General features: G+C 38.4%; 3 protein-coding genes across 8 annotated transcripts; 1 reads left to right on the top strand and 2 right to left on the bottom strand.

The window, feature by feature from the left end:
* Positions 1–14,859: 14,859 nt before the first annotated feature.
* Positions 14,860–47,011, bottom strand: WBP11 (WW domain binding protein 11). Of its 6 annotated transcripts, XM_036760862.1 has the most exons (14): positions 46,826–47,009; positions 40,095–40,248; positions 38,559–38,644; positions 35,477–35,581; positions 34,522–34,553; positions 33,453–33,546; positions 32,706–32,902; positions 31,487–31,620; positions 30,447–30,646; positions 25,279–25,470; positions 22,592–22,693; positions 21,851–22,150; positions 20,854–21,036; positions 14,860–15,923 (listed from the first exon to the last, which is right to left on the bottom strand). In XM_036760862.1, exons 4-14 carry the CDS (start codon positions 35,538–35,540, stop codon positions 15,490–15,492), a joined length of 1,932 nt encoding a protein of 643 aa, XP_036616757.1. In that variant the 5' UTR covers positions 35,541–35,581; positions 38,559–38,644; positions 40,095–40,248; positions 46,826–47,009; the 3' UTR covers positions 14,860–15,489. The 6 variants fall into 6 exon arrangements, with proteins under 6 accessions (XP_036616757.1, XP_036616759.1, XP_036616756.1 ...); XM_036760864.1 differs by lacking the exons at positions 38,559–38,644; positions 40,095–40,248 and adding an exon at positions 45,933–46,150 and having other exon boundaries at positions 46,826–47,011; XM_036760861.1 differs by lacking the exon at positions 40,095–40,248 and having other exon boundaries at positions 46,826–47,011.
* A 4,453-nt stretch (positions 47,012–51,464) lies between these two features.
* C5H12orf60 (chromosome 5 C12orf60 homolog) lies at positions 51,465–65,112 on the top strand. The gene is made up of 2 exons (XM_036762077.1): positions 51,465–51,519; positions 63,776–65,112. Exon 2 carries the CDS (start codon positions 63,800–63,802, stop codon positions 64,844–64,846), a length of 1,047 nt encoding a protein of 348 aa, XP_036617972.1. The 5' UTR covers positions 51,465–51,519; positions 63,776–63,799; the 3' UTR covers positions 64,847–65,112.
* SMCO3 (single-pass membrane protein with coiled-coil domains 3) lies at positions 52,442–53,119 on the bottom strand. The gene has a single exon (XM_036762078.1). The coding sequence runs from the start codon at positions 53,117–53,119 to the stop codon at positions 52,442–52,444; it is 678 nt and encodes a 225-aa protein (XP_036617973.1).
* Positions 65,113–72,089: the final 6,977 nt, after the last annotated feature.

Here is a 72,089-nt window from a genome sequence, read left to right as displayed (position 1 = left end):
AGAGGCATGATTTACAGTTTTATACTCTGTCCTGTTTAACATTTTTTTAATCAATGGTTTAGATAAAGACAAAAATAGAATGCGTTAGAAATTTGTGCGATACAAAGCTGTTAGGAATGTTTAATGCATTATTAAAATGGAGACCCCAAAAGATTTCGAAAGGCCAAAATAAGGGACAGAACTCAACAAGATGAAGTTTAGTAGAAACAAATTTAAGTTCTTGCACTTAGGTTAAAAAAAATCAAATGACAAGTGCGATCTTGGGGAGGCATTACATATGAATAATAATTAGAGGGTTTAGCTGAATTCAAGTTTAATATGAGTCAACAATGTGATATAGGTGCCTAATATGAACTTAAACATCATTTATAAATGTATGGTGTTCAGAACAGGTAGGTGCCATTGTACTCTGTATTGCTCATTCCATATTTGGAATTGTAAGTTTAATTCTAGAAATTACTTAAGACGGTCATTGACAAGGTAAAGTATATCCAAAGAAGGGCAACCACATTTAGCACCTCCCACCATAAGTGTCTTAATATACTCCAGCCCTTTGGGAGCCTGTTGATATGCCAGGGCTGATCTTTGATGTCCAAGGTTAATGACTGGAACAAGTCCTATTACCTACTGTCTTTGTAGTGGGCCTTCAGCTGTTCACAGTGTCCCAGAACAAAGAATACAGTGTAATCAGTGTTAAACTGACCTAGATCATGTGGAACTAATTACTTTTTTATATACAAAATGAAAGGGACAGGTTTGCCAGGGAGTCATACAACCAAAGGAGATAGGCATAGGACCCTGGGAAAATCGAAACCTATCTTTATTATAATGGTTAAAAAAAAAAAACACCGAAAGAGATGTAAGAAAACTTTTTTATTCATCTTCCTACTTATAATTAGCATTAGAATACAACCAAGATGAGTCACTTTTATCATACACTTATGAAAGAGGAAATGGTTACTTTAATATTTCAATTGGCAAGGCATTTGCTCTGCATCCAGTAGAAGGTTTTTCCCTCCTTCAAGGTTGTCACTGTCACAAGCCACCATTTCCATCTTCTCACAATAGTTAAAGACATGCAACTCGTGGTGATCTCTGGAGAGGAATGTAGGACACCCGGAGAAATTGCAAAAAAATCACAAGAACATGGATTGCGTTGGGAGAGATTAATTGCTTTTCATTTATTCTGCTCTGTCAGTAAAGCAGCAAAGAATGATGAATGGGATAAAGGTATGTGAATGACAGTGTCCCTGCCCCCATACCCCAACAATAACAACAACAACAAAAAACCCAACACATACCTGCCTTACCAGCATGGAAATCATGGGATCACAAACTTTGGAGTTGAAAAGCCCTCAGAGATCACCTGGTGATATAACACCCTCCTCAATATCAATTCACCAATTAACACAAATTAGCTTTTACAAAGGGATATTTACAAAGAAAACTCCTGAAACCAGGATCCTACTCTCATATACTACCTCAGTCTTCAGGGAGATTGGACTCGGACTTAAAGAGGTTGCTATAAAGACTCCTCCCATCAAGTTCTCTTTTAGATGTGAGATAGTTAATAGGTGAGTTATTCCCTTGCTTGTAGGACATAGCTTCTCAGGAGTGGGGTAGATTCATTACTGGGATCTGTTCCTTAGGTTACTCCTCAAGGCTGGCTCATCTGCCTTTAGAAGAAGAAACAAGAAGTGTCATACATTCATGGCCACGTGGTTACCCAGAGAAAGTGCTCCCTTATCCAGGGTCTTACAGCATTTTTTGAAAATTTCTTGAAAGTCACCAAGGATACCAAACTTTCATCTGTTGGCATCTTTTATATGCACATTTACTTTCAGCTTACCAAACAATTAAAGTGTCATCATTACAGTAAGTTGACAAGAAATAGAGGATATCTTCATCTGCTCTGAGAGCATGGGTAAAGGGCTGCCCTTCTATGATGCACCTTCAGAAGCAGGCTCTCCATGCCTCCCCATGGGTTGATACCAGGAAGATACCAGTTGGTGAGTCAACAAGTATTTATTAAGCTCTTACTGTATGCCAGGCATATAAGCACCGGTGATACAAAACAGGCAAAAAACACATTTCCTGCTCCCAAGCAGTTTACACTGCAATGGGAGAGATAACATATGTGTGTGTGTGTGTATACATACATATATTTATATATATATATGTGTATATATATACATATACACACACACACATACAAGCAATATATACAATGTAAATGGGAAGTAGTCTCAGAGGGAAGGCACTAGCAGCTGGGGCATGTTTCAAGGACTGGGAATCTTTTGCAAAGTCCCTTCCTCCATTACATTAGTTTCCCTCTCCTCATACTCCTTAGGATTTAATTACCAGGGAAATAAGAGGGAAATATCCCTCTTGCATGGGAGTATTTGAAAGGAGAGACCATGAGAAAGGTAGTTTAGACCAAAGGAATGAATCATTAACTACATATTTTCAAAATATCCCCTCACCTACTTTATTTAAAAAATTAATTTAAAAACCAAATTCTCACTTAAGTGTACACACAAATAAAGGGAATTAAAAATTAAAAAATATTTTGAATGGATATAGAAAGTCTATGTCAATAGTAACTGATGACCTCATTAAAAACATGGAGTTTTGGGATACAGGTTAGCAGAGTGGGATGAGCACTGGCTTTTCAGTAGGAGGACCTGGGTTTAAATCCCATCTCTAATAGTTAATGCCCATGTGATCTTGGGTAAGTTGCTTAACCTCCCTTGGCTTCAATCCTTCATCTGTATGTCATGACCTCTAAAATCTGACTACGATCCTTTACACCTTTAAAAGGTGTAAAGTACTCTGGAAACAATGAAATATACCGGAAAGAACACTAGATCTGGAGTTTGGAAACCAAGCATCTAATCCAACTGATATTGCTAACTAGCTGCACAATACTGAGTAAGCCATATAATTTCTCTGAACCTCAGTTTCCTCATCTGTAAACCGAGCAGCTTAGAAGAGCTGATTCCCAGGGGCTCTTTCAATGCTAAAATAGTTTGCTTATAAAGCTCCAGGATTGGCAGACTGATATTTTCAGACAATCATAGGATTTGGGATCAAATTATTGCTCTACCATTTACGAGCTGGGTGATCCTAAGCTACATACTTCATTTCCTTGAGTCTCCTTTTCCAAAGCTATAAAATGGAAGTGATAATATTTTCATTACCTAATAGGGTTGCTGTGAGGAAATTGGCGGATAGCATGCAGGATTTGTAGTCAAAACCAACCTCAGTTTAAACCCTACATCAGACACTAGCTGTGTGACTTTTCCAGGGTTAACTTCTCTGTGCCTCAATTTCCTCTTCTATAAAATGGGGATAATGATAGCATCTCTCTCTCTCACAGGATTGTTGTGAGGGTTAAGTGAGTTAACATATGTAAAGCAAACCTTAAAGCATGATTAAATGCTCGTGCTATTACTAATATCACATTCAGTACAGTTTTTTAATCTTATCTAAAAATTCGATTAAAAATACCTGAGCTTACTAAAAAAAATTATTTTTCCCCCCAAGCTATCTCAAAAAAAAAAATCTCTGATTCGATATCTTTTGGAACTAAAAACTAATTCAATCACCCTCTGAGCCGTACTTGCGTGCCTGTGGGGACCCTCCCCATATTGCAAAGATAAAGGACAAAAAAGGTTATTTTTTCCATAACAAACTTGACTGCTAGAAATTCAATAGATTCATCAGTTTCTGAAAATCAGTGAAAAGACTGCATTTAAATGTTTTGTTTTGTTTTGTTTTGTTTAACACTGAAATGGTCAAGTTTTGAAGAGGTCTCACCAATACTATTCCCGAAGCAGTGTCTTCTAGAGGACAGTTTCTGACCATTTGTTCTTATCTGTCCAAGCATGGGTAGAGTAATGCGACATGTGGGTCATATAACGTTCTCTGTAAGCCAGTGAGAACATTAGTTAGAAAGAAACCAAGTTGCTTCTCGGTGGCATAATATTTATAAGCATTACCACCTTGGTCATCTCTAATTCATACCATGGTAAAACAAAAGGGGAAATGCAAAATTTTAAGCCTGTATTTAAATAGGACAGGGGGTCCTCGTTTCAAAAAGCAGCATTCCATCTCTTACCCCCTGCTTCTTTCTTCCATCTCAGAAAATCCCTAGCTTCAGTCACAGAATCAGAATCACTGAATCTGAGTCCTGGAAGAGCCATCAGAAGCCATAGAGTCAAACTCATACCTGAAGGAATCCCCACCATGGCATGTGTGATAATGGGCCGGCTCGAAGATTTTCAAGAAGGGGAAATCCCCCATTTCTTAGGGAGAGTCATTTCACTGTTGGACAGCTTTAATAGTGAAGAAGTTTGTCCACTCATTGCTCCTGGTTCTGCCCTCTGGGGCTAAAACGAACAGCACCTCTCCTGTGGTATGTTTGTGGAGTTGACGTTTTTGTACTCAAATTCAGAGCTTTGTGCTTATCTCCACTGAATTCAGCCCAGTGCTCCAGAATGTCAAGGTCCTTTTGGATCTAGTGTTTCAGCTATCCCTTCCACTTTGTGTCACCTGTGGATTGGTTAAGTGTGATAGGCATAGCTACAACACCAGTACGTCTTAAGTTCAGGTTCAGTTTGAATGAGGCACTTGTGAGTGATTGAACATTTAAGAGAGGAGGAGGTTTACTTTGCCCAAACACAACAAGGATATGCAACAAGGATATAGTGGCACTGAGTTCCAGCTTTAGTAGATGTGGCCTTCCTCTGCTTCTCTCCAGATATCTTATCAACCCACCTGCAGGATACTATGACCGATGTGGTCTTATGCAACTATTAAGTCCAAGAGGCCCAGAACCCACATGGCTGGGGCTTTGTATTGGCTCTATGCAAGGAAATTATGTTAGGGAAACTGAGGCTTATCGGGTTGCGTGATGGGGAAGTGGGAGTGGTGAGGAGAGGAAGGGGCACCAGGGAAGTTGCTAGGGAAGCTGGGGCTGAAGAAAGTTGCTTGGAGGTGTCGACCTGAAAGTTTGGTTAAAGGAGGCAAACAGGTTAGGTGATATATAATTTATATTGTTTACTCCCTTAAAGCTAGCAGCATGTATGAAGCCAGATGAAATCTGACTGTCTGAACAAATGAATAAGAAGGCTTAAATACATTTTTAGAACAGTGCCAACTCAGCAGGTCTGTGTTACTCAATTTTATGATCTCCATGTATGTTTAACCATGATACAAGAAAAGGACTTTTCTTATTAAATAGGTCGTAAATGCAGTAAGATAAGAGAGTCGACAAAGTGTCAATCGAAAATACAACCCAGGATCTCTGTATTTAATTTATCATTAACATGCCATAGCATAGTGTATGTCCATAAAATATTAAGATAAGAAAAAGTCACATTATTTAAGGTAGTGTCTCGGGTTAAGGGTCTCATCCTTAATGGCCATGGACAGGGAAAAGAATGCTCTTAAGCCAGCCCTGTCTGGGCTTGTTGACATAGGAAGAGGTATTCTCTGAGTTCACTCAGAGAACAAAGAAGCTGTTAGGACCAGGCTCTTCTGGTTGATTAGTTCAGGCTCTGGTCCTTATTGAAGTTATTAAATTGATATTAAATGATTATCAGAGGTTTTGTGTGCGTGTGCGCATGCGTGTGTATATGCATGTATATGTGTGTGTGTGTGTGTGTGTGTGTATGTGTATGTGTGTGTGTAGGAAGCGGTGGTCAAGAAAGCCAGGGCTATAAAAAGGAGGAAAATTCTTTATCAAAAGCTTTGCTATAGTGACAGCATTTAATGTGCCTCCTCTCATAGGCAGAAATAAAAAGTTTGAGTTCCAAGGAAATGTAGTCATGATCATTTAAGTCCAAGTAGTTACCAAAATTAAGGGAAGGGAGATAATGAAATATGATATTCAAAAAGGCAAATTATAAAGGTTTTCAACCAAGAAAAACTGCAAATCTGAATATAATCTTATACAGATTTGGACTTTCAAGCATTTCTGATAAGCTGACCAAATACATCAAAATGCAATCACTGGAATCAAGTGAAACATAGAAAAGCAAACATATTTGGACTAATAAAAGGAAATACATGATGATGAAGTCTTTATATTCTAATAAAGTGAAGGTTCTTTCTACCTCTATTGCGATGACAATGTTTTAAATGCTTTGGTTTTTAATATGTTTATGTTGTTTTCCTAATGTTGAACCATTCTTACATTGCTAGTATATATCCCATTTTGTCATAATGAATGATCTCTTAGATAAATAGCTGTAGTCTGACAAGATTTTGTTTAAATTTTTTGTTGGTATTCATTAATGTTATTGACCTATAGTTTTCCTTCTGTGTTTTATCTCTCCCTGGGTTAGGTATTTAAACAAGATTCATGTAGAGTGCTTTCTTTCTCAGTTTTTGAGAATAATTTGTCAAATATGGGCACTAATTTTGTTTTTTTACAAATTTGATAAGATTGTCTTGTAAATCCATCATAACCAGAAGTTTTTTCCTATGGTAGTTCCTTTTCAGCTAGATCTATTTTCTTTTCTGAGATAAGGTTAATACCACCATCTAGTCTTCTGATAGTTTGGGTATTTTATAATTTTGAAGATGTTCCTTTCTTTTGTGTTTTGTTTTGTTAGTCTATAACTGTGCATAATATTTTCTGATCATACCTTTTATTTCTTCTGGTTTTGCTGTGATTTCACCTTGCTCATTTGCTATTTTATTGATTTGATTTTTTTTGCCCTCTTTTTAATCAAATTAGTTGAAGGCTTATCAATTTTATTAGTCTCAAAGAAATAGCTTCCAGTTTTATTTGTCATTTCTATGGGTTTTTTCAATTTATCTATTTTCCCTCTAATTTTTAATATGCCCTCTTTTGTGCTAATTTTGTTTTTTTTGTTGTTGTCTTTCTAATTTTTTAATGGACAGCCATGTGGCACAGTGGATAAAGCATCAGGCCTAGAGTCAGGAAGACTCATCTTCATGAGTTCAAATTTGACCTCAGATGGTTACTTTGTGACCCTGGGCAAGTTACTTAACCCTATTTGCCTCAGTTTCCTCATCTGTAAAATGAACTAAAGAAGGAAATGAAAACCCTAAATAAGATCATGAAGAGTCAGACACAACTGAACAACAACAAAAATTTTAAATGCATGTTCAGTCCGTTAACTTTTTTTTTTAATTTGTTAATGTATGTCTGTAGGGTTATGTTTTTTCCCTACTGGGAAAAGGAGGACTGCTTTAGCTGTATCACAGTTACAGTTTTATTTCATCATAATCATTTTCTTTTACATATTTGCTAATTATTTCCGTGATCTTTTCTTTGACCCATTTAGAATTTTATTAAGTGTTCATTTGAGTCTGTATCTTTTGTTTATGGACCCTGAAACAACTACTATTTTTACTGTGTTATTGTTTGTAAAGACTGTAGAGGGGAGAAGAAACCCAGGGATGCAGGGATCCCAAACCAAAGTTCCCAGGGAGAGGCCGCTTGGAATGAATTCACGGATACAAGCATTCTTTGTCAAGGAGGCAAAGATTTATTACGCTTTTTCAGTGGGCAAGAGTTCTTAGGGAACCTGCAACCACAAAGAAGTACAGGGGAAATCTTTGTAGAGGGTTAAAAGGCAAAATATGTCAGTTTGGTGTTTGGGGGTGGGATTAGGGAGTGGTTTAGGGAGTGTTCAAGGAGTGGTTAGTTCTTAAAGGAACATGCACATTTAGTATCTACTGTGCAGGCATGTTACTCAGAATTTTCTAGGAAACAGCCCACAGTGGGGTTACTGGGGGTATGGTTTCTACTGTGAAACGTCACTAAGTTCACTGTCGGTGGGAGCTAAAGGGAATAGTTTCTCATCTAGTGTCTTGTTAGACAAAATACTATCTCTAAGAAACGTTAGAAAGGTCAGGGTATAGTAAATATGGTTATGACTCAGTGTACAGTCAGTTATCAGCATCCGGAAATCAATCTATAGTTGCACATAGCTGCTTATGAAGGAAGAAGCAGAGATAAGTTGGGGCAGGCTGTCCCTTAGCTAGAGAGAGACAGCCTGAGAGAGAATATGTTTTGAGAACTAGATGTGTTTATGAGAACTGGATGTGTTTTGGAATTGGGGTTCAGGCACAGGCATCCAAGTAGAGGCTGTTAGAATTTAGGGTCCAATCACAAGCACCTCATCAAAGACTATAGTAATTATTTTTGCCTTTTTTTTTTACATTTGTTGGCAATATCTGTGTCCTAATACATGGTCATTTTTTGTAAAAGTTCCATATGTACATATACACACATATTCTTTTGCAGTCCCACTTGGAAGACGCCATAAGCATTTTGTGCATAATACAATTTGTACAGCTCTGTATTTTCCCTTTTGTTTATCTTTTTGTTACCTAAAACTAAGAGAGCTATTGAGGTCTCCCATCACGATTGTATCACTATGTCTTCCTGTAGCTCAGTTAATGTTTCCTTTATGAATCTGAATGCGATAGTATTTTGAGCATATAAGTTTAATACTGACATTAGTTTGTTGTTTATGGTTTCAGCATAACGTAGTTTCCTTGTTTATTCCTTTTAGGTTTTTGAATGTTTGTTTTTGCTTTGTTAAATAACATGACTGCAACATCCGCATTTAAAAATTCAATTACGGCTTCCGGGCCTCCGTTTCGGGGGTTCCGAAGCCACCCCTCGGGGGCGCGGGAAGCGGACAGCACACTTATTGTGGCTTAATTAATAGTCATTTAGTTGATGACATTATCATGAAACTGGAAAAATTAAAACTTTACATTATGTAGGGACACCTATTTAATTGAACAGTGCTTTGAGAGGAAATTCAAAGTATCCTGGGAGTATTTGATCCACCAGATTAAAGTCTCTTTTGCTCCTGCTTGAATCTCCGTATGCCCTGCTCTGAGGACCCGACCCAGCTCCGCGCCTGGGGCGAGGTGGGGGGGGAGGGCACCTCTAGACATCGTCCGTGCCCTTCCTGTCCCTCTGGACGGAGCTATGGCCCATCCATCAGGCAGATGTTCCCTAAAACTCACCTGTGTGTCCCTCGGCTCACCTGTAAATGGCTCTGGAGCAGTAGCTCCAGGTTCCTGCGATTCTGCGACCTCCAGGGCGAGCCTCCGAGTACTAGGGGTGGGTGGGGGCACCTGACACGTCCTGGGGGTGGGCAGCGACTGGAGCATTAGACTGGAGCCATGGGAAAAAGACGCAAAGGACAAGGCCCATGATTATCCCATGGTGGATGTGTTCAAGACTGACAGTCGTCTTGTAGGTTCTGAAATTTCTGACAGTCTTGGGAAGCCTTCAGCTGCTGCTGCTACCAGTGGTTGATGACTAGAGACTCATGTATCAGAGAGTCAAGAAAGATCAAGCTTTGTTATTTGATGGAGCTCAGCACAGGGTGAAGGACATTGGAGCCTTTGACCTTGTGAGTTCAAGAGGCCGCTCCAGCATCTCCACCTTTCACAGTCTGCATTCCAGAGCTAATGTAGCATCAATGCCCTAAGGATCCCGGAGGGACATGCTGGACCAGGTCCAATGGAAACTGAGAGAAGGACTTATTCTACAGTCATGCTGCATCTGGTGGGACCAGTACTCTTTCAACTGAGATAAACTGAATCTCCCTCACCAGAGTCTGACGTGATAAAAGGGATAGTATGCCCCTAAGGTGATGGGTAAATGTTTATTTGTTCTTGCTATGGATTTGAAATGTATCTCCCTTTGTAAGAGTTAATTAATTTTGTGGTTAAATGGAATTGGAATGCTAGTTGCTGGCACATAACAATATGGAAGTCACATAGTAGGTGGGAACTCGAACTAAAGAAGAAGCTATGCTCCAACCCCTCAGTGTTCCTCTGCAACTGTGAGGCACAGATGGAGCAGTGTGGCTCTAGGAGAGCCAGAGCATCCTTCCTCTACATATAGCACTTTGTTTTGAATTCTTCTAGTGTTCTTACTATATAATATCGAATGGTATGCCTACCTTTGCATTTTACTCTCTACTAGACCGTAAGCTCCATGAGGGTAGGGGCTTAGGACTTCCCTAAACTTTTAATTTCTATTGTTGCTTAGCACATTGGCTCATACACAGATGCTTAATAAATGTTTATTGAAATTCAAAAAAATTTCAATTATGCATAGTAAATTTTTTTCATCCTGTTTTCTGTTGTAAGCAAGATTGTAGAGTTTTGTTTTCTCATCTAATGTCACTCTTTTTCGTTATTGTTTAACTTCTTCACATGTAAAGTTATGAGTTGGATTTCTATTGTGCTCTATATGTTTGTAATATTGTTTCCCCCCTCAACTTAATTTTTCCTCCTCACTACCGAAGCAAAGTCTTCCCCCTCCCCTCTCCCCTTTTCAATTTTTTCCTCCTGCACATCCACTCTCCTGCAGATTATCCTCTGAGACCCTTTACTGCTGACCTTTAATTTGACCCAGGCACATCACAAATTCCCTTCTGCCCCTCTCCTATCTTCATGTACCCTCCCACATTGTAATGTAGCACTAAAAAAAGTATTAATTCTCTTGTAGGCAGAGTGTCACAAGGTTCTGTCTATAATGTCCCAGGTCCACTTTTTCACTTATCTCTAACTGACTTTTACTTGTACCCCTATTTTCTGGTGTATATTTATTTTCTTATTTATTTAATATTTTTAGTTTTCAGCACTGATTTCCAAAGATTTTGAATTACACATTTTCTCCCCATTTCTACCCTCCCCCCACTCCAAGATGGCATATATTCTGATTGCCCCATTCCCCAGTCAGCCCTCCCTTCTGTCACGCCACTCCTACCCATCCCCTTTTCCCTTACTTTCTTGTAGGGCAAGATAGATTTCTATGCCCCATTGCCTGTATATCTTATTTCCCAGTTGCATGCAAAAACAAATTTTTTTTTGAACATCTGCTTTTAAAACTTTGAGTTCCAAATTCTCTCCCCTCTTCCCTCCCCACCCACCCTCCCTAAGAAGTCAAGCAATTCAACATAGGCTACACCTGTATCATTATGTAAAACTCTTCCACAATACTCATGTTGTGAAAGACTAAATTTTGCTCTTTCCCAACCCATCCCCCTTTATTGAATTTTCTCCCTTGATCCTGTCCCTTTTCAAGTGTTTGCTCTTAATTACCTCCTCCCCCTATCTGCCCTCCCTTCTATTGTCTCCCCTTTTTTATCCCCTTCCTCCTTCTTTCCTGTGGGGTAAGATACCCGGTTGAGTATGTATGTTATTCCCTCCTCAAGTCAAATCCGATGAGAGCAAGATTCACTCATTCCCCCTCACCTGACTTCTCTTCCCTTCCAATGAACTGCTTTTTCTTGCCACTTTTATGTGAGATAATTTACCCCATTCTATCTTTCTCTTTCTCCCTCCCTCAATATATTCCTCTCTCATCCCTTAATTGGATTTTATTTTTTTAGATATCATCCCTTCATATTCAACTCACCCTGTGCCCTCTGTCTATATATATATATATATATATGTATATATATATACATACATATGTATATGTATATATATACATATATATGTGTATATATATATATATATATATATATATATATATATATATATATATATATATAATCTTTCCATGTAGGAATGTAAGCAAAACATTTCAACTTTAGTAAGTCTCTTATGATTTCTCTTTCTTGTTTACCTTTTCATGCTTCTCTTGATTCTTGTGTTTGAAAGTCAAATTTTCTATTCAGCTCTGGTCTTTTCAATGAGAAAGCTTGAAAGTCCTCTATTTCATTGAAAGTCTATATTTTGCCTTGAAGCATGATACTCAGTTTTGCTGGGTAGGTGATTCTTGGTTTTAATCCTAGCTCCATTGACCTCCAGAATATCATATTCCAAGCCCTTTGATCCCTTAATGTAGAAGCTGCTAGATCTTGTGTTATCCTGATTGTGTTTCCACAATCCTCAAATTGTTTCTTTCTGGCTCCTTGCAGGCTTTGCACTCCAGCTCTAATCCACCACTTAATTCCTCCCACCAGGTGGGCCTAGGGCCAGAAGCAACTGTAGCTGCAGTTCTGTCCTCAGAGCTGCACCACCTCAGCTGTCCCTGGGGTGGTAGCCAACTGCGAACTCCTTTCACTCTGTCCCAGCAGCTTTTCCCACTAACCTTCTCTGTTGTCTTTGGTGTTTGTGGGTGGAGAAGTCTGGCAACTGCCACAGCTCACTGATTCAGGGCACCATGCCTGTTCCGCCTGGCTCCCAGTGTAGTTGGTCCTGGCACTGCCCATGTTGGGCTCTGCTCCGCTCCACTCCCAGCTCCAGGTGATAGACCCTTCCCAGTGACCATCCAGGCTGTCCTGGGCTGGAGCCCTGCTTTCCTTTGCTATTTCGTGGGTTCTGCCGATCTAGAATTTGTTCAGAGTCGTTTTTTATAGGTGTTTGGAGGGACCTGGTGGGGGGGCGGGGCTTAAGCAAGTCCCTGCTTTGCAGCCGCCATCTTGGCTCCTCTGGTATACATTTAGAAAGAAATTTCTTACTGGTCTCTCTGATGTCACTGTTGCTGCTGCTGTCCTTGGCTGTTGCTCTTTCACTCCTCTGCACTTCTGTTGTCTGAAGTGTTCAGGAAGCAAATAATTTTTTTATGTCTGTTTTTCTTGTCAGGAATGTTTCAAATACCTATTATTGAATGTCTATCTTTTTTCATTTATGGTTAAGCTCAGATTCACAGAGAAGGTCATCCTGGGCTGCATCCTGGGCTCCATTGCTCTTTAGAACACACCATTCCATTCCCTCCTGTGTTTTCTGGTGAGTGTAGAATAGTTTTGTGTTATTCAAATTTCCTTTCCCTTGTATTTGAAGGTCTTTCTCCTGATTACTTAGAGAACTTGTTTCTGAATTGAATTGTTATATTTAACCATTATGTAACTTGGATTTTGTTTTTTCCTAGAAGCAATCTATGAATTCTTTCAGTTGGTATTTCATTTTATGTTCAGAAGTTCTGGGAGGTTCTCTTAGATTATTTCCTGCATTATGACTTTAAGATTTCTCCTGCGAGACTCATGATCTTTAGGGTGTTTCTGTGCATCCTGTTTTTGAGATAAGTATATTTTGTTTGAGTAGCGAGTATATTTTCTTCTAAAGTTATCAGGATTTTGGTTTTCACCTTTTGTCTTCTGGATTATCCTTTAATTCCGTGTGTTGACATTCCCAATCTATTGTTCCATCTTTTCTTTGGTAACATTCACCACCACAGAGTCCAGCTTTTCCATTCTATTTGTGCTGTGCAGTACAAATTTGGAATTCTCATGTCTCTTTTAAACTGCTCAGGAATAGTGTACAGTGGTTTCATATTTTTCTCAAACTTCACAGGATCCTCTTGTCTCATCAAGTGTTTCTTTTGTTTTGCAGTATTTAGTCAGAGGTTCCTGAACTAATTTATTTGATCTGGAGACCTTATTTCCTTCAGCTGCATTTTCCCTGTTGATTCATTTGCTTATGACCAAGGTCTTTGTTCTCTTCTTCCTAAGACCTTAGATCCCCTACCCCTTATTTTTCCTTATTCAATTTCTGACTCACTCCCCTCTGATGTTAGCTCCCTGGGAGCTGGATCTCAAAAGCATCTCAGCTTCCTTCTAAGCTGGGCAATTTATGGTTCATCAGCCCAGGTCTCTGACCCCAAGTGACTTTTTGGGGACACAAGTGTCCCCAGCTGAATGCTGCATTCTTTCCCTCAGCCTTAGTGGAGTGCCCCACAAACCACTACACATGCTGGGCTATCCTGTTACCTGTTCCTCACTGGCCTAGCAGTTCTCAGCACTGCTGCACTGCAACCAGTCAGGGGTGACTTGTCATTTGGGTCTGGGTCTCTGAGGCTCTGGGAGTGGGCTTGGGGGATGGAGTTGAGCTCTATTTAAACCCAGACATGTTTCCCAACCGTTTTCCTCAGTTTCTCTGCTCTCCTACAGAGATTTTTTTGTAGTACAGATGGCAGTGATACTGATGGAGGCCCCAGCAAGCTTTTGCGGCTTGGAGAGCTGCCACAGCACTTGGCTGATTGTGACAACTAGAGCAAACTTCCACAGCTTGGAGACAGGATCTTCATGACATCGAAAGAGGGAGGATCAGGGTGTGGGCTTGGGTTTGGTTCCAGGCCCACGTGTCGGGGATTTAGGTGGGCTCGTGCATGTTGTGCGGTGGGGCAGAGGGTACTGAGGGAGCTGAATAGGTTCAGTTCATGATTTTTGGATTCCAGGTGTCCATGGAGACAGCTTATGTTGCTTTGTCTTTAGTATATCATTTCTGTTTTGGAGATGTTTGAGAGGCCATGGGGATCAGAGAAAATGTCTAGGCCTCATCATCTTATTTGTTACATGGGCCAGAGGTTCAGAGCTAAGGATTTAATTTCTTTAACTTCCTAGTAAGGATGTTTCACATATATTGTATAGTGAATATAATAATCATTACTGGTATAACTGCAAGGTATATGAATTCAGAATATAAAATGGAAACCACAATAATCTACATAGACAATCTATATAGTATGTACTATAAAGACAAAAAAAGACTCCCTTTTTATACTATCAGAAGTGGTTATATACCAGGCTAGAAGGCTACTATCTACAGAAAATAAACATTAAGTCACACTGAGCTATTATAAAATTTCAGAATTGTTCTAAGACCAGTGTGAAATTCCTGAAATATAAAACTTTTTCATTTTCTTACATTTTCATTTTTTCCCTAATAACGTGTAATAATTCTTCTTAAAATACTCACCCACATTTCCCATTTCCCCCAATCTTAACCAGAATTGGCACCCACAACCTAAGTTCTAAATTGTTTGCTCTTTTCTCTGCTTACATTAACTAGTTAACTGTATTTATACATTAACTGAATAATAAAGACAAGGTTTATTTTCATAGAACATTTATTTCTTTCATAAGACAAATTTTTTTTTTGTCATTGAGAAGTCATCTCAATTAATACATATGTATAGTCCTCCCCAGACATCCTGCTTCATAGTAGGGAAATGAAGCTGTGATCCATTTTACTACAAGTAAAATGTTACAAATTATTTACAAGGAAAGTTAAAAAACAAACAAAACCAGAAGTAAAAACACAAAAAACACTGCATGAAATGCATTGGTTTCTGACAAATATCTATTCCGGTGGCTCACCAAACCCACTTAAGAAAAAGATTTCAAAAATGAAAGTATAGACACTAAAATCCTGTCTATCTCATGCCTCCAAAGAAAAAAGGAAACAGTGGTGGTGATAGATATAGTAGAGATGTGAAGGGACACTGCTACAGAAGCTTACCAGTCTACTCTGAATGAAACATCTTTTTCTTCTGTGCAGCGAATTCTGACCAAAGCTAAATAACATTAAGACAATCCAAGGATTGTCTTAGCACTGAAGTCAGGAAATGCTCTGACAGAGTAAAACTCTGCACTCAGGTCCAATGTATAAGAACTTGGAATTCCTCTATGAACCATGTTTTCTAATATGAATTTGTGAGATTAAAACCTCCCCTGGCATCAAAATCTGTCACAGTAGCCCCTCCATCTCTTTCATGAAGGCTTCATACACATCATCCTTGGTTTGTACTGAAACAGGAGCAGAAGGGCCAGATTTAGGGACTGCTTTGGCAAGGGGTAAAGAAGAATCTTCTTCTGACTTTCTTTGGGGAGCCGCAGCAGCTCCTTTGTTTTCTCGTCGAACCCTCAGTGCAGTGGGCACAAATCTGGTAATTTCTGCCTTGGGATTGGTGATTTGTGGCTTGGCACTGATGGTTGCTGTGGCTTTCTTCTCGATAGTGGCTGCACTGGTGTCATCCACTTTGGGTCTCTGGATCAAATTAGGTGGGGCACTTAAAACCCCTGGATTCGGCAAAGGAGCTGGTGGAAAAAGCCCAGGTGGAGCAGGTCCAAGTGGAGGCACCAAAGGCGGGCGCATCATACCAGGACGAGGTGGAGGGATGCCTATTATGAAGAAAACATGCAAAATGAGAACACCACGAATTACCTAAATAAGCTTTTTGCAAAAAAGTGACAGAACTTATAGGGCAGATATCATGGAAAGAAAGTCTGTTTTTACCTCCCCACTTAGCCTTCCACTGTTTGACAACTGGGTGATTACAAACTTGTTACCTCATCTGAATTTGGCCTTCATGATACTGCAGGGGCAGCTAGGTGGCACAGCGGAGAGTGTGCTGGCCCTGGAGCCAGGAAGACTCATCTTCCTGAGTTCAAATCTAGCCTCAGACACTTACTAGCTGTGTGACCCTGGGCAAGTCACTTAATCCTGTTTGCCTCAGTTTTCTCATCTGTAAAATGAGACGGAGAATGAAATGGCAAACCACTCCGGTATCTGTGCCAAGAAAATCTCAAATGGGGTCTCAAAGAGCTGGGCATGACTGAAATGACTGAACAACAACGACAAATACTATTCAGAAATCTTTCTATCATTCTGTTACTGGCTATCACATAGTCCCCACAAAGACCATTCCAAACCTTTTATACTTTCTCAAGCCCAAAACACTAGCTCCATGCTCAGTCAACTTTCAGTACTGTCCTCTATTCCTCACGCTGGAAAAAAAAAATCAAAGCCTCTCCTAAACAATACCTCAAAATGCTTTTTATGTCATCCTCTTTCTCTCATTTGATTTAGTCTGAGGAAAAGATAATCCTGCTTTGTGCAGAGGAACTAACACTAAATTAGGAGTCCAAAGACTTGGTTTGAATTAGGGATTTGCCACTTAACTAGCGGTGTGACTTAGGGTTAAATCATTTAAGCTGTCTGGACTCATTTTCCTCATTTGAAAAATAGAGATAATCCTTCTAGTGTTTCAGTAACAGGAGCTGTGAAGATCAAATGAGATAATTTATGCAAAAAGACTTGGCAAACCTTAAACTACAACATGATTTATTAAACTACAACATAATTATCAATTATAATTTTTAAAATAAGGCACTGGATTAGAGGTCCCATTCTAAATCTATGATGTTTGCAAAGATTAACCCTTCTGTTTGAGTCTTTAATCCTATCCCCTTCCATTACCTTGGGAAGCTTGCCCTTTCAAACATGCCCTCTCATCTCCAATCCTTCCTTATTTATTGTTCTACTGCTTACAACATGACCAGGCCTCCCAGATCTTAACTACAAAAACGTCATTTGACCTGCCTTTAATATGTTTATTGATGATCTCAGGCTGTCTTTTATCTCTCCTCTTTTTTCACTGATAAACCCCCCCGTAAAAGGAGCTTTGACACTATCCATACTTCCTTTTCTCTTAGACACTCTCTTCCCTGGCTTCCCGATACAATAGTCTCCTAGTCTTCTTCCTATCCCACCACTCCAGTCACCTTAACATCACCTATTTCATGCCCCTTAAGCATGATTGTTCTCCAAAAGATCTCTATTCTCTTCTCTTCTCCCCCTTCTCTGACTTCTCTCCGTTGGTGATTTCATCTGCTCTCACAGGTTCAATTATTACTTCTTTGCAACTGACTTCCCAAATCTATATATTAAAACTTAATCTCCCTCTTAGACTCTAGCTCTCCACTATTAACTACCTATTCAATATCTCTATATGATATAAACATTTTTTTGGCATCACAAACTCATCAAGTCCAAAATGGAACTAATTAGCTTTTCCTCTAAATCTCTTTCCCAAACTTCTTTTTTAAATTTTTTTCTCAATTACATGTAAATGTTTAACATGCAGTTAAATTTTTTTTTGAGTTTCAAATTTTCTTCCTCCCTCCTTGAAAAGGCAAACAATTTGATATAGATAATACATGTGCAGTTATGCAAAACATTTCCATACTAGTCATATTGCAAAAGAAAACACAGACCAAAAAACCAATAATAAAGTAAAAAATATATGCTTCAATCGAAGCATTTAGACTCCATCAGTTCTTTCTTAGGAGGTGGATAGCATTTTTCATCCTTAGTCTTCAAGAATAGTTTTGGATCACTGTACTGTTAAAAATAAGTCATTCACAGTTGATCATTGTACAATATTGCTGCTATTATGTACAATGTTGTCCTGGTTCTGCTCATTTCACTCTGTATTAGTTCATGTGAGTCTTTCCAGGTTTTTCTGAAAGTATCTTGCTCATCATTTCTTTTTTTGGAGGGAGGAGGTGAGGTAATCAGAGTTAAGTGACTTGCTCAAGGTCACACAACTAGTAAGTGTCAAGTGTCTGAGGTTGCTCATCATTTCTTACAGCACAATAGTATTCCATCACAATCATATACCACAACTTGTTTAGTCATTCCTCAACTGATGGGCATCCGCTCAATTTCTGATTCTTGGCCACCACAAAAAGAGCTGCTATAAATATTGTTGTACATATATATCTCCTTTTCCTTTTATCACTTTGGGGTATAGACCTCATAGTGATATTACTGGGTCAAAGGGTGTGCACAGTTTTAAAGTCCTTATGAAGGAGTTCCATATTGCTCTCCAGAAGGGTTGGATCAGTTCACAACTCCACCAACAGTGCATTACAGTCCCTATTTTTCCACATCCCCTCCAGCATTTGTAATTTTCCTTTTCTGTCATATTAGCCAATCTGATAGCTGTGAGTTGGTACCTCAGAATTTTAATCTGCATTTCTCTAATCAACAGTGATTTAGAGCATTTTTTCATGTGACTATAGATAGCTTTGCTCTCTTCTGAAAACTGCCTGTTCATATCCTTCGACCATTTACTAATTGAGGAATGACTGATATTCTTATAAATTTAACTCAGCTCTTTATATACATGAAAAATATGACCTTTATTAGAGAACTTTAAAAAATATTTACCCCCAGTTTCCTGCTTCCCTTCTAATCTTGGTTTTGTTTGTGCAAAACCTTTTTAATTTGATATAATCAAAGCTATCTGTTTTACATCCTGTAATGTGCTCCCGCTCTTGTTTGGTCATAAATTCTTCCCACATCCATAAATCTGACAGGAAAAATATTTCACGCTTCCCTAATTTGCTTACCTTTCACACGTAAATCATACACCCATTTTGACCTTATCTTTGTATACGTGGTGTAAGCCCCCAATTTCTTTTGAGGGAACCCCTACTTAGTCATCCTGCTGCTTCCATCTCCTTCACTTCTATAATTCTATATTCAACAATACCTTTTGCAACTGCCCCCTTTCCACCTGTGACCACTGCCTCAGTTCAAGCCCTCAATACACCACTTAGATTATTGCAGTGCTACTTAATTGGTCTCCCTGTTTCCTCCTCTCCAACCCATTCTCCACACAGCTGCCAAAATAACCTTCCTCAGGCACGAGTCTGATATTGACATTTCTCTGTTCTATGTACAACACTCAGTGTTTTCCCACTGTCTTTCTTTATAAGATACAATCTTCTTACCTTGGGATTTAGAATTCCCCACAATCTGGCTCTAATCTATATTGTCCTAGACTTATCTCCTATTACTCTCCATCATGGACTGTTTCTAACCAAACTGGCTTAATAGCTTTTGTCCAAATCAGATGAGCCATATCATTTCCCTCTGTGTAGTTTCAGAGACCATCTCTTCTGTCCTGAATGTACTTTTCTTTCCTCTACTTCTCAAGTTCCAGTTAGATGTCAATTCCTAGATGTCCAATTGCTTTTCTGAATCTTCCCCTTACCCTGGCAAATCTCTTTCTCAAATTAACACAAATTCACTGATTTCTGTTATTCTATATCTATTCTCGTAATTTAAACTCCTAGGTGGCTGGGTTTTTTGTTTTTGGTGTATGTCTAGTACATGCTAGGAGCTTGTGCTTTATTGGCGTGGCCTTTTTAAAATAGCTCAGGGGTATCTCTATTATTTTATAATATATATTTATTTTAATAGAAATGAAGTGGAAGCCCAAATAATGGACGAATTTTAACTATAAGGTGAAACTGGCAATTACTCTCTTTTTCAAGTAAAAACTGATAGTCATAGATTCTCGTTTGCTTAAATGTATCAGTTCCATTGTTTAGACTAGATACTGTTGAGGCCAAGTTTAAAAGCTTCATTCCCATATCCAAAGGACACAATCTCATTCAAAGGGCTTAGTTTACCTCCCTAACCTTGGCTAGGATGCATGCAGCAAAAGGACAAAGAGTATAATTTAACAGAATCTGACATCATTATTAGAGAAATAGCATATGCTCTATTAACAGTTCACCAGTATGTTTTCCCATATACTAAGGACAAGCAGAATTATATCTGAATACGAAGTAGTCATATTTACAAAATTTTCTGAATACTTCATTAAAAAGGCTCTCGGTTTCTTAATTTAGATTATATCTGATGGCTTGTGTAGTATACAAGGAATCTGGTATTCTTAAAAATAAAAATATCATTAGAAAGTCTATTTTATGATTAGCAAGCACTTGGAATCAGAGCACAGAAGAGTTTTGAGAAAGGAAAGGAAAAACAGAGGTAGCAAGAGTGGTAGTCAAAACCTGTAACTCTAGCAAATTCTAAATAGCTAGCTGGTTGAGCTACCTTAAATCTTTTTTTTTGAAGGGGGAAGGCAGGGCAATTGGGGTTAAGTGACTTGCCCAAGGTCACACAGCTAGTAAGTGTGTCAAGTGTCTGAGGCTGGATTTGAACTCAGGTCCTCCTGACTCCAGGGCCGGTGCTCTACTCACTGCACCACCTAGCCCCGAGCTACCTTCAATCTTGAAACATTCCAATGTGGTACTTTAATTTGACAAATGACTTAGATACATTGAGGAGCTGCGGAAAAGGCACCATGCAAATTGAGGCAGAATTTTTCTTAGATCCAAATTCTATAAAACTTTTACCCTCTGTCTAACACAAAATGTATATACCCTATAACGTCCTTCTTTACCCATGTAACATTGAGGAAAAATGATTAAATGGCCCCCTAACTTGTTATACTCCAACGTAATCCTTTACCTGGAGGTGCTGGGGGAGGTAGCCTCGGTGGTGGTCCTCGTGGAGGAGGACCAGGAGGAAGACCAGGAGGTGGGCCTGGTGGTGGACCAGGAGGCCTGCCTGGTGGAGGACCAGGAGGTAAAAGCCGGGGTAAAGGCCCCCGAAGCCCTGGCATTCCAGGTGGTCTTAAGAATGGAGGAGCTCCTGTAAAAGGAAAAATTAATGAAATAAACGTAAATTTGCTTACAAATGAAATGTCAGCACAAAGATAAACTATAACTTTAACTTAAGAGTTCTCTTGGAAAATTAACTGAAATTTGCACATGAATAGTTATCTGACAAACTTGTCATTCTTAATTCTATAATTTTAAGATTTAGCATTGAAATAATGCTTGCTGGTTGTGGGTAATAACTCAGATAAAGTAGATAATTACAGTGCAAAGAGAACAGTGAAGCACATGAAACAATGAGGCACAGCTACGGACCCCTGGGAACCAGAACATCAAATAAACTTTTCTGCCAATCACAGATGGTTTGGGTTAATAATTTAAGAAGCAGAATCAGAAATAACAGGTTCTATAAATTATTAGCTGGAGCTGTAAATAACTTTATATATTTGTTCATAAGACATTGTTCATTATCTGTTTTTAGAACAGAATGGACTACACTAAGATTGAATTTCACCACAAATCCACTAAATGTATGAAAACCAGAATTTTCCATAATCAAGGGTTTAAATGCCCTCAAATGCCTCCTACAAGAGCAATACCTAGAGCCCTTGAGGCACCTGTGAGTTGGGCATAAAACTGATTCTGACAAATACTTGAAGCTCTCACTGATATGATTAGAGGAAATGAAGCAACTAAAGACGAAAGTTTTAAAGAAAAATGGGCAACTGTGAAAGTATATAATGTTAGAAATGAACACTTCAAGTCTGGACTCCATGATGCACAGACAGCTCTTGTTTACCCTGTAACTGATTCCATGGGTAAAAGACCTGGATATCAAATATGTTTACCTGGAGGTGGACCAGGAGGAAGGCCAGTGGGTGGCCCAGGTGGTCGTAATGGTGGAGCAGGCGGTGGTCCAAGAGGGGGTGGTCCTGGCATGGGAGGTGCCTGTATTTGAGCAGGAGGAACAGACTGTGGAGGTGGTTGCTGTTGTTGGGAAGCAGGAGATGATGATGCCCCATCCGGAAGAGACTCTTCTTTGTGCTGCTGCTGTGTTGTATCCTCTGACTCAGAGTCATCAGAATCCTCCTCATCATCATCCTCTGAAAATTCCTCCACCTCTCGCCCCTCTTCAGGAATTTCCTGACCTGAGAAAAATATACAAATAGAAAGATAGTGGTGGTGGTGGATAGTTGGGAGAACAGTTAACTTACTTTGTATATGCAGCACCACAGAAAATAGTGCAATAAATATCAGAAACAATGAGGGAAAGTTGAAAAAATATGGGGGTCTTGGAGTCAGGGAGAGACCAGGGTTCATATTTAACAAGCTGGGTGACTATGGGCAACTAAATTAACACCTCAGAACCTTGGGTTCTTCAACTATAAATAGGGCTAATACTATGGTTCTGACTTTACAGGGTTTTTACGAGGATCAAATGAAATATGTAGTTTGTAACCATGTTATATAAATGTCAATTGTTATTATTATGTGTTTTCTGAAAACCGATGATGATAAAAACAGGAAACATGATCAAATAATCATCATTAATGAAAGGTTTAGAAAAAAATGGGTCTACTGGTCTTTACCTGCCATTCTAAGCATCATAGCTTGAAGAGGTGTTAATTCCTTCATGTTTTTCTTTTTCTTCCGTGCTTTTCCAGGAACATCAGCAAATCGTACACTGAGACCTAAAAAAAGAGGAGAAAAACTAAAGTTTAAGCTGTATATCATGTTTCATGATTGCTATGTCTTCATTTTTTACTTCAGCTGAAGCACAGGTTTTGCTTTAATGCCACCCCCCTTCTCCCTTTAAAGTCTGAGTGGATCTTTCTGTTTTAAGTATGTTTCTTTAAGTGTGGTTCTGCTATCCTCTTCTGCTTTTTTGAGGGTAGGTACATCCCACTCACAGTTAGATGATGATTAATTGTGTGTTTCCTTCCATCCTGTCTCTTATACCTTTCCTCCTCCTGTTTTCTAAAATTTAAAGAATATTTTGCTTAGGACTAATCCCTCCCTTTGCCTACCCTCTTTCTTTTCCTCTTCCCTACCATTGTTTCCTTACTGAATCAAACGCATTTCTATGTCCAACAGTGTACACGTGTGTATATTCACTCCTTTAACCAGTTCAGATGAATGAGATTCAAAGGCTGCTTATTCCCCTTCTCTTGTCTGTATAGATTTCTACTTGTGCACCCAACTATGGGAGATAATTTTACTAATTCTTCCTCTACTTTTCCTTCTCCCACCCAAGTATATTCCTCTACCTTTCCTTTCCATTCTTCTTTTAAGGTCATCAAAAACCTAATAGATCTACTCCAAGGCCCTCTGTATAATTTAACCCCCCCTCTATGACCCCTGATGATGATAGAGTTCTCGGAGGCTATTTGTATCACCTCTCTATACTAAAAATAAAGCTTATCTTTAAGGATAAGTGCTTAAGCTTGTCTACTTTTTAATGCTTCTTTTATCTTCTGTGTTTGCATTTCAAATTTTCTACTCAGCTGTGATCTTTTTATCAGTAATCCTTGGCAAGCCTTTATTTCACCAAAGAGTCATTTTTTCCCCCTGTAGTTTCACTAGGTAAAATTAATTCTTATATGTAAGTCTTGATCTTTTGTGTCTTCTGGAATAGTGCTCTGCTTAGCTTAGTGGTGGCTGTTAAATCTTGTGTGAGTCTGACTGTGCTTCCCTGGTATTTGAATTATTTCTCTTTGGTTGTTTTTGGTATCTATTTTTCGACCTGGAAGCTCTAAGATTTTGACTATCTTCCTGGAAGTTTTCTTTTGGGGGTTTCTTTCAGGGGGATATTGGTAGATTCTTTCTATTTCTACATTAAACTTTCTACACTGCATATGGACAGTTTTCTTTCTTAATTTCTTGGAGCATAATGTTTAGGCTTTTTTCTCATTCGTGGCTTTCAAGTAGTCTATTCTTAAATTATCTCTCCTCGATCTGTTTTCCAGTATTGTTTTTGTTACGAGGTACCTTAATTTTTTTTCTATTTTTTCAGTCTTTTGATTTTGTTTTTATACTCTAGCTTCTATTTGATCCATTCTAATTTTCAGGGAATTTGTTGCTTAGGTAAAGATTTACACCTTGCTATCAATTGTGTTTTCAAATCTTTCTTCTATAGCTCTTATTTCTTTTCTTAATTTTTCATCTAGCATTCTCATTTAGTTTTAAAAATCACTTTTTGGCTTTTTGTTAACTCTTCTACATCTCTTCTAGGAATTCTGGTTGGACTTTTACTTAAGCTGAGGTCTTGCCTATAGATGTTTTGGAGTTATTTTCTTTTTCTGGGTTTGTGTTTTGGGTATTCTGGTCAACATACCTGATTCTCTATTGTGCCATTCTTTTTTTTGCTCACTTATTATTACAATCTACTTCTTGCCTTTGGACTTTACATTAGGGCTGTACTTTCTTTTGGGTGGGGAGGTTTTGCCTTCTTGGGTCTTTCTGCTGCTTCTTTAGGGTACAATATGCGGTGTTATTCCAGGATCTCAGGAACAGTTCAGGCTCGAGAACTGCAAGCTTTCACTGTTCTCAAAGTGGTGAAGTAAGATCTTATCACTGCCCTCTTGGTCTGAACTCAGCAAGTTCCTGACTCAGTTTTGGATGTGAGCAAAAATACTGAAGGCCTGTAACTAGTTGGATGTTTCAGCAGACTGCTGATGGACTCAAATATTGTAAGCCAGCTGGGAAGCTCTGAAGGCTCTGAACAACAGAACTGTAGGCTCTCATCTGACAGGGGACTGCTACCCTAGTTAATTCCACTGCAGGCTTCAGACTAGGAGATGCTGGAGTTGATATCCTGCTTTGCTCACAGGGTCAGAGATACTTAGCTGCTATTTGCTTCTAAACTTTTCCCTTGATACAAAACTAAGGGCCAATAACTGCTCTTTACCCTAGAATGCCACTTCTAGGCATAAGAGAGAACTAGCTGCACACCCATGTATGCACATACATGTTTAACACACCACGCCCTCCCCCATGTTTCTTTGCTCTTTGAAGTCACCATAAATCTTGTCAGGATACAAAAGCCCATGGATCTTCAAATCTGGAAATGTAACTGAATTTTTTCATCAATGCAAAGCTTGGAGTGCTAAAATTCACGCAGTTATTCTTCTTTTGTACCTAATTTTAACTAGGGTACTACATTACCCTATGCTATTCAATTTCCCCAAATATAGATATTATTTCATTATAAAGCAAACTATATGCAGACTTTCTTAACTTAGAGATTTTTCCAAAGCACCTTTAGTTTTGCACACACCTGACTTTTTGTCCTCATTGTTCTCTCTCTCTTCATCATCACGATGCATGAACTCCTCTCCTTCACTGTCAGCATCTGACCTGTCTGTATCACTGTCATCACTGCTGTCATCATGTTTATCTTGATCCATGTCTTCAGGATAACCTTCATCTTCACTGGTGCTGGAAGCATCATCATCATGACCTCGATGAGCTGAAAAAGAAGGGAAGGATAGAACAAGTAAGTTTTCTTCAATTTACTAAATAAGAATATAGAGAAATATACCATTATTTAGGATACAATACAACCTATGTAATTAGTTTGTTAAAATACTTCTATCAAGTGGTCTGCTCCTCATTCACATAGACATCATGATAATCTCATTCCCAATTAGTTTTAAATAAAATCTTGGAAGATTTTTAGGATTTAAATAGCAGCAATTCACAAGACACTAAAGTCTATTGAAAATATGGCACTAGATGGAATCCAGAACAATAATTAGTAATAAATCAATGAAAGTATGTCTTTTCCAACGAAGGAGGGCAGCTTATGGGACCTCTCTCCACATCTTGTCCCCCACTTTCCATTCCTGCACCCCCATCACATTCAACGCATCACTAACCCTCTTCTCACACGTCCTGTGCTCTGCCTGCCCCTTCTACTGTGCTCTCCATCATTAACAAAGTGCTTTTCATTTTAAACTATTTCTTCTCTTGCTCCTTCCATCTTCTGGTATTCATGGAAACCTGGCTCCTCCCAGAAAGTGCTGCATCTCTGGTCCTCTTTTTCTAGTATTTGCTGCACGTTTTTCCCAACCCTGATCCACTGTTTCTAGGAGTTGGTCCTTGCTCCTCATTTCCACTTACAAACTCTCTGCTGCCCTCACTCAGCAATCTCATTCTTTGAGGTTCACTCTATCTAAATATATCACCAAACCTGATAAGGGTGGCAGGTTATCTACTGGCCTTCAGGTCATTCTCTCTCATTTATCAAGGAATTCTGCACCTAGATTATATTCTCTTTTGTCCTACTTCTTGCTTTTATTCCAGGAAACTTCAACATGTGTTGAAACACTCTGGCCTCTCTAATCCTCAATCTAAACTCCCATGACCTATTTCTTTCCTGCATCACAGTCACAGAGATGGTCCCATCCTTTATCTTTCTGTCATCCACAAGTATTCCACATCTGTGATTAAGAATGCTGAAATTCCTTAATATAACTATGACCTCCTAGCTATCATTCCATGTCTTCTTATATTCTCATTCCTCAAAAACCTGTTCGCCTGCACATCCAGTACATTCATCCCTCAGTACTCTTCCAGGTCATTAGCCCTGATCTGGATTCCTCCCTTCCCAATCTTCTCTATTCTCAACTTCCTTCTCCTCATTCTATTGCTACTAATGCCTCGCCAAAACAGAAACACAAATTACTCCCATCATCTACCTTATTGACTCCTACTCACCCGCTAGAGGAAGTCATGAAATCATGCTGAAGAGATGCACTAGAAATTTAGGTTATCTAGCCTCAATTGTACTCTCACTACAGCAAGACAATAATTTATTTTTTCTTAACTGATTCCCTACCACACCACCCAAAGGTGCTATTTTAAATCTTCTCAAAATTTGAACCCAATTATCTTCCCTATCTTCTTAGGAGATCTCATTTTGGGGAAAAAATAAGAGGTCATTCACTTTTAGTTTCCTCTTTTCCCTTTTGCTATATCTTGAAACCCCTTGCTACTATCCCCCCAATCAAGTGCTTCAAAACAACTGAATTAATTCTCAGGAACAAGCAAAAACCTTCAGAGACTTAGCAAGTGGAAGAGTATCGTTTCTAAGTCCTCTACAGTGTGGTGTAGACTTCTTAAAATTGGGGGGAAAAGACTAGTTCTTTGAAAGCTACTAATTGTTGCTATGACAAAGCACCTGTCATGAATGAGCAAGACACTACGAAGACTGGAGTACTGACAACTGGTAAAGCATCACTTTTACTGAAATTCACTCTTTCATTCAATGTTATATCAAAACCATTGTCAGAAGTTCCAGTGAGCCTGTAAGATCTCTGTATCTTCACCAGAGAGTAGGCACTGTGGACAGAATGCTGGGTTCACAGTCAGAAAGATCTGAGTTCAAATTCTAACTTATGACACTTATAAGCACAGTGACCCTGGACAAGTCAGGGTCTTGAGACCTTCTCAGTGACTCTTTAGTCTGAATTTCTTCATTTGTAAAATTAATGTTGGACTAAAAGTCATCTAAGATTCCTTCGAGCTCTATATCTATGATTCCACAATCAGACTGTAAAATATCCAAGAAACAAAAAGTTTGAGACTCTTTTTTTTACTTCTGGTAGGCCTGAAAGTCTTTCCCCCATTGAGGCAATGATGAACTCTGATAAATATACTACAAAGCAGAATTGTTATGGAATTAAAGAAATCTCCAAATTTAGAAATCATGAAAGATTAAGAAATTTGTCCAAGAGAAGGAGATAAACAATGCTTCAATGGCCTGGGAAATCCCCTGATTTAACCCCGAGAGAAAACCTATCAACTATAATCAAGTCTAAACTTTAAAAACTGGATTGTTCATCAAAGGTAAACTTAATATCCAATGTGATGTGTGGTTTCATAATAAAAAATTAAAGAATGTGTTGAAATCTACTGACCTCAAGGCCAAATCATGTAAAACAAACTGACTGTAGCAAAAGGAGGACAGGCTGCATATTTTTTACAGATGTAAAATGTTGTAAAGATTATTATCAGTAAGTTTTTTTACTTTACTTTTTCCCAAGTAATGGTCTTTTCTCAGTCCTCATCCTTCCTAAAGTCTAAAGCATGACACTGTTGAACAACCTCTCCTCCTGAACACTCTCTTCTCATGAGTTTTTATGTTCCTTCTTGGTTTCTCTTCTTATGTGATCATTTTCAAGTTTTTTCAGGCTACTTTGCTACATCACCCTCCATGGCAGAGCCCCCAGTTACTGGTGTGCCTAGATTTAATCATGGGCTCTCTTCTGACTTTATAGGTTCAAGTATCATCTCTTTGCAGATGACTCCTGAGCTTTAGTCCTGCCACCACGCAGCAACAAGTGTATATCAGTCAAGGCATTTAAAATGAATGTAACATAAACATCTCACACTAACGTATCAAAAGCAGAACTCATTACTTTTTCTCCCCAAACCTATCCCTCTTTCAAACTTTCTATTTCTGTCATTGGCACCAACATTCCTTGTTCACAATCTTGGGGTCATCCTTAACTCTTCACACTCTTTTAATCCACAAATTCAGTCAATTGTTAAAGCTTAATTTTATCATTATAAGAGCTTCCATATCTATCCCCTTTCCCCCCACTTTCAGTCACCACCCTAGTTCAGGCCCTCTAACCTACATTGCTGTCATAGCCTTCCTAATTGATCTTTCTGCCTCAAAGCTCTCCCCACTCCAATACATCTTCCACACAGCTGCGAAAGGATTTTCCCAAAGCACAAGTCCAACCAAGTTACTTCCCTGCTTAATAAACTCCAGTAGTATTACCTTCAGGATCAATCAAAAACTACTGTTTGACATTTAAAGCTCCTCTTCACAAGTTGGCTCCAGTCTTCCATTTTAGGATTACACATTATTCCCTTTCATCCACTCTATGATCTAGTCAAAATGACTTCCTTGCTATGCCTTATGCATGACACTCCATCTCCTGTCTTTGCAAAGGCTGTTTCTTATGCTTCAAATACACTCCCTTCTTGCTTCTGCCACTTAGAATCTCCACCTTCCGTAAAAACTCAGTTCCAAGTGCCACTTCTACATGCAGCTGTTCTTCCTTTCCCCCAGCTACTTGCACCTGGCCCCTCACTCCTCTCCCCAACTCCCTTGTATTTGCATGTGTTTTCCTGGATAAAATGTAAGCTCCTTGAGGAAAGGAACCATTTTGTATAGTACAGATGCTTAATAAATTATTGCTCATTGATTGCCTACAATGACCCTATGATCCCTATGATGCAGTGAATGTTAATGGAAATGATAAATTTCAACACATAAGAGTATTCAAGAAGTGCTATGAAATCATTTGGGAACTCTACCAAGGGATTTGTTTCTTATTATCACCATAATGGCACTTACATATGTAACACTAGCTATGATAAAATAGTAAGACAATATGGTCTCTAAGGTAGAAAAATGCATATATTTGATGATGGGTATATTCTTGTATGTATATAAGCATATGTGTATACACATAGTCCCCCTAACTTGGCCAAGGGCCAATTATGGGCCCAATACCACTACTGATTACCATGGAGGCTTTAACCTGCTCATTTTTCTGACATGGGACAGTTCACCCTTCTGTAGGTAGCCTGATGGCTTTCTACTTCTGGCATTATAATGGCACCAGACTTAGAGCAGATACCTAATCAGCTTTAGTCCTACTGTAGCTCAGAACTCACAAACTCAAGCAATCCCCCAGCCTCAGTCTCCCCAGTGGCAGCCTATAAGTGTGTGCTATCATGACCAGCTGGTATTTATTGAAAGGCAGAGTGGGGTGCTGGATAGAGAGCAGAACACCTGGGTTTATGTTCTACTGCTGACACTTTCAGGGTATGTATGTGTGACCTTGAGCAAATCATTTAACCTCTAAGTTTTCCAGGCAACTCTCTAAAACTAGAATTCCTGAGTAGGTGCCAATCAGATTTTTGAGTTTCCCCTGCTGGGGAGTTCCCTCTATGCTAATAAAACCACAGGTTTGGCCTTTCTCTACAAACAGATAGAGATATTTTAAAGATATATTTAAGTGGCATTCGATTTTAAACTTTAAGGACAGGGCCTATTTACTTTTTGTCTTTATATCTCCAGTGCCTACCAGTGCTTTACTTGTAAATGGGCACCTAACAAATACATGGTTCAGCAGGGTGATTGTGGCAGAGGATGTGGGTCAATTCCAGCCTGCTACTTCGTAGCTGTATGTCATTGGGAAAGTCACTTAAGCTATCCAGCCTTACTAATCTATAAAATCAAACAGGTAGATTAGCTGCATCTAAGTTCTCTTTTAGCTCTAAATCTATTAAACTATGATTCTGTAACTTTTTTCATTGAAATGAACCAAAATGAATATTCAACAAGGCATATTTTAAGAACTATTCAACAAATGCTATCTGATGACAATGAAAAACAAGATGCAAAAGTGGCTGACATCTTACCAAGTTCTGGACTATATAAAATATCCTCCTCTCGCCGACGAGGGGCAAGTTCTAGTGCAAAGCCCACTTTACGGCCGTACATCTGCAGAACTTGGGGAGGAGGTGGCCCCGGGGGTGGGCCAGGAGGCTTTCTTCCAGGAGGCAAACGAGGAACACCGTGTCCAAGAAGAGGAAGTATAGAAATTGCTCTAGTGGGAGGTCTGGGAAGAAAACATTTTTACTGATTTTTATCTATGTTCTATTCAAATACCAAGGGATTCCATATTTCACATGTAATCAAGGGATTCCTTCCTGAGAACCAGTGTGCTGTAGTAGAAGGGGCAATGCACCCAGGAGGCCAGTGTTTATTCCAAGTCTGTCACTAACTAGTTTGGTGATCATGACAATTAAATATCTCTTCTGGGCTCTAGTTTCCTCATTTGTAAAAATCACAGGGTGGGATTCTGCAATTTTTTAGCTCCCTTTTAGTTCTAGAACTTTGGGGAACTTCAGGCTCAAGTCTACACATACTTTAGGAATATTTCAATGGATCTATGAACTTACTGATACGGGTAATAATAACAGCAATATTTATGTGGCTTTGCAAACCAATTTACATCTATTTATCTCATTTGAGCCTCACAAACACCTATTATCTCTATTTTATAGATAAGGAAACTGAGGTGCAGAGAGATGAAGTGACTTGCCATGGTCATGGGACCGTTATCAGAGACAGGGTGAGGTTCCAGGTAGAGAGCTTTTTTCACTTTGCAGCACGGCTTCTCTACCCCACTCTTTCTTTATTGCAGAGTGGAACTCATTCATGCCTTTTTACCATGTAGGATTCTTGTCCATTGTTCCACCATAAATTCTCCAGAGGAAGGTAGCCCACATGCCATAGGTCTTCCTCTAGGTCTTACTATTTTATGTATACCAGTACACTGCTGAGGGTCAAACACCACAAACATACATATTATTTTTAATTCCCTCTCTACCCACTGCATTTGGGAGATTATTTAGTGCTTAACAACTGCTATTTAACTATAATGATGCTTCTTTACCCATAGGCAGAGGTTTTTTTGAGAATAGAGGGTGGCTGTGCACCAGGCAATGGGATGTCTTGGATCAAGATGTTAGAAGGAGCATGAGGCATATCTGGCAATGGAATGCTTTCCACTTCAACATGTTGAGCATTCTGGAAAAGAAAAAAGTAGATGGTAATTCAATGTAAAAAAAAAAAGGGGACACATTCATACAGGAATACCAAATCAGTTATTTTAAAAACTGGATTAATTTCTACTCAAATGTAAATATGAAAACAATAACAGCAATAATCTGTACAATATACAATCTTAAATGAGTAACACCAATAACTTTCCAAAATAAAGACATCTCTCTTTTCAACCAAATAATCTAAATGGTCAAATCTTTCTTTTAATTCTACCTTTTTCGGTTGTGATTTGTTTGAAATAAAATAGAAATGATGATGAAATACCTTGTACTTGAGTGAATACAATTTAATATTCTGGTTAAACAGGAAAAGGATACTGTAAAATTTTATAACAGCATAAAACTAAGGGATGAAATTACATAAGAACAGACTTAACTTAGTTATCATAAAGAATAATCTGTGATCATGTTCTACAGAATCAGCAAGTATAGAATAATCCTTTTGTTACAAGACTATATCTGGTGGTCTTGAGACTACCTCTAGAACATGATCTTGGAAAAATATTGACAATAATATTTTTCAAAGGATAACATGGCTGTGTCCTCTAAATAATACTTTTGTCTACCACCAACTTGTTTTTCCTCCTAGGAGGGACTACCCTATGCCAGAGGATTGCTACAAAACACCTTAATTCACTGATCTTTTTTTTATCGTACCACTAAGTTTTATTAAACCTAACACCATTCTCTCCCCATTGCAAAGCTGTCACCTTTCCTGAAATTTTTTGTTCCAATTTACATTCAACACCTAATCTAGTGTTCAACAACTGGGCAATCTGTTGTTTGTTTTAAATAGTGGTTGTAAGTAATATATCTATTTATAGAAATTCATAGTTAGGTTTTAGTCTTCCCTACCACCATCCAACATCTCTATCAAATATAGTCAAATATTATTTGTACCAATAGAGTATATAAATAAAACTCACATAGTCCATAATGTTGTTTCATTAAAAAATTTGAAGTTGAAAGTCCTATTTTTTTAAAACTACCTGGTTTTGAAGTTTTTCTTCATAAAAAAAAAAAAAAAACCACAACCAATAACTTGGTTACCTTTACAGCATCAAAGTATTGGCTGAGCTGGGCTCTCTTCTGCTCATATTCCACCTCTAACTTTCGAAGTTCTTTGTAGATATCTGGATTTTCCTTTTCATAGAGTCGGAGAATGCGCTCAAAAGTTTCACGAAGTTTTTTTCGCTTATCTTTTAGCACCTTTTCATTTAGCTGTGGCTGCTGTACTGGATTGAACTCTGATGGAAGAAAAAAAAAATTATTATTTCTTAAAAAGGGTCGCTTTTTTGGGTTTTATATGGTTCATAGGTCAGATTTTAGAAATCATAGATTTGGAGCTAGGAGGAACCTCAGAGATCATCATTTGCAACCCCTTCATTTTATAGATGGAGCTAAGGCCCTGAGTTGTTAAGCCACAAAGGTTGTAAGTGGATGAGCCATTATTTTAAATCCAGGTCCTTCCATTCAAATTCAGCAGTTTCTACTGCACCACAAATCAAAAGCTGTGACTTCTTTGATTACATAATTTTCACCAAAAAAAAAATCGTTAGAAATAAATGGTCTCTAACAACCAAGTATATGCTATTCTCTCTCCAGAGAAACAGGTTTAATTTCTTTGAGGAAGCATAAATATCAACAATTATTTCTTTAAGAATAACTACTTTTTAACTGTAAAGTCTTCGTACAACTTTCCACAAACTACCCTAAGACTCAATAAACCAAAGGATTCACATAGAAAACGGGGCCTTCTTCTTCAAAAATCTAGCCCTTCTGCATCCTCTTACTTACCCATCTCATCCAATTTCTCCATGTCCCGGATAATCTGCTTGGGATCCTTCATCTTTAGTACTGCAGCTCGTACCATCATTCGTTGTTTCTTATTCTAAGAACATTAAAGGATGGCAGAAACTCCAAGTATTGAACTTAAAAAAAACTTTTATTTCAATTCCATTAAAACTAAATTGTGGTTTTCATCTAAGTTTCTGCTCACCTATTCTAACAGGTTTAAAGTTCAGCTAAAAACGTAATTTTTTTAAAAGAAAAATATTTTTAAAATTCCTGTTAGGTCTTTAGTAGATTTCTGTAATGTTATTTTAATATATAACCCTTATGTGCAGCTGTATCTTCAATACAGTTTGCAGATGAATTCTAAGACAACTTAAAATGATTACCAATCATTTTTGGTGAAAAAAGTTTCTTTAGTTGATTTAATTCTCATTAATTGGTTTACAATATGAACATATAGTAGGGAATTATTTGTTTTATTCATCTAACATTTATCAACTGTCTACTGTATAAATTCATAAAATGAATCTCATTTTTCTTAAGAAGACTTTCATATTACAAACCTAGTAGTAAGAGATTTCAAAATCATGGAGAGTCTAAAATAAGAAACAATAGAAAACTTAGTTTTCCTAAACCAAAAAGCCTTGTTACAAATTATAGCAAAGGCCACATAGGACATTTGTACCAAGAAATTTTCCTTCAATTTTTAAAAATTCTAATTGAAAACGAAAGCTTTTTGCACACTCATTCATAATATAAACAGTCGAGTGTTAATTTTGTACTACTTATGTTTCTCCTTGGGTGAGTGGGATGGTTTAAAAACAAAGATATGGGTCAGGAAAGATTTTACATGTATTTGAAAGGCAAAATCAATTTAACTCCTAACAAAATATTTTTACTTTGTAAAATAAGGAGGAAACCAATGTAAGAGATAATCAATTTCTTAAAAAGGTAAATTACTGTAAATTTGGATTTGGAAACAGTTGATTATTAGACGTTAATACTTTTTTAAACAATGCTGCTTGGTTCTATAATGTGAGCAGTTATTTCTAGGGAGGAAAAAAAATCATACCTTTTTTAATTCCCTCTTCCGGGCTTCTTTTCCTGTAAAGGAAAGAAAGAAAAGAAAATATAATATAAAATCCTGAATATCAGCATTTCCTTCTTTATGCCAATTTCTACTAGTCTACATTTTCAGTGCCTAAAAGCATTTTCCCCCAAAGACCATATTTTAAGTTATTTTTTTCAATAATAAAAATAAGACACAAAAAAGCCACTAAATAACTTAAGGACTTCTTAGTACTTTATGTTTTAAGGCTATGATTAAAATCCTAAGTCTTTATTAGAATTAGAATATTACAAAAACTACTATGAATAAAGTATATCTGATGCATCAAACTGAAACAAATTAAAAAATACATGCTATGTACCATAGTATTATCAAAAGAAAGGCTCACTGATCTGAAAGAGTCCTTCAAAATTCCCAAGATCCAGAGAACTTTAATTATATGTATATAAATATACATACAAATTTAGCCATATACAGTTGTATGTATGTGTATACACACACACACACACACACACACACATTTAGCTCTGCCATTTATGCAGTATAATTAAAGGAAAAAGTCTTTTGGATAGTAACTTTTTCCTCCACTTTCAAGTCAAAAAGTTTAAATTGAGGGAAACTAAATAACTTGGCAAATTAAATAACTCGACCAGGGGTGGGGAACCTGTGGCATCAAGGCCACATGTGGCTTTCTAGGTCCTTGGGTGCAGCCTTTTGACAGAATCCAAGTTTGACGGAACAAATCCTTTTATTAAGGAGATTTGTTCTGTGAAGTTTAGATTCAGTCCAAGGGGACTGCACTTGAGGACCTAGAGGGCCACATATGGCCTCAAGGCTGCAGGTTCTCCACCCCTGAACTAGATCTTCCTCACTTAGCTGTTCTACTAATAAAACTGAGATAAAACAGACTCAGTATCTGTAAATCTTTGCTTCACAATCCCATATAGTGCATACTTACGAGCCTGGTCAGTGGGGTTCATGAACTTCCCACTCTTGGTGGATGATGTAGATCTCCGCCCCATTTTCACAGGTTATGTTTTAGTCAGTTAAGGGGGGAAAAAACCTAAAAAATAAAATAAAATCAGTTATCCTCTTAAAGTGCCTTCACTGTTAGAATCCTTATCTTTCATAACTTTTGTTAAAAGCACACTATAAAACACATTGTTGTCTCCGTAATTGTTAGTAATTCTTTTTCAGGTGTATGGATTTGTCCAGGATTTTGAATTTGGAGTTCAGATAAACTGGATTCTACTTCCTAGAGGATATATGGCCAGAATGATTAGCAGAGTCAAAAAGGTCACTGGCAATTCTGTCTTCCAGTTGATGACCATGCTTCTGAATGGTAATTAATTTGGAGAACAAAACTGTTATCAGTTAAATTTTTAAATGAGTACCAAAATGATGAAATCAAGTCAATTTAAATAATTAGGATTTAGGATGTAGAATATGTACTTTCTTTCCAGATTGGCATACCGAAGATATTAAGTCTTTCCTCATGTGTCTTACTCTAAACAGGTTTCTAAGAGTTAATCTAGTCTAATATATATGGAAGAAGTATTCACTCACTCTTATCTGCCCAACTAAGTGGCCTGTTTGAAGACTACCACAGAGAAGTAATACACTACTTTCTGAGGCAGGTCTTTCTACTTGTGGATAGCTGTAAAGGTTTCTTTCCTTATGTCAGACTTAAATTTATATCTCATTACTTTTGCCCACTACTTTTACCTCTGCCCTCTGGAGCCAAGTCTTCCCACTTGACAGCACTTCAAATACTTATAGACTGGTTACCAAACCTACCAAATCTTCTCTTTTCCAGACTAAAAATCCCTAGTTTCTTATTTTCATATGGCCCTATCTCCAGGGCCTTCTTTAGTTCTTCCTAAAATGTGGTCTTCAAAATGGAATAATTTTCTAGATGTGGTCTGATTAGAACAGAGTACATTGTTATTAAAATCTCTTTTCTGGATACTATGCTTAACACAAGCTAAGAACACATTAGCCTATCTGGCCATGACCTACCAATACTGACTCATAATGAGCTTGCAATACATCAAACTCCTAGTTGTTATTCATAAAAATGACCTCATCACCTAAACCGCTGTCTAGCCTCCTTTTATTTTAAAAATTTGGCCTCTATACAAGTATCTTGAATCTAGTAGACATAATTGTTATGGTCAACATAAAGCCTATTTCTCAGATTCTAAATGCAATATTGAATTCAGTTCTACATGTTTTTATGATGTCAGGCTACCTAAAGAATAAACTATAGAGTTGATAATTCTCTCATTAAACTTAGTCTATTTAGCATTAAGAATGCTGACAAAATGTCAAATATGCCAAAAAAAAAATTTCCTTCCTCAGACTTTAGTTGCGATTTAATACAAACTGGACTTTCCACATTAAAAAAGCAAAAAATATTGCATTATCATCAATTCTATTCAAATTCAATTAAGATTTTATCGTACCCATTATTACCAGTATTCTTTCTAGGGGATTGTGTTGTGACCATATACTGACTTCTGATTAGTTAACAGTCTTTCAACTTAACAAAAAGTGAGAAAGTAAAAGCTCTAGAAATGATATGTTAGATTTTAGTGGTTTACTGAAAACAATGTAGTTAAGATACACGTCCTCCTTACCAAACTTCAAGAGTATCAAAAAGGAGCCGCCCTGCTATTAACAGAGCCATGTTTCTCTATTAACTGTAAACTGTGCCTTAACTCTATACATCTTTTCGAAGAAAATTCTTTTTTTTTTTTTTAAAAGAAAATTCTTAACAGTCTTTATACCTGTGCTTCTTTGTTAACTAGGCACGAAGCAATATTGCTCAGGTAGAATTAAACTCTCTGATCAGATCATTTGTGACTTATGTTTCTGCAATCAGTTAAGGAACCAGAAGGGTCTTTTCTAACAAGTTAAGGGATAGAATAAACGATAGTGAGATAGTGATACAATGGTATACAAAGTCATTCAATCCTGTTCAGTTCTTCATGACCCTATGGTCCATGGGACTTTATTGGCAAAGATATTGGAATGGTTTGCAATTTCCTTCTCCAGTGTGCCCCCATGAGGAACTGAGGCAAACAGGGGTTAAGTGGCTTGCCCAAGGTTACACAGAGACAGAATTTGAACTTAGATCTTCCTACATCCAGGCCTGATACTCTATCACCTAGCTGCCCTGGTATACAAATTACTTTTGAAAAAATAATTGACATGGTTTTATTTTGTGGGGTGTGGAGGTATAGCATATAAAGAGTAAGTTCCAAAAGCCATGAGGACCAAAGTTCAGATTCTGTGTCTAATATATAGTGGCTGTGTCACCCTGGTTGGGCAAGTCATTTTACTACTATTAGTGGCCTGGGCAACTATCTTAAGACTGTTTCAGAAAAAAGGATGCTGGTCTTCATTGGTAGAGGGTGTTTCATCCCCTCTGAATTAGTTCCCTGTAACAAATCACAGGTGTATACTTATTCTTATATTTTGTGTGTGCCTCCTGACTCAACTGGTTTTGTCACCTAAGTTAGCTGACTGTATGTTTTTGTGCACCACCCCTCAACCTCCAACAGTGCTCTCCTGTTGATTCTAATTCTGTCATTTTTAAGAATGGATATTACTCCAAGGAAATCTGCAGAAGATGTGGCTCTTAAAGTATACTTCAATGAGTGTTAGAGACATTGCAGTAGCTGTTAGTATGGGAAAGTCTGGTCACTCAAACATACAATGAAACAGGATGTCTCACCAAAGTACAAAAAAAAAGTATGGCTGCAAACAAAAAATATCTATTGTTGTAAAACAGCCTCAAGAAACAAACAAAGACTTTCAGAGGGACCTAGCATCTGGGAGAGTTGTTACTGATTTCTCTACAATGTGAAGAATATTTAAGAGCCTAGAAGCTTCTTGAAATAGAAAAAATGAGAAGATTAATTTCTTTAAAAATTACTTACTGCTGTTATAAAGAAAAAGCACTTGTCATGGGTAAGACAATACAAAAGCTGGAGTACTGAAGATTGGAAAAGTAATTTTTTACTGATGAAACTCACTTTTTCATTCAAAGCAATACACCAAAATTACTATCAGCATAAGTCTAGGTGATTCTCAAACTTTTTCATCTGACTGTAACATCCACCTGCAAAAAATATTTTAGACACTGACTTTTAGTAGGCCTGGAACTCTGAACAACTCTGGAACAAAGAAGCAGAACTGTTCTAGAAATACATAAATTCTCAAATAGAAAAAGAATGCAGCAACAATCTTGTATCATGCCACAAAAAACATTAAGAAATTTATCTAAGAGAAGGAGAAAAACATGCTTCAGTGGCCTGGGAACTCACCTGATTTAAACCCCATGGAAAACCTATAGGTTATAATTAAGGATAGACTTGGAAAAATTAACTAGTTGTCAAAGTTATGGTTAATATCCAATGTGATAAGTGTGGTTTTATATGAAGAATTAACATTACAAGGACCAGGTGTGTCAAATGATGTAAAATTTTGTTACAATTTTACTTTGAAATAAACATTTTCATCTTAACTCAATTTTCTTGGCCTTATGGATTTTTTAAAAAAATGCACTGCATAAATTAATGCCACTGCATCCTTCAAGGTTTTCTTAAATTCTGGTCCTCCTAGTGCTGAAGAAAATGTATGAAAATTCTTATGAATTCAATGACAAATTGTATAAAATAAGTGACTGTGGCAAAAAGGACATATTTTCTAAGATTTTTTCCCCATATGTAAAAAGTTGTAAAATTTAAAGTCAATAAATTTAATTATTTTACTTTATCCTAAGTAATTAGCATACCATTGTAATTCAATCTACTTGGAATCTTATTACTCATGAAATACAGTAATAACAAAATTTATTATCAAATGAAATATTTGAAAAGCAATTAGTATATCACACACAGTTGGTGCTTAATAAATGTGCGTTCCCTTTCCTAGTCATTTTCAAGTTGAGAATCAAGATAACAAATTTCTCATCTTAATTCATTTTCCTCTTGCAGTAATTCCATTTCTTTCACGGAAGCTTCTAGAGAAAAAGCTTTCTATTTTATGTTTTCTCTTCAGTTCAATAAATAAGAGAAAATGCAAGAATAAGGCTGGGAGGAAAATATAACACTTAAAAGAATAAACCTGGACGACCTCAAAATATCACTTAATTATACCTTTTCTTTATGTTATCTTGGATACATGTGCTATAGGGAGTTAGTAACTTAAAGGCACAGGTGTCAAAGACAACCAGAGAGAAGCACGAATTGCTATTAGGACCACAAAGTTATATGTCACTCATACAGTTAGTAGCAGAACTGTCTATGACTGTGAGATACAGTATCTGACTTTCATGGCAAAATTCTAGAATATTAATGGTTGGTTTATGAATATGATAGGCCAAATTTTCAATAATTCTTCATAATCTGGAACCATGGATACTCATTCCACTAACGCAAATAATAACTAATCCACACTTCCTCAAACTGTTTGATGTTAACCAAGTCTTATCAATATTATATAGAGGATCTGAGGCCTTGTAGGCATTTTAACATTTCATCAACAGCAAGTGCAAAACACAAATTTACCTATTTGTTAGCCCTCACTCTTGTTAAACAACTGATCCACCTTCTTTTCAGATCATACATTTCCTTGATAACATCTTTTACACCACTGAAGTGCCATTCGTAGTCATGTTACCAGAATGCCAGTATAACTGAAAGCACTGCAGAATTCCCCTTCCTATTTAAAAAATATTAATAAAAAAGCAGTAGTCATTTTATAATATGCACCTTGCCACTAACACACACCTGAATCCCAACTGAACCCTCTCTTGTAATAGAGAAAAAATAGCTTGACCATAACTGCATGAAAAAGGCAAACCACATAACAAACAGTGGAAATTTACATTATTCACCTCTATATATTTTTTCCTGTGAGAATTATTAGGCCTTGCACAAAGTTATCTGTAAAGGGAAAAATCTCATAGAATCTTGGGAGTTGGAAGCGACTTTTGAGACTATCTAGTCCAATTTATACTTAAACAGGGATTATCTCCTTTTCTCAGCATCAATGACAAATATTTATCCAGCTTCTGCTTAAGGGGTTCCCAGGCAGCTCCTTTCACAGTTTTAGTTATTAAGAAGATTTTCCTTATATCAAGCCTAAGTGCTCTGTTCTATAATTTCTACCCACTATTCCTTCTATCCTTTGGGGCTAAATAGATTGAGTTTAATCCCTCTTTCCATGAGAGACTTTCAAATAATTAGACACGAGTAATCTGGGCAACCCTTCTCCCCCACCTCTCAAAAGCTTTTCCTCTCTAGGCTCATCAGTCATTTCAGACTAACTTCTTCCAACATTAAGTCCCCTTACCAGCCCAGCTGAACTGTGGATGCTCACCAGCAATATTCTTTATGAAACAATATGGCAACAGTAAGAACATACTGCTCTTACTGGCACTTTTAGACTTCTTTGGATCATTCCTGTTCTACTCAGCAGTCACCAAAGGTTCCCAAATACAGAATCAACATAAAAATGTTATAGCTGGAAGGAAACTTGGCTCAATCCTAATACTTTACAGATGAAGCAAACCTGTGGGACCCAATAACCTAAAGGTACCAGTTGTATGCTGTATTTGGAGCACCCTTCTAGACAATGGTAAACACTTTTGGTAAGCCCATGTCTCCTATTTTATAGGAGGCATATAAATATGCCTTCATATTTATAATCAGATGATTGTTAAATAGTTATTTTTGTACTTGCATCTCTCAGAGATTCTTAAAAGTTCTTCACGTGCATAGGAGAAAAACTTCCGGAGAACTTATAAAGCTATATTTTGCTTTACCCAAATATTTTCCTGTAATCAGCAAATAAATACAGTGGCACAGTGCTATGATATGTACTTTTCAGCCCATTATCTGGCTGTCCCAAGTGGGGTGCTATAAAAAAAATTATCTATTAAAGTCTGTCTGATCCCTGAGCAACCAAATCTATTGATAAAATTTAATCCTCATACAGTCCCTATTGCAAAACTGGGGTTATTCTTGTTCACAATTTAGATTCCACCAGGTTGACAGAAACAGATAAGTAAGTACAAGGTAATCTGAAGAGGGAGAGCCTGATGACAAGACCAGAGGAGACTTCAAGGTGGTCAATACTTGAAATGAGCCTTGAAGTGCTGAGACACAGGAATGAAGAAAGAGTATGTTCAGGGAATGGGAGACAGCTTTTGGAAACAAAGACAGGAAATGAAATGCTAAGTCTGGGGAGGAGTTCAAGCCAGGAGTTCAAGCTGGCTTGAACTTAAGAGACATGAAGGGAAACTAATATGAGCCGGAAAGGCAGTTTGGAGACTGATTATAAAAGGCTTAGATACCAGACTGAGGAGTTTGTATATTTTTTTAAAGACCAGAGAGAGCCAATGAAGGTTTTTGAACTGACAAGTGCCACAGTAAGACTAATTTGGCAGCTGTGTGGAAGATCAAGTGGAGGAGAGACAGAAGAAAATAAATTTGGAGGCTATTATCATAGACCAACAAAGTGGTGATAAGAGCCATGTTAACAGAGAGAATGGGGAATATGCAAGAAATGTTGTGAAGGAAGAATTGTCAAGACTTGAAAACTAGATATGGGAAGCTGAGGTAGAAGAAAAGATTGAGGTTCACATTGAGGGTTTTGTTCTCAGTCATTTTGAATTTTCTGAATTTGAGAAGTTGGTAAAATATCCAGGTAGAGATGCCTCACAGGCAGTTAATGGGACTGAAGTTCAACAGAACTGCATATATAGATTTTGAGCCAGGGGTAGCTACACAGATAACAGAATCCAAGAGAAAATGATGAAATCACCACGGAAGAAAGTGACAAATGAATAGAGTGGTCCAGAACAAAGTCTTGATGGATATCCACACTTAGGGGGCAAGAAATATGAACCAAGGAAGAAGACTGAGAAGGAATGGTTACAGAGGTAGGAGGAAAACCAAGAGAAATCAGTGTCATGGAAGCCAAGGGGAAAAAGAACAACCAATGAAAAAGGGGGTCCACAATTGTTCCAAAAGCTGCAGTGAAATGAAGATGAAGACTGAGACAATGTCACTGGATTTAGCAGCTAAGGTAACACTAATTTTGTAAAAGAATGGTGTTAGTAGTGAGATTAAAAAATTTTGCAAGGGGATCAGAAGTGAATGAATGAATGGATGGATGGATGAAGCAGAAGTAAGAGTAGTCATTTTCTTAGGAGTTTGTCAATGACAGGGAAGAAAGTTATAGAAGCTTGAAAAGAGGTGGTCTAGGCAAGTGAAAATATTTTTAGGATGGGGAACCTGGGCATGTTGGCAAGCAGCAGGGAAGGAACACAGTTGAAGGAGGAAGGCAGTGATACATGTAGGGCCTATGCTTGGGTTAAGACAATAACTGCAGAAGTACTGCAGAGCCCGTTAAACTATTAACTGCAGCAATTCATTTCTTAATGTGAGGGCTTATAGTTTTTGTGATCTTTTTTTGATGTCTGCTTCCTATAATTTTATAACTGCAAGTACCTTCTTCTGAGGAAACAAATGAACTGATACTGCCCAATACAGAATATAAACATTAACATTCACTTATATTTATATTGATAATATTGAGGTCTTTCTTTGCCATGTCGAGATCTTTGTGCAGTGGAAGTCCTTCTCCCCCAGAAAACCTTACCTATCAAAAGTAGTATCCTAAGGGAAAAAGTTATAATTCCCATAGTAACATACCTGGCCAAGTGTTCATTCAGCCTTTGCCTGTGGACTTAGAAGGAGGCATGACCTACCACTTTTCAGTCCTCTTTTGGAGAGCTCTAATCGTCAAGGCTTTGCAAATTCTTTCCCATTGCATTCACTCTGGGGCTAAACAGAACATTTAATTCCTTTTCCACAAAACACCCCTTTCACATACTTGAAGGCTTATATTATTTCCCCCTTCAGTATTCTATTCTGTAGGCTAAACATACATCACCAGTTCCTTCAAATGTCCCCACTTGAGAAAACAACTTCCAGCCATTCTCCTGAGAATGGCCATGCAATTTAGAGACAGAACTTCCTGGCCAAGAGTCCATTGGTTAATAGGTGCTTTATCTATGTGATTTAACTGCTTCTGGCTTTCTTTTGTTTTCCTGCTTAAAACTAATGAAAAAGAAGTGACCGTCTTTTAACTCCAACTCACAGACGTTTAAATCTGGGTCAAAATGGATTCTAAAATTTGAGATCACAGGTAAGATCCTTTTTGTCTTATTAGACCATCTGGAGTAGACAGGGGAAGAGGATGAGAGAAACATTCCAATCCTCTGCCTCTCATCCACCTCAAAGACCCCAAAATGTAGATATGGTAGAAGAGATAACAGAAAACACTCTTCCCTTCCCCTCCCACAAGCAATCCTTACCTTGGAATTCATTCTCCTGTCCATTCACTACCTCCTCCTCCCCACTAAGAATCCTTAACACATATTGGAGACAGGATTTTTTCTGTGTGAAAGGGAAAAACTGGGAATCCATCTTTGGAGCTGCAGCATCACTCAATTATCTGCAGACTAGGAAGACTGCAGCATTCTAATTATCTCTAGTCAGCTGTAAGGAACATCCTTTAATAAATCTCATTTGGATGCATCTTGTTCCTTTTCTTGTCTATAGAGTATATGCTGGTTTTTCACATAATCACTCATTTGGAGAGGCTCTCTGCTGACAAATTTAGGTGAAATGGATGGGAGAAACTGATCAAGTCGCTCTCATTTTAAAGCTTACAGAAGTAACACTCATATAAACTGCTGCAGTGAACAGAGCGTGGGAAAAATGTGGCTAACCAATTCAAATGAAAAAGTCCTGAGTTTTTAGTGAACTGCAATCTCAAAGTCTCAATAACAGAAATCAAAAGCTACTGAAATCTTAGGCTGTATCGATTAGATAACATCAAGGGTAGCAGATTCAGTTCTAGGTACCATGTTTTAGGAAGGACACTGACAAGCTGGAGTGAAACTGGTAGGAGACCAGACAGAGGAGACTTAATACCATACTATATAGCAGCTAGTTAAAGAAATTGGGAAAATTTAGTCAAGAAAAAACTGAGGGAAATATAATAATGTTCTTATTATGTGCATAATGTATAATTATGTGAAGATCTGCTACCATGGAAGAGCAAACCAGACTTATTTTGATTGGAGTACAGCCAGGAGCAGCAATGGTTGCAGATTTTGCTTTGATATGCAAAAGGAAAAATATCCTAACAGAGCCCTTCCAAAAAGAATGGGCTGCCTTGGCAAGTGGTGAGACCACTGGAGATCTTATCAATTATTATGTAGAGAGATTCCTCAATTACAGTTGTTTTTAGTAAACTTTGGAGATCTTTTCCAACTCCGAAATTCTGGAATATGAAGTATCTGGATATAAACCACATATTGAGATTATCACATTACGTGACAAACTATATTTTTATTAAGTGCAATTTTATTTGCTACTTATTCATGCATATTTGAATATGAAGTAATAGAAAGTGATACAGATTTCTCTAAAAACATTCTACAATGTAACTTTTCCATTAATTTGCAACTTTCTAACCCACTCTTGATCCCAAGGAAAAGATTTAAGTTTTCTTAACTTTCATACTTCAAATAAACCATATGTTTAACATACGTACTCACACAAAGAAAGGAGTGGCAAATTACTGAGAAATGTAAAGAAACAATTTCCTCTCTAGCAGTAGTTCTAAAGGTCTGGTCAGGACAGTTTGTAACAAATCACTTACTTTGTACTTATTCAGTATGTATTCTGCATGTTTTAATGTATTATTCATTATGTATTTATTCAGCATGTAACTGTGTACATGTTATTTTCTCCCAATAGACTAAGTTCTTTTACAGTATTCCCAGTGCCTAAGCACATCCTAGGACAGGGGTAGGGAGCCTGTCACTCCAGGGCACATATGGCCCTCAAGATCCTCAAGTGTGACCCTTTGACTGAATCCAAGCTTCACGGAACAAATCAATCCCTTTAATAAAAGGATTTATATTGTAAAACTTGGACTAAGTCAAAAGGCCACATCCGAGAACCTAGAAGGCCACATGTGGCCTTGAGGCCACCTCTGTCTCCCTACCTCTAGGAGTTCAATAAATTAGTGACTGACTCAATTGAAAAATAGTCTGCTTGAAGATTCATATTTCCTTCTCAAAGTCTGGATGGGGAATATGCAAGCAAATAAATCATAAACTGTTACTTCTCTGATGATCCACAGATTATTTTTTCTTCAAAATTATCTCTGGATCCCTAGAGATGCAGGATATAAAATGGAAAGCTGCGGAACCCTTGGTTCACATCCCAGTTCCCAAACCTACAATCAAGAGTGGAAGTAGACAAGTTACAATATCTAGACTACTTTTATCATTTGCAAGAGGTACACAGTACTTGCTTTACCTACGGTCGTACTTTTTAGTAAGTAGTCGGTTCTGTGGCAAGAGTACTCCAGGGCTTCTTGAAGACAGAGGAGCTAGGTTCGAATTCCACCTATGCCGGCTTACTATTTGCAGTGACCTTGGGCAGGTCACATAACTTTCTTGGACCTCAGTTTCCTCATTTGCAAAATGAGAGGTTGAACCAGATGGCTTCTGAAACCCCCTTTCCAATTCTTAGCCCTATTACGAAAAAGTTACACAAATATGAGCTACAATTGTTCCCCAAATCACCAAAACCTTTCGTTTCTCACGACTCGCCTCCCTCCCCCTTCCAATAACAGTCCTTTGACTACAATAGATTCAGAAACTGGAACAAATATCAGGAACCATAGTTTAGGAAAGCTAGGTTCTAGCTCAAAGACAAATGACAGTTGCCAGAATAAACCCGTAATACCCTCACGATGCTCTGGGAAACTAAGGGAGAAGCCGAGGAGTGTGGAGGAACGGCGAGAGCTCAGCCTGGCTCCACGACTCGGGCTCAGTCCCTCACACCGGGGGCCTGGCCGGCTCACACTCGCCTAGGACAGGGGCAACCACCAAAGGCATCTAGGCCTCGGGAAGGACCCACGGTGACGGGTAACCCATCGACTTCAGGCCCACAAGGAAGGACAAGCACTTTCCCCAAACCTAGTGCAACGGGAGAGCCACAAACCAGCTCAAGCGAGTCAGCAACCCGACCCCATCCGGGCCTCCTCCCCACGGCGAGGCCGGGACCAGCTGGACTCCGCAGCCTCCCGAGGCCAGGGGGCGGATCTATCCCCGGATGCTTCAAAAGGACCGCGCAGGCGTCCGGAAGTGGGGGGACCGGGGATGAGGAAGAGGAGAAGAAGAGCCTCGAGATATCCTCGAATTCACCTTTCGGCTGCTCGCTGGAGCCAGCGAGGGCCGCAGGGCCGCGTGGCGCAGCGGCTCGCGCGCCCTCCTCGCTCTTCTAGGGCCGGGGGCGGGAGGCCTTCACCTTCACCTCTCGCTCGGGCCCTAAGCCACCGCCATCTTGAAACCGCGCGCCGCACCGCCTCCCTCACGTCACTTCTGTTTTCTAAGTGCGTTGCTAACCTCGCGGAACATTTCCGGCTCCTGTAGCCATAGAGCGAGCCCAGGGGCTAGAGAAACTTCCGCTTCAATTAGGATTTGGTCGTCCCACCGTGCGCTTCCCCAGTGCAGTCTGGGAAGGAGGTGGGCTTGGTGCCTGACGTCACTACAATGCTCTTAGGCCCATCCTTCCCCCCCAACTCTCGAGAACCTTGTCTCCTAACCTAGACTCCTGACGCTAGTGACGCGGCCGAAAGAAGAGCGGCAGAAGCGAAGCAGGAATCTGATTGGCTGGGGGAGCCTTTGTCCCACCCTCGAGCGCTGCAGTGGGCGCGGCCTGTAGCCTTGCTTGGGTCGCCCTCGCGCATTAGTGGGCTGTATGGTAGCGCTGTAGGGCCTTTTTCCGCTAACCTCAAATATCTATCCTCGTTCTCACCCTAACTGAGCCTCTAAGATGAGTCGCCTTCGTTTTTCTCTAGTCTCTGGGTGCCCTGCCCTTCCCCCACCCCCACATACAGGAATAGTACCGGTCACTGCATGCACTCGACAACTTAAAAGAGCCGCAATTTTGTGGGGAGGGGTCCTGACTCCCGCCACGTACACTAGAATGCCTTATGTGGCTCGGCCAGCTTTATAGGATCAAGCTGGAAGAGCCCTTACAGACCTTCTAGCCCAATATCTAGATTTTACAGATAAATGAAGAGACCCAGAGAGGTTAGGTAACTTGCCCAAGAGCACACAGTCGATCAATAAGAATTTATTAAGCCCCTACTATGTGCCAGGCACTGCGCTACAGAAAGACCCTTCCTCCTCTCGAGCTCGCTGTGTGTGCGGGAGACGACGTGCAAATAAACACGTACAAAGAAGCTATATGCAGGAGAAACGGGAGATAATCAACAGAGGGAAGGCATTCAGATTTAGGAATGGGAAAGGTTTCTTTTAGAAGGTGGGGTTTGAACTGGAACTTGAAAGAATCTAGGGGAGCCAGGCTGCGGAGATGAGGGAGAGAATCCAGCAGGGCCATCTAATACACAAAGTTGGGAGATGAAGTGTCTCATTTGAGGAACGGAGCTGGGTGTTAACTGGATCGCAGAATAGGGTTGGGGGTGGGTTGGGGAGTAATGGGGGAGGGTAATGTAAGAAAGAGGATATAGGAAAAGGAGGAGCGGGCCAGATTGCGAAGGGTTTTGAATACCCAACAGAGCCAACCCTTTGATGAGCTGCTGAAGTCAGCTAGGTTGGTGGTCTTACGTCTGACCCACCACAGACACATCGGCCCCTTTCAGCTTCGTAAAGCCTTCTGATCTTTCTCCTCTGTGTCTGTGCTGCTCCAGAGGAAGAGGGCAGGTGTAATGTTAGATTTTATTGGAAGATTGCCATCCCCTTCTCTTAATGTTCGTGTTATGTTACTGAGCAGCCGGAATTCCATCACACTTCTAACTGGCTTTTGTGGTTCTGGGACCACTTTGCCTCGGTTTACTCGTCTGCAAAATCTGTCAAGCTTACTTTGTGTTAGACAGGATGCTGGATATCAGGGACACGAATACCAACTCTCCGCCCTCCCCCCCCAAAAGTTTCTATTCTTAAGCACCGTATCTAATGTACTCTAGTGACATAAAATGTTCGCAAAGAAGTAAATACAAGATATATACAAAATAAATGCAGAGTGAATGGGAGAAAGTAGTACTGATGGAGTCCTGATAGAGCTGCCCCCAGCCCCAGTAGTCTAACTTCATTCCCCCATTGTGCTTGGCCACTCAGCCCCCTCACTCCTCATGTCCTATGCCTCACTGCTCACTAGAACAACAGCTGTGTCCCTGAATTCTTAGTTCCCACAGAAACAGAAAACCATACTGTCCCACAGAAACCCTTTCCCATGAAACAGGCACAATCATACTATGCATCCTACCCAGACAGAGAACCACAATAGATACCCGATTGGAGGGCAACATGACCAGAATGCTTGACCACCAAATCGTAGAAAGGGCCCACCCTACAATAGCACCTTTGCTGTTGCACTGAGGCTAGGCTTCCTCCTCCATTACCTAATCCTTTAACAAACTCGTCCTGCTTTTTAAATATTAATCATATTCCTGTATTCTATGTAAATTCCTGTATTATGTAATTTCATCTTTACCCTATAAAATCCATCTTGCTTTCTCTGAAGCTGCTGGTTCCTCTTGGAACTTGGCCTGCTCCATGCAAGGTGTCATTCTCAATAAATGCCCATACTTGGATTAGAGGTGGTCTGACTGAATTCTTTCAGACAGTTCCACCACACCACATCATGAAACCACAACAGTTTCTGGCCCTAGGTGGACAGAGACTGAACCTCAACGGTACTAAGGGAGAGGGGGGAAAATCAATAAAGGCCTCTTGTAGGAAGGAGGTAGCACTTCAGCCAGGGGTTTTAAGGGGCGGAGGAGAGATCTAATTCTCTGCATAGGGCACAGCTGGTGAAAATGCACAAAGACCAGAAATTGGATGTTTACAGGGAATAGCAAGGAAGAAACAAGGTTGCCTATAAGATAGATAAAAGTGTATAAGGGAAGGTGTAATTTGTAATCCGTCTGAGAAGGTAGTCTGGGCTTTCAGTTCCAAAAGGAGAGGTTTGTATTTTGGCCCAAGGGGAATGGGGAGCTACCAACTCTTCTTAATAACACCCATAGAGCTAGCATTTATATAGTGCTTAAGGTTTGCCAAACATTTTATGCATGTTATCTCAAGTAATCTCACAACAACCCTGTGAAACTAGGCGCTATTATCATCCTCATTTCAGAGGTGAGCAAACTTAGACTAAGACTTCGTCCAGGGTCACAAAAACCTCTGAGGCAGGAATTGAATTCAGGAATTAAATTCGACTCTTCCTGATTCCACTATCTACTACCTCAATTTAGCTGACTTCCTGAGCAGGCAATTGAGAGGTTACATGCTTTAGGAATATCAATTTGGCAACTGTGTGGAGGACAGACTGGGGAGCAGGGTTGGGGGGGACTAGATGTAGGGAGAAAATTAGGAGGCAAACGCTATTAATAGTCCAGGTGAGAGGTGTTGAAGGCCTGGACCATAGCTATTGTAGCATGAATAGAGAGAACAGATTGAAGGGAAGTTGAGGGATGTATTATTGACAAGACTTGGCAACTTTCTGTGTTATGTGAGTAATGGTAAAACAGTCAAAGATGACTCCTAGGCTTTGAACCTGACTGGATGAAGAGCTATGGTGCCCCTGACAGAAACAGGGAAATTAGAATTGGGAAGGGAGGGGAGGGGAATTGTAGGGAGAAAGATAATAACTTCAGTTTTGGATACATTGGGGTTGAAATGCCTATGGGACATATAAGTGGAGGTGTCCTGCTGGCAGTTTGAGATGCCGGGACAAGAATTTCAGGAGAGAGAGAAGGGCTGAATACGTAGAATTGGGAGTCAAATAATGTTAGATAGGATCACTTTTCCACTATGTTTTGTTGGCAAAGGGTTATTTTGAAGATTGAATAAGAGAAAATGCTGACATACTTAGCAAATCATAAAGTACAATGCAAATGTTAAAGTGATGACTTTCCTAGCCTGTTGCTTAGTTGGATACAAAAAGGCCTCTATGAGGTCATCGGTTCATCCTTGCTATTCAGAGGTATCATTCATTTTTCTATGTATATGGTCTGTCTACGTCACTAGGAGCAGTCTTGCTCCTCCCCTCCCCTTTCTCTCTTTTATCTCTCTCTCTAACATTTCTCTCTTTCTCTTTCCTCCCCCAAATAACTATAAAAAGATAGAGGTAAGGATATTTAGAATATATAATCATAAAACTGTAAAAATCTGGACATTTCCAGAATACTTAAGTGCATTTCCAGTTGTAGGTAAACATTTCAATTATGAACCAAGCCATCTTCTCAGTTATGAACAAACATTTCTAAGTACTGGTGAGAAACTATTAATGATGGGCTGAATTTTTAGATATGCAGATTATTCCATAATAATTACTTTTGTCTTTGTAAATTTTTCTATTTGATTTGGTTTTAGCCTGAATTTTGAGTACCCTAGAAGAATAATAACCAGTAAGTGTGAATTAAAGCTTCTAAATTCAGGTAAGTTACTTTACTTGGTAGTTTTTTTTTAAATTTTTGGAGACAGAATTACATTTAGTCAACAGAAGTGTATTGTAGGAGAGAGAAAATGATGAAGGAATACATTTTGAAGTTGAAGTCTTTGTTCTGGTCTTTAGCTTTTTAGTTTAGAACATTTTATTTTGTGATATTTTTTCTTCATGTGAGCCAAGCACTCAAATTTATGTTCTCACATCAATAGTAAATTTATTTTTTAGTCATAAGAAATTGAAATAAAGATAGTTACTAAGTTAGGTACTTGTAGAAGGCTTAGTAGGAAATGACTTTGCTCTACAGAGGAACTGGATTTTTAACCATAGGCCTCCACAACATCTACATTGTCCTGTTGCCAGGAAACTGGAGAAGTGGCTCCTAAGGGCCACACACATCAGTGACAATGGCTTTCTTTATTATCAGGTACCACAAGTATAATGATTTTTTTTTAAATTCTTCTTTATGTGCTTATATAGTAATACAGCTAGGGTTTCATTTAAATGATAGACTTTTCAAGCAAAAGATAGTTCCTCTTATATTATCAAAGTTATACTAATATTATTTATACTATGGACCTCAAAGTATTATCTGTGTATATATTCTTTTTGCCCCATTATTTTCATCATGACACAGCAAATCAGTGAAGATTGGGGAACTGGAAATAGAACTTGGTATCCCTACTTTAGTTCACTATTCTACTCAGACTACAGTATCTGTCTGTGACATTTGCATTGGGAATTCCATAATTAGTAGAAATCACTGAAGACTGCTACTTAATTTCACCTCCATTCCTAGCTAGTACTCAAACCTTTTCATTCACTTCCAACTTTCAGAGTACAATACTTAAGCTGATGGTTTATGTTCTATAACTAAGACCCAGGATTTAGTGAAATATAGTATTATAGATCTGAATGATCCCTGAAGCCACTGGTATATTCCTCTAGGGCATTTAGCCAAGTAAGTGTGTATAAAAGACAAAAGAGAGGGCATTCCTATGCCCAGAGTCTTATAAAAGCAACTGATCTGGTGAAGAAGTTTGAAGAATGGCTCAGGGAGCTCTGAGGTATGCTCTTTGCACTTCAGATTTGAGATCCCTTTCCCTTAAGATCAGCCTGAGAAAGTGTTGAGCTAGTGAATATAGTTTTAGAAGCATGTTTCTGAGTCAAAGGCACCTTTTTCCCAGAATCTCTGAATTGCCCCACCTTTTCCCGACTACAGCAGCTATAGCCACTCCTCTCTAACTCTGCCACTGAAGCTGAAACTATGTAGGAAATCAACCTAATCTAAGTACCAAGGCTGAAGTGGAAGCAACAGAAATGGCAGTTGAAAGTAAAATACAGACTGCTCATTTCAACCTGTACTTAAGAGTATTGGTGACCTCCTTTATGGCATGACGGTATTTTTCTGAGGCAGATTTAAACTCTACCAGGTGTTCCTCATAACTTTTAATTGCCGCTTGAAGCTGGCTTCTCTCCACTGCCCCTAATATGGCATGGAGGATCATATCTAGTCCAAGTCTGAGAACAGCAACCCCAATACCACCAAGCAGAGATGCACCAATTTGGGCTAACACAGTGACCAATTTGTTAATAACGACAGTTGTAACATTTGAGCAGATAAGTTTTACAGCTACTGTACTGGCAGTGGAAGTGGCTTCTCCCAGGATGACTGACATAACCTTCTGCACAATTGCAATTTTTTCTGTTTCCCTTTCTTTGATGTCCTGAAGTTTTCTATACAATGTTGGCTCCAGTTTTTCTTTTAGCACATTATCAACCCTTTGTACTTCCTTTTGGATATTCTTCATGGCTTTTATGATGATATCACAGTTTTCCTTAATGGTTCCATTTCTTTTCATTTCTATGGATTCCAGCCTGCAGGCCAAGTGCATATTCAGAACCCCACTCAGTTCATTGGTGATATCAAAGCTGTCTGATAAGCAATTAAGCAGTTGCTGGTGTAGGTTGTTCAGTTCCTGTCTCCTCTTTGAGTTCTCAGGGTAGAAAAAGTCACTCTGAGCCATCTTCCAAATGGATCTCTGAAAAAGAAAAGTTTAATGTTTTCTAACAGCCAAAGGAAAGTATTGGTATTTCAGTGGACCAAATTAGAAAATATTTCATTTCATGCATAGCAAAGCAACATTCTGCTGTTTCAAAGACTGAGTATTACATGGCACAGGGACATGTGTAGAAAAGTAAGTGGGATGTATAACATAAGCTAGCATGTTATATGAAATTCGTGCATAACCCTTGCTGAGGGCAGGAGACTACTAAGGAGGAAGTAATTTCAAAAACATCAAATTTAGGGAAAGAAATACAAAGGAGATTGAAGAGATATTCCCTATTGTTGTCTTTTTGTGTGTGCACTCAAGTAGCCAGAATTGAAGGGTTCACATGTGGTCTGACCAAGCTAGGTACAATACAGAGAAATGATTATAGCTATGTTATGAACATTAAGTCTCTTTTAATGTAGCCTAAAATCTCATTAGCTTACTCAACTGCCATGTTGCACTATTGATTAATTTTGAGTTTGCGATCCAAATTTTTTTTCATACTAAATATGGTCTGGCCACACCTCCTCCATCTTGAATTTGTGAAGTTGATTCTTTTGAAACTAAGTTCAGGATTTTGTACTTCTCACTTTTAAATTTAATTTTATTAGATTTAGCCCTGCTTTCTAACCTAATCTTTTGATATTTATTCATTGTAACTGAATATATTAGCTGCTCTTCCTGGTAGTTGTATGTCAGTCAGGCAATAAACATTTATTAAACTCTTACTATGTGCTAATCATTGTGCTAAATGCTCAAATAAACCAGTCCCTGCCCTCCAAGGGTGTACATTCTAATGGGAGAGATGATGTGTGTAAAAAAAATGCACCCAAAAGATCTATCTATATCTATCTTCTATCTATCAATCAATCAATCTCTTTTCTATCTATTTTCTCTCTCTCTCTCTCTCTCTCTCTCTCTCTCTCTCTCTCTCTCTCTCCCCTGTGTGTGAATGTATCAGAGAGACACAGAGAGGAATAGATAATGGGAGATAACCTGAAAGAGAAAGGCATTAGCAGCTGTGGAAGTGGGATGTGAGCTAAGTCTTGAAATAAGCCAGGGAAACTAAGATGTGGAAGTGAGTAGAGAGGACATTCCAGTAATGGGGAACAGCCAGTGCAAAGACAAGGCCAAGGGAGGTGGAGCGTCATGTTTGAGTAACTGTAAGTAAGCCAGTATACCTGGATGGTAGAATTCAAGGTGGGGGGAGTAAGCTGTAAGAAAGCTGAAAAGGTAGGAAAAGGCCAGGTTATGAAGAGATTTGCCAAACAATTGTCTCTGATTCTGGAGATAGTAGGGAGACATTGGAGCTCCCTGTGCAGAGGACTGACATGGTCAGACGTGTTCTTTAGGAAAATGATTTGTCATTTAAATGGATGATGAATTGGAATGGGAGACATATGATGAGGATACATCAGGAGTCCAGGTGAGGGGCAATGAGGGCCTAAATTAGGGTTGTGGCTCTGTGAATAGAGAAAAGGGGATGTATATGATAGATGTTGTGAAGGTAGTAACAAAATTTGGCAATGGATTGGATGCATGGCATGAGTAAGAATGAGGAGCGGGGAATGACAATGAAATTTATAGGCCTGAGTAACTGAGAAGGTGGTGATGCTCTCGACAGTAATAAGGAAGTTCAGAAAAATGTAACTTTTTGAGGGAAATATAATGATTCTCTTTTTGACATGTTGAGTTTGAGGCACCTAGTTTAAGATATCTGAAAGGTTAACTGGAGATGTATAACTGAGGTTCATCAAAGAGATTATGGCTAGATATATACTAGGAATCACAGTAATTGAACCCCTGGGAATTGATGAGATCACCAAATGAGGTGGTATAGAGCAAAAAACAGAAGAGCATGTTAGAGGGCATGACATGGATGAGAAACTAGGAAAAGGTACTGAGGAGTGGTTGGATAAATAGGAGGAAAACCAGGAGAAAACAGTGTCACAAAATCCTAGAGAAGAGAGTATCCAGAGAGTATCCTAGATAATTGACAGTGTCAGATACAACAAAGAAGCCAGAGGAAGATGAATGAGAACAGGCCTTCAAGTTTGGCAAATGAGAGACTTCAGAGAGGGCAGTTTCAGTTGGAAGCCAGATTGCAAAGAGTTTTAAAAATGAGTGATAGAGAAGGAAGTGGAACCACTGACTGTAGATGGTTTTCTCAAGGAGTTTAGTCTGGAAGAGGTAAAGAGAAATACAGGTCAATAGCTAGTGAGGATGGTTATCTACAGATCTGAGAAGCATGCCAACAGCCTCCATTCACTCTCATCTTTAAGTTGTCGATAGAATATTAAATATCAGAGGGCTGGGGACAGATACCTGGAACTTTCTACTAGAGGTTGTTCTTCCAGTTGCTATCCAGCATTAATGATTCCTCTTTGAGACCAGTTATTCAACCAAATGGGAGTCTACCCAACTCTATTGTCATCTTGTGAACGTTTTTTCATATTGTCCACAAGGATGGCATGGGCAGCTTTGACAAAGTTTAGGTCTTTTAATTTAGTATTTATGAATGGATACTATTAATCTTGATTTAGACAATCTGGGGTGTGTTATATATCCAGGGGTGAATAATTTTTCCCAAATTTGGGAGCTATATCTGCCCCTGGGGGTGAGGGGAGTGGTGTGGAGCCACTGCCTCCAAATCATTTAATATCTTCTGAATAACAACAACAGCAACAATAATAAATAGATTTCATACAAAAGGTTAATACCAGTCTGAGAAGCCTGGCTGGAGGTCCTGTCATCTGCTTTTCTTGATGTTAGGTAGCAGTACAGGGAGCATCCCAGGTCCCCTGAGCTGTGGACCGTTTTAATTTATAATTGAACACATTACCTGTCAATGTGATGAGAGTAGAACACTAGGGTAGCATCCTTGCATGTTTTTTTAAATATCTATCAACCCTATCCCAAAGTTCAGTTTCATGCCTATATCCTAGGCAGAGAGTGGGTACCTTCTCTGGCTGCCTGGGGCTTTTCTGCAGTTTTTTTTCTTTCTTTCTCCTGCTTCCCTCCACTGACCATCCTGCTATTGATCAGATGACGTATCTGTAGGCCAGGAGGGTAAGGATGGAGAAATAAGGTTGGAGATAGTGCTGGGACACCCCCCTACCCCACCCTAGAACTTTTTTCTTGTTGGAAACCATTAGGAAGAGGTTGAGGCAGCATAGGATCAGGGGTCTGAAGAGGGGCCAGGACAAATCCTGTTATGAACCCCTTTTTCCCCACATCATTTGTAGGAACTTGTTAAAGAAAAACCTATGATTCCTGGTGAATAGAGGGGTAGCAGCAAAGAGTTTGGGCAGTTAAAAAAGCAGACATTATAAAAAATGGATGAACACAGTTGATTTTTTTTTCCAATGAAAAACAAACCTTTTGATGAAAAGCTGTTTCCAGAATTTAAAGTATGGCTTCAGATGATATATTGTAAGCTTAAATACCTCAATATTCTTACTAGGATGAAGGCATGCTACTTGATGAATTACTTATGACAATATATACTAGTCTTAGGCTTTGTTAAAATAAATTGAAAGTTCCATCAGGAAAAAATAGATGTGTATATATATATATATATATATCATATATATGTATGCATATATACCACATATATGATATATATAATATATACATTATATATAAGCAATATCATTCTGTCCGAGTGTTAATTAATGAAGGAATAATAGTACCATGTCGTGGATAAAATTAAGACAGTATTAACCCAGTTAATAGTGCACACTTGGGCTGTATGTATTCACTGAACACCTAGACAAAGAGAATGAACAGGTGTGTCTCTTTGTGATGTTTACTTGGCTGAAGATTCTGAGGACATAGCTACCCAAGCTAGTTTGATCTTATGTCTTTGAAACTGAAAGGAAAAAAAAGAAGGATGATCTGTTTGGGACTTAGCTATCTGAATAATAGATGTCTTGTACAAAAATGAATTTCAGAGAATCCATTTAAACTGTAGTCATGGTCCTCAATGTCCAGGGGATGCTCAAAAACATTGTGATATTTATTCAGTGTCACATTTTAAAATGATGACTGGACAAAGGAAGTATTGCAGAAACATGTTTTCCTCACAGGAAAGTACAAATAAAAATAGCTTAGATTTCCCCTCCAAATCTCTTCTTTCTATCCCTACTTCTATATTTTCATGCAAATCCTGAAGTTTTTTTGAATGAGGAAAATGAAAACTCTTACTAAAGTAGTTTAGAAATAGAAAATCTTTATTTTCAGATTTATATGGCTGGATCTGAATGACCACTTAGAGGAGTCACTAAATGGGCTTTTTAGTTCATTGTATTTTGCCAAGGCATATCCAATATATTTTCACGTTCTTGGCTTCTAGTTTTCAAATCCATATTAGTAATGAAAAATATTGTGTGCGTATGCTCCAAAAGAAACTAGCTATACACCCACCTGAATACTTAGGGAAGAGCCTCTTTTGTGTCCAGAGAAAGGGAAGGTTTTTTGCTGCCATTAGCAACTACCATCTGAAGAACCAACTAACAGTGTTCTGAAGAATGTAGTTATGCTTCACTGGAACATGGCCATTGTAGAATCACAGTAACTTAGAATAGGGAGGGATCTTAGAAGTCACCTAGTCTAACCTATTCCAAACCAATAGTCACCTTGGTAGCAGCCCCAACAAGTGGTACTCTGGTTTTCACTTGAAGTTCTCATTCGGTCATTCAACACAAATTTAGTGAATCACTGCTAAGGACATGATACTGTAAAATCTTCAGTGGCTCTTGGGATTAAAGTTCAGGATCCTTTGCTTGGCATTCAATTCTCTATACTAGTGGTATCAAACTCCAATAGAAATAGGGGCTATTAAACCATACATAAGGATCCCTGCAGGCTGCATATTGACTTAGAAAAGTAACGTATTAATATTACCTATGCTTCATTGCATTTTATCACTCATCATTAATAATAATCAATATTAGTGATCATGAATATCTGTTATACTTTAATAATTAACACTAGTAGTTAATTTACATTGATAATAATTAATATTATATTTTATTGCATTTTTATTTGTTTTGTTAGATATTTCCCAATTGCATTTTTATCTGGTTCAAGCTGCAATAGAGAGTATGTGATACATGGTCCCTGTGTATTTGACACATCTGCCCTACACAATCTAAAATCTATTACCACTCTATTTTCCAGCTGTACATATTATTCTCTCTATGGTCCTCTATGTTCCAACCAAAAAGGAGTCTTTTGTTCCCTTCACCCCACCTCTCCACACACATACTCTCACATACTCTGCTCTTTTGTCTTATGCCATTGTTTATGCTATACATTTCTGTTTCTTCTTTGCTTGTTGAAATCCTATCCTTTAGAGCCCAACTAAAAAAGAGCAGGTAGGTAGAACAGTAGATAGAGTGCTGGGCCTGGAGTAAGGAAGACCTGAATTTAAATCTGGCTTCAGACATTTACTGTCAATGTGATCCTGGGCAAGTCAATTAACCCTGTTTGCCTCAGTTTTCTCATCTGTAAAATGAGTTGGAGAAGGAAATGGCAAACCCCTCCAGTATCTTTGCCAAGAAAACTGCAAATGGGGTCATGAAGAGTCAAGAAATGGCTGAACAACAATAGAATGTCACCTCTTCCATGAAACTTTTCCTAACTCCTCCTTCCTCCCCAGTAGATGATTGCACTCCTCAGTCAGACCTCATAATACCTTGTCTTGTAACTCTTTAATGAACTCTAATTGTAAGGGATCTGGTTGTTTAAGGTAATCAGTTAATTTTCCTAAGATAATCACTTGATTAAGGTAATCACTAAATTTAAGGTAGTGGTGGAATTTTCACAGTGTGTGTCCCTCATAAGGTATCATTCTCTTTGATTGAGTCTAATGTGATTGACTAACAAATAACATGACCCCCTACTTGGGAACTTTAATCAGCCCCCAGAGGAATTTCAGCAATTAGGCCAGCAGCAAAGCAGTCAAATTTTAGAATTTTCTAGTCTCAGGAGTGTCTTAAAGAATTAGGGTTAGACCCTTGCACCTGTACCAGAGGACACTAAAGTGCAGAGGCTTCGGGCAGAGCCCAGACAGTGTGTTATATACTCCCCCTAAGCCCCACCTCAGGGCCATGCTATTGGAGAGATTGGACCAATAGGAATTAACGTACCTAATTGGGAACAGAAATACTGCCTCATTGAAGACAAGAAGTTACACACCTGAGGAGAAGGAAATAACTTCAATGCATTTAACCCCTTGAACTAGGAAACAAAACTAGCTATAGACTCAAGAAAGGGCCTCCAAAAAACAAGAGTTGTAAGTTTACCCTTTGGTCACACATATTTTCTATATCACCATCATACTCCAAATTGAAGGCCACTCTTCCCTGGGCTCTGTTTGTACTTATAGGAGAGTATGCCCCAGGATTTTGGTATGAAATCTTTCATACTAATTATTACTATATATACTACCTTAGTAAATGCCCTTGCTAAAAGCTAATTGAGGCTTTTGGGATGCATACCTGTGGGACCTTTTGAGCCACAGCACTAGAAACCCTGAGGGAAGTACGTTGCATTCACACTCTGGGGACCCAGCCCATCAATGTGAGTGGGAGTTGGGAAAGTGGTCCAATGGGGGCAACACCATGTAATATTGTATCATAGCTTTTTGTGTTGGTGTTTTTTTTCCTTTACTCGACTATTATCTCTATAAGGGAGGATGGAAGTAGATATTTATTAAGTACCTACTATGTACCAACACTGTGCTCATTGCTATAGAGATATCTCTTTTGGTCCTTGCAACAACCCTGGGTATTACTGTACCCATTCTACAGTTGAGGAAACAGAGGCAGACAGTGGTTAAGTGATTCTTTCTAGTTACACAGGCCAGTGAGTGTGTGAGGCCAGATTTGAACATAGATCTTCCTGAATATAGGTCTAGAACTCTGTCCACTGTGCCACCTCGCTGTCTCCGGTTCCACCTCTATATACCCTCTATAGGGGTAGAAACTGTGTTTTATTTAAGCTGTGTTTCTTCCCCCATGCATAAGCAGAGTGTGGTATAAGCAGAAGGCATTAACATTTGGTACTTTTGTTACAAAACGCTTGATGAATAAAGCACTGTCACTGTTGGTAAAGAGCTAGTGACTAGAGTGTAAGGAGTGCTTCTGTACCGATGGCATAATGTCAAGTTTGCACTTCTCTGGCTCATTACCAATCCATTTGGACACTATAATCTTGCTTATTTGGTTTTGGCAATGTACAAGGAGAAATACTAGGTCACTAAGGAACACAATGGTCACAAATTACAGGAAGAATTCTACATTTCCCCTCTCCTGGGACAAGTCTGTGAGGGTGCCCGGGAGGTCCTTATGCACATTCATATCAGTCTGAGACTACAGAGAATCAAGGTCATTACATTTTATTATCCACACACATCAGTTTGGAGCTATAGGCAAATGCCTTCAAAACAACCACCAATTTAGTAATGGTCTCATGATTGATTTTTAGAATCTATGCTGCTTTGAAGAATCTCCATGTTCCAGATTACAAAACTTGTATCTTAGTCATCATCAGCATCTTACAGAATGTCTATTGTAAATATTTATGAAATGGGGATAATAATTTTTGCACTACCCATCTTGTGGGGTGGTGAAGAAAGCATTCTTCATAAGTCTTAGGTGCTATGTAAATGTGAACTATTATTATTAGACAACAAGAAAATATCTTGAAAAGTGATAACCTTACCCACCTCAAGGAACTTACAATCAATTTAGAAATACACAACATGTTTAAGCACACTCACACATAGCATACAAATGAATTACAAGAACCTGATGTTGTAGCAGCAAAAGAATATTTGGTGGTCCTGGTGATTAGTAAATCCATCAAATGGAAATATCATCTAACACATTTACATAATGGTTATTCATCCTTTATACTTTCTAAGTTGTACACATCTACCTTTTAAACTCTAACTTTAATTCTACTGCCTACTAGATTTACTTTCTGCCTATACCAGAAACTTCTCTGGAGTCTGGAGAAACCAAGCACCACCAGGCCCATACTTGATTAATTAAATTCTCCTTGGATGAAGTTCAATATTGATATGCTTTGCCAAATTCCACCCTATAATGGATAATGTTACAGAGAGATTTCAGCAGCACTAGGATTGCCTACCTGTCTGGACTCCTTAGTTCTGTAGTCCCAGTGAATGTTTAGGGGAATTATGGGGATTGTTTATTCATCTGGTTGTTTCTGGAATGTGATGACCCAGGTTTATTCTCTCTGCTGGGCTCTGCTAGGTCCCAGTGCCTGCTTTGTTATGTTATTTCTGCATCTCTTAGTGTTTAAAAACCTTCTTTCCTATTAGTTATTTTATTTATTTATATATTAGTTATTTTAGTATAAAAAAAACACAGGCAGGATAAATACATTACCTTTTCTTTGTTTGCTTGTCTGAACTTTATTTTACTTTGTGTTGTTGAAAAGTGTCACAGTGCAAAGAAACAAAATCCACCAATTAGGCTCATTGTCCAGGTACACAGAGATTTGGGGAATGATCTATTTATAGTGTTTGGGTGAAATTAGGGCCTGCTTCCATATCTCAGGGCTGATCTGAAAAGACCACTTTAATTTTAACTTTGTATCTCCAGTGTAAATACTTCACTTCTTTACATCCTTGTTTCCTCGTCATGCTTCTGCACCTATTTTATAGAGATTATATTATATAGGGAGGTATCAATCAATAAAGATATTAAGCCCCTATTATATACCGTACACTTAAATAAGGTCTGGGGGGGATATAATCCTTCTCATATACTCTAGAGACACTAGAGACAACATGTATGTATATATGCATATATGTATGTATAAAAGTTTTGCAGAATATATACAAAATGAATTCAAGTTAGTTTGGAGAGCAAGGAAGGCATAAGCAGAAAAAGCTTCACGTAGAAGGTGGTGCTTGAGCTGAATCTTGAAGGAAACCTTGGATTCCAAGAGACAGAGGTGAAGAGGGGGATGGCATTGAGACATGGAGGATAGCATATACAAAGACATGGAGATGGCAGTTGGAATGTTTTGGGAAGAACCAGTTGGCCAGGATGACCTGGGACCACAGAGTATATGGACAGGAATAATGTGTTAGTAAACTAAAAAGGCAGGAAGCTGCTGGCTTTGAAGAACTGATCAAGATCCCCGTAACACTTCAAGTTCTAGGGATCACAATCCAAAGGATAGAATCTTACATAAGAATAGATTTTAAAAGGTGAGAGAAGAGTTGGTTTTTTGTTTTTATTGGTTTTTGTATCTTCAGTCCCTAGTACACTAGCTTGTCCATAGCAGGCAATTAATAAAAAAGAATTAAGAATTACCTCTAACCCCGTCCATTCTGTACTCCCCAGTCTTGGACTTCTCTACTTTGCTGACATTTCCTTTTGTTGAGGCAATTTTATTTTCTTTTTTTCCCCAGTGACTATGAGCAGTGAGGTGGGTTGTCTCTAGTGGTAATGTGTTTCCCTTTGTTAGAGGTCTTCAAGATGAATCTGGATGACGTTTTGCTGGGAATGTTGTAAGGGAGAGGTGATCTCATTTAGGTTGGAGTAGAGGGTCTGTGATGTTCTTTCCTCCTTTGAGACTCTGTGCTTCTGTGGCAACTTGTACATCACCTTACATGGTTTCCTTGCACAAAATTTGGAAGCCATTTTTTGGGGGTTGAAAGCCATTAAATGAAGACCCTAATTCAAAGTACCTTCCCCCTCTCTTCCAAAAGGGTTATTCTGGTTATTCTAATAAGTTCACCAACTCATTCGTTTTGATTTTATCTCTCTATCTTATCTTCCTTTCTATTTCTGAACAGGTTAGCTTCATGTTGATTTATGTTTCTTCACATGTCTCATGTATTTTATGAGTTAGATCTCGCTTCCCTCATTAGATTAGAAAGCCTTTTAGGGTAGGCTCAATATTCAATACAGCTTTTCTTTGTATCTCCTAACAGGTGACTCCTAATCCAGTGATCTCAACACGGTGGATTAATTAATATTGTTTACATTTACTATATCACTATTTTACCTCCACAGTGGGATTTTTATTTCCAAAATATTATTATAAAATTATAAGGTACTTTAGAGAACATTTACTAAAACTCTTTTTCACTTTATAGATGAAGAAACTGAAGCCCATTATGGCGGCTGCATAGTGTAGTGTAGGGAAAGAAATGTTGGATTTGAACTCAGAACAAACCTCTGGTACTTTAGGTCAATTACTTATCACCTGAGGGCCTCAGTTTCTTTATGTGTAGAGTGGAATGAATCATCTCTAAGGCTTCTTCTAGCTCTAAAACTATAAACTAATCTTGTGATGTGACTTCCTCAATGTCACGTATTAATTAGTGACAGAGCTAGGGTTAGAACTCACATTTCATGACCAGAACAAGGTTTAGTGTGCTTTTTATAAATCATACCAGATATCTTCCAGCTAAAGGAGGTATAAGACTATTTCACTTTACCTTGTAGGATGAAATCAGGAATTACAGTAAGTCTATATAGAGATGACATAGTTACTTCTTACAGTGCCTTAGAGACTATTCATTTTTTTTATTCTCATACTTTAATTTTCTTCACTTTGGTTTCTTGATTTGTTTTGCAGTGCTGCCACTTTTTTCTTGGAAGAATGTCATTTATGTCAGAGAATATAGAGAGATTTATTCAGACTGGTAACGCTTTCTACAATTGCTTACTAAAACTTAATTGTTCCATAAATGCCTTCATTCAATTACTCACCAATTATCTGGGCTGCCAAATACCTTGCATCATTGTGAATGAAAGTGGAACTGTTAAGGACTATTTTGAAGAAGTAGTATGTTCTTTGAGGAGAGTCCAGGGTGATATTGAATCAAAGGACAAAGCCAGGACTGAATGTGCTCAATATTCCAAGATAGCAACCATGACCTCTGTGAAAGACCCCTGTCTGAAAAGCGCTAAAAAGCTATGTGAAACAGCTAAAGAAATTTCTGACTGTGCCCAGCTGCCACTTATTCTCATGCTGAAAAATGTCAACTTCTTTGAGAGTATGGAATGTGCTATTTCCCAGCTGATGAAGTCTTCAATCATGAACATCCGCCTGATCGACCTTTGTAAAAATCCCTGTGATCCCTGTGATCCCTGTAAACTCTTTGATCCCTGTCTACCCTGTCTACCCTGTCTACCTTGTGATCCCTGTAATCCCTGCAAACCCTGTGATCCTTGTAAACCCTGTGATCCCTGTAAACTCTTTGATCCCTGTCTACCCTGTCTACCCTGTCTACCTTGTGATCCCTGTAATCCCTGCAAACCCTGTGATCCTTGTAAACTCTTTGATCCCTGCAAACCCTGTGATCCCTGTAAACTCTTTGACCCCTGTAAACCCTGTGATCCCTGTAAACCCTGCGATCCCTGCAAACTCTTCGATCCCTGCAAACTCTTCGATCCCTGCAAACTCTGTCAACCAGGTCCTGCCAAAGTTCCAGAGAAGAGTTGCTGCCCACCAGCAATGTCACCTGCAGAAATCCTTGAGAAGTTGAGCAAACTAATAGATTGCCAAGCCTCCATCAACCCCACAGTGTCAGCTGCAGATAATCTCCAAGAAATTGTCAAGACTATGGAACCTGTTGCAGACAAACTACAACAAATTGCTAAGGCTATAGAAGCCAACATGGAATTATTAAAATTAACTAAGTAGCTCTACAATTAGTAAGTAGTGGAACTGCAGAAGAGATGTTTTGCTCAGTAGAAGAGGAGTTCTCAGCCAATGATTTCTCACCGTAAAAGCTAGGAAATTCCTTTACTCTTAGAAGAGAGGCACTGAAATGCTTTGATTTTAAGAAACCTAGGCCTGTTATTTAATTTGAAGTATGAGGCTAGGCAGCTGTCAAACAGCAAATCATTTACTTCTCTTCTTCCTTGTTTAAATCTCAAATAAATCCTGTTTGGAGTGGCATCTGCTTAACAAAAAGATAAAAATTGCAAAAGACCATTATTACATTTGACAACTTTCCTGCGCACTAAATGGTTCTCTTAAAGCAAAACTAAAGTTTTTGGTATTCCAACTTTCAGGTAACTTATAAATCTATTTCCTGCAAAAATCTGGCAAGTCCAAGACTGTATAAGCTTTATTATTAAGCAATGGGTATTGGCCAATACTAGCAAGAAACCATGAGGTGTGATTAGATTTAGAGCAGGAAAAACAAATAAACAAAAATGCATCAAAAAAAACCCCTACTTAGCTTTTTTGTCTACTGGATCACACATACCAGTACTTAACAGCACTTAATAAGTGTCTTGCAAATAGTAAGTGCTCAATAAATGTTCCTTGATTTGTTTTCCCAGAAAGAAATGGCCCGAGTGTGTAGTGGTGGTTTATGGGAATTGGGCCAGTGTAGCTATCTGTGAATTTAATCTCAAAATATATAATGGACTACCTCAGGAGGTTATGAGTTACTCTTTGCTCTAGGTTTCTAGACAGAAGTTGAGTGACTACTTGGTAATGCAGTAGTAGAAGCAATGTTCAGGTATGAATTAATCGGACTAGATAGCTTTTTGAGGTCCCTTCTGATTATTAGATTCTATGACTTTGTGATCTTTTTTACCTTTATTCCTCACCCACACACTTTGGAATTTGAGAAACACTTGTCCTAATTAGTGGGCTGCATATTTTGTTAGTGGTCAAAAATACAGTTTTTTTTTTTATCAGTGTGGGTATTCTCTTCAATTGTGTAGCTCAGAAATCCTGAGTATCTTGTTATGTGGGCAAAAAACAATCACCACCTTTTGGCCAACCTTCTGGTGATGAACCTCTCAGAACTTTAGTCAGCTGGCCTCCAAACACTGGGGTGGCGCAGTAAGTAGAGTACTGGCCCTGGAGTCAGGAGGACCTGAGTTCAAATCTGACCTCAGACACTTGACATGCTTACTAGCTGTGTGATCTTGGGCAAGTCACTTAACCCTGATTGCCGTGCATCACCCCCCCCTCCAAAAAAAGAGAAAAAAATAATTAAAAAAATCTTGTTGGGGCCTGCCAGAGTTTACACTTAGCTGGCATACCCTTTGGGAGGCCAGGTCACCACCACTATATCATATTGAAGCATTTGCAATAAGCTTCAGTAAAGGTCTTCTTTTAATATCAAAGTTAAATAAGAAATTTAAGGACAATCAAGTACTATAGACTGAACATCATATTTTAAAAAGCCAAGGAAAATATTAAGTTGATAGTATGGCATTGCTTTTGAGAAACAAGAAGTGATTCATTCCTTTTAATGGTTACACTATTACAATTAACACATGTTGTCCTATAACACAGACCCTTATCAAAGTGAATATACTTCCACCATTCTATACATAAAATAAATTGACGTCCTGAAATAGAAGCAGAAATTACATTCATATCTCATGTGTACATACAAAGATAACTAAGACAGCAAAGATGAGACTGCAAAGTTTTAAATAATTGAGATTCCACTCAGTTTGACTTGCACAATTAGTGAAATTATAGAAATAATTCAGTGTAGTAGATTATTTAGGTACAATGTCCCTACTAGAAGAAACTTTACCATCTAGGGAATTCAAAGCTACTGCTTCCCTACCCAAACTCATAAAGATATCTCAGTTCCAAAGAGTATTAGACTGGTAATACTCATCATGTTACTCTTTCAGCAACCCTACATTTTAGTTTTTGGGAGATTTGTTGTCAGGCATAAAACAATACTAGAATATTGCTATTTACAAAATGGGCTTTTGATTGAGAGAAGTTTGGGTTTATTAAAAAAAAACTTTACAATTTCTAAAAGGTAATCCATTCTGTTCTTCTCCTGTTTAATTTGGGGTCTAGCTCATTGTGCATGTGCACTGTCTATCTTGTGTATGTACACACACATATATAAATAGATGACCTCTATTGTTCATTTAACTGCATATCATGGTATGGACAGTAGGCATTCTTCATCTACTTGGTTCTTTCTATGTGAAGGTGGATAGTTTGGCCAAAATTTTTAGGGTGATCATGGATGTCAGTTAGGAAGCTCTATGGTGTTCTGGACCTTCCTGCAATCTGCATGATGAAAGAACACTGGCTCTGGAGCCAGAAAACCGGGTTCACATACTGCCTCTTATGAACTTGCTGTGTGACTTTAGGCAAAACCCTGTCTCTCTGTTTCCTCTTCTGTAAAAGGAAGGGAGTGGACTTGATGACTATACTATCTTTTTTAGGCAGTTGTGTTGTTTTAAAGATGTAAATTACTGTGGAACATTGCCTGTACTTTCTAATACTATTACATTCAAATATCAGGATGTATTTAGTCATTCTCCAAGTGCTGAATATAAAGGCTGTTTCCTATTGTTTTGTGTTATAAAAAAAGAAATGAATATTTTCATACAGACTGTTCCTTTTTATGATATTTTTGAGATAGAGTCTCAGCAGTGGAATTGCTGTGTCAGAAGGTATGATGAGTTTTGTGACTCTTGTTGAATATTACTATATTGTCTCCAAAATATACGTACTAGGCTGCCGTCCAACTAATTACATATTAGGGTTATTGTCCTTGATCTCAAAGATTTGTGTCAATTCCTCATAGATTTTGGATTTCATCTGAGATGTCTAATGCAATGATTTCCTCCCCCCCCATCCAAATCTTTTTTTTGTTATAAAAAAGTATAGCTGCACCAATTTAATGTGTGCTAAATTTCAATTTTGTTTGTATATGATTGGACATACTAATTTCTTTTAAACTTCCTGTCCACTAGTTGGGAAATTATCCTTCTCATTTTTGATTTTGGTAATTTGCTTTTTTTTCACTTTAAAAGTCACTCTAAAAAGTCAAAGTAATAAGTAGTTTATCAATTTTGTTGATTTAAAAAATGTTACTCTTCATACCTCAGTGTAGAATAAACCCAAGAAAATAAACTACTATTTGAGAAGAACTGTGTAAAAAGATAAAAAGCAATTTGGGAAAACCAGATTAATTCAGCATCTTCTACTGTGTAACATAATAAGTAGCAAATGAATATTTGACTTAAATATAAAAGATCTCACCATAAAACAAAATTTGAGAGAAATAAATGGGAGTATAATTATGTCTAGGGGGATCATTCTTAACCAAAAGATAAAAGAAGTTACAAAATGTAGAACAGGCAATTTCTATTATATTAAATTGAGGAGCTTTTTCATAAGTAAAATAAATACAGCTAAGATATAAAGGGAATCTCTTGGTTGGGAGAAAAATCTTTTCATCAAATACTTGGGATAAAGGAATGATCAGTGAATCTTTGTTTGCCATGATGAACACATTTGTTCATTTTTCTTCATCTTACCTTGAAGCAACAGCTGATTTCTAAATCTCTGTAAATGTGTATCCTATTCCGTAATTCATATCTATATTTTATTTAGATTTATCTACATAGACACCTTATAATTAGGCATTCTGTATTGTCACAAGTGAAATTCAACAAAGGTAGACTGAGGTATGCTTTCTTTGAGGAAGATAACATTTTATTAATAGAGATGTTACCAGCCAATAGAATGGGTCAATTGATGCCTTAGTTTATGCTAAAGATTCAAGCAGAAGGGCTGCTCCCCTTTTACAGGTTTTTGGGGAATACAGAACAAAGAGCAAAACAAGGTAGATGAGGCAATAATACAATTGGTTATAGGGTTGATGGCATCATGGGGATGGGGACAGCATGATTGGTTAAATACCTGAGGCTTAGGGGACAATACGATTGGTTGGAAGTTGGGAATGAGGTGCTGGCAAGAATCCCTTCCTTACCTCCCATGACTAAGAAATGTTCATTGTTTCAATCTACTTGCAAGGTTAGATATGGTAGATCAGACATCCTTGAAGGTTAACTTGATGGTGTACAGATACTGGACTAAACTCTCTGGTGTCCACTCACATCTCCCAAGAATAACAGATTTCCTTAAGGCAAGAATACAACAGTGTTTAGCAGGAGAGCTAGATGTCCAAACTTAACTCATTACAAGATGTCTGAACTTCTGCACTAAGTTTGGAGACAAAGAACCATGACTTAGGCAGTAATAGGATAAAATCAGTTAACTATTAATAGAGTCAATTAACTGTAAACAAGATCAATTAAAATTTATACAGAATCAATTTAATCCATTTGGTATGTAGTTAGCTTCAATATTACATTACTTCTTTATACATATCCTGATATTTAGATAATATCATCTTTTATGTTTATCCCCTGGCACCTTTCTTTTGAGCTAGGGATTACTACATGTGCTAGACACAGGTTAAATATGGAATCACCAAATGGACATACCACTTAGGATTGGGACCCCTCTGGGGACTGATTGACCATTAACCACCCCAGCAAGTACTGTCTACTAGCTAATTCTGCCATTTTGGTTACCCCCTCCACTGTGGCAGTAGGAGGATTGGGCAACCAAAGGAAGTGGGTGTTCTACATATTGCTACACATGCTTTATATCAATGAAGCTCACAGTATACTTCAGAGTATAGGAAGCTGAACCTGGAAGCCAAGTAGACTGATTGAAGCTGCCATGTTAGGGCAGTGATTCTAGACTACAAGGCTAGTAACTTCAATAAAATATTTTTAGCTTTGTAATTGGAAGTCTTAGGTCATTTCTAGAATCTTGTAATTATTGCTTCTGTGGCTTAATACCTACTGCAAGTGACTTTAGCTCTTTGAGCTTCAATTTATTCATTCATAAAATGAGGAGGTTGGACTAGATGGCTTCTATGATCTCTAAATATTTGGTGTCCTATAAAATATATAGGGGAGTTAATTTTGTTGTTCAGTCTCACTCTTCATGACCCCATTTGGGGTTTTCTTGGCAAAGATACTAGACCAGTTTGCCATTTCCTTCTCCATCTCATTTTACAGATGAACTGAGGCAAGCAGAGTTAAGTGACTTGCCCAGGGTCACACAGCTAGTAAGTGTGTCTCAGGTCAGATTTGAACTCATGAAGATGAGTCTTCCTCACTGCCAGCCTGGTACTCTATCCAGTGTGCTACCTAGCTGTTCCTGGGAATTAATACATCTATTTAAGACCAACAGACATTCTACTATAGACAAAGTGAACAGTTTTACTAAGAATGGCAAACAATTAATAGCCATCTGAAAGATTGCCCCAAATCACTAATAATAAGAGAAACAGATCATCTCATATTTAGCATACTGGCAAAGATGACAAACTATGGAAATTGTTGACATTGGAGGGGTTGGACAGGCCCCAGGGTTGATGGAGCTGTAAATTTGTCCAGACATTCTGGAAAGCAATTTGGAATTATTCAAAAAGTGGTGACTAAAATATCCATCCCTTTTGAATCGGCAGTCCAACTGCTGGACATATAGTTCGAGGAGGTAAAAAATGGAAAACACGATCCCATATATAACAAAATATTCATTGCAGCCCCTTTTGAGGCGACAAAGCACAAAGTGACTGCTACTTGACTAGGAATGGCACAGCAAATTGTGGCATGTAAACAGAAAGGAGTATTGTTGTGCTTTAAGAAATGATGAATATGAGGAATTCAGAGAAACTTGGGAAGACATATGAATTGATGCCAGATGAAGTGAGTGGATTTAGGGAAAAATATACTCCATCATGACATAGGTGTAAACGAAAAGCAACAAAAAAGAAACTTAATTGTGATTAGCCATGGAGAAGACAAGAGAAAATGTACTCCCTTCATTTCATTAAAGGGATATGAAGAACTATGGATTTGGAATCTTGAGCATGCTGGCACTATGTAGTTGATATGCGGGTTGGCTTTGTTAAACTTTTTAAAACTTTTATTACAAGGGAAATTCACTGGGTATAGGAAGGGTATATTTGGAAATCAATGTGATGTTGAAGTAAAGGGCATCAAAAAATCTTAAAAATTAGTTGAGTACTTCCTTCTCTCAAGGCAAAAATACTCCAGTTTTTAAAAATTAGTTGCATAGTGTAACTCCTTTAAAAGGTTCTCATACATATATTCCTGCTTGCAAACTTTTGGTTTAGTTTTTTATATCACAAATTCTTTATTGAGTTACAGTTTTAAAAGTCATTGACTTATTTTCATGTTCAGGTAAGGCAGAACATGAATTATTGAAGCTTTGGTCAAATGAGTGGGGAAGGAAGAGTGGAAGTTAGCACTCTACTCATGCTTGAGACAGAAAGAACTTACACACTACATCGGTAGGACACCAAGTAGTTCCCAAGAGCTTCTGTTGGGTCTTTACCATGTGTGTGGTCTTTATCATGTGGTGGGCCCCAGGTCAGGCTAGGTTTAGGGGTTGGGAAACAAGATTCTGTGTACTCTAGTGGTGGTAGACTCCTTTCCAGCTGTCTGAACTTATCCATGGGTGGTATCTCCTGAGAAGGGAATTATAATTTTCATATTACTTGATATGATATGTGCGATGAATATACTAATAATTTAGTTTTCTCAAGAGCTGCCTCTCTGGCTTAGGAATCAGAGCTCACAATGCAGGTTGAACTAATTAATCAAAACGCTGACAACACTCACAATCACTGGACCTTAAGTGAGGCCGATTAAAGATTGTAGGACCTGTTCCCGTTACTAGAACTCTGGTTCTGTACCCTAGGGGAGGTGGTCACAACCCCCAAAGACTTGACTCCAGAATTGTTGTATTGTGGGATTTGTGGGTTTCTCATGAGAAACCACTAAATGCTTGTAATTTACCATCCCCTGCCCTTTCCCGCTTGTGATTTAAGTATATAACCTGTGCTTTTACTTCAGCTATGAGAACATTCCTCACTCTGAAATTAATTAAATTACTTGATTACTGGCACTCCTGTCTCTAGGCCTGCTTTGTGCAGCTCTGAGCATTCTCACATTAGAGAAGCGCTCAGTAAAAATCCTGTTAACACTCCAGAACTGACAGGTCCAGACCAGTGCACAGGGTAGGAAAAGGCCTAAAAATCTCCATATCCTCT

The sequence above is a fragment of the Trichosurus vulpecula genome, chromosome 5, assembly GCF_011100635.1.
Source record: "Trichosurus vulpecula isolate mTriVul1 chromosome 5, mTriVul1.pri, whole genome shotgun sequence".
Taxonomy (NCBI): Eukaryota; Metazoa; Chordata; class Mammalia; order Diprotodontia; family Phalangeridae; genus Trichosurus; species Trichosurus vulpecula.
Note: the sequence above shows the minus strand (reverse complement) of the source record. Positions and strands in the feature narration are given on the sequence as shown.

Coding starts and splice junctions, on each gene's coding strand:
- SMCO3 (XM_036762078.1), bottom strand. CDS start 53,119: ATGGCTCAGAGTGACTTTTTCTACCCTGAGAACTCAAAGAGGAGACAG.
- WBP11 (XM_036760864.1), bottom strand. CDS start 35,540: ATGGGGCGGAGATCTACATCATCCACCAAGAGTGGGAAGTTCATGAAC. Junction 31,621..32,705: donor AATACTTTGATGCTGTAAAG/GTAACCAAGTTA, acceptor TTTCTTTTCCAG/AATGCTCAACATGTTGAAGT. Junction 25,471..30,446: donor TTTATATAGTCCAGAACTTG/GTAAGATGTCAG, acceptor CTTCTTTTTCAG/CTCATCGAGGTCATGATGAT.
- C5H12orf60 (XM_036762077.1), top strand. CDS start 63,800: ATGTCATTTATGTCAGAGAATATAGAGAGATTTATTCAGACTGGTAAC.